Genomic DNA, 72,089 nt, shown 5'->3' with positions numbered 1-72,089 from the left:
GTAAATCCTCTAGACATATTAATTTTATTAAAGAACCCAAGACTTTCTCACATGAAACCGTTATAACCCAATAACCTAAATAAGTTTATTAAAGAACCCAAGCCCGTGAGCATAAGACTTTCCCACAAGTCTACCCATCTGAACTTCATCACAATGTACACCTCTCCATGTAAACAATCATTCCCCTCCCAAGAGTTGAACTTTCCAACTTAGTCATTTAAACTTCCCCTCATACTCAGAAGAGATTTCAATTCACGGAGAGGACAACCATGGAGACAATGTGATAAAAATAGTAAAAAGATAATAGAGTGGAAGAGGAGGATACACATCTCCAACAACATTTGTTGGACTGTAAAGTCCTCCTGGACACGAAATTCTTAGCAAAATGTAGTACTGTGATCCCCTTACAACGAAAAAGTCAATTCTGGCAGTACTGTGATTCCCCCATTTTCTGTTGGAATATAATCCCAACAACTATTTTTTATTATATGCCCAGTTTTATCTGCACTTCCTTAAATTTCAGGATTGACTTTTTCTCCTGGTTCATTCTATTTTCTCTTACTTTGTGCAGGGATCTGTGTCCTTCAGTATGACTGGAGACTAAATTACCAGTCTTTTTAGCGTAGACTTTGAGCCAAAAACCAGAAATAAGAACATGCAACGAATGTCGCACGTCTATCATTCTAAATTGGCAGAGAGGGCCTTCATACTTTGAATGAAATAAGATGTGTATCATATGATTTAAATTTATATTAAATATCTTTAATCTAAGTCCTTCAAATTGTTGGAACAATATGCCATTTTTTCTATTATATTTTGGCTTAGTTTGCTCAATGTTATAATTTATTTATAAATATTATTTTATTTAAATTAAATTTTGTTTAGGATATTATTTGTTATTATCAATTTTCTAAAAATATTTTTTATTCTTATATTTATTAATTATTGTTTGTAGATATAAAATTTTAATGGAAATTATTTAGGCAATCACAAATCTAATGTATAATTTTTCTTGAATTTATAATTCAAATTTTTATACTATCATTCATTTCACTACTAATTATGAGCTGACCTTACATTTGCTTAGTTGATTTGTGGGCTTCCTAGTTGTATTTTAGGACTCTCATTTATTCATTTGAAAGGGATAAAGGATTGCCATTCTTCAAATATGGGTTACTGATTTAAGATTTGTGAGAGCATTTTAATAGCATTATCATATCATGTCATCCTAAGTAACTTGTTGCACGTTTTCTTGCTATCTTCAATCTTTCATTCATAGTTATAATGCTAGTCCCACTCCCTGTCTAAATGAGAACAAAATAGTACCAAGTTTGTGTACATATTCAAACATGTCACAAATTTATTAGAGCATTATTAGATCTCAACATCCTAGGTTTATTGCACATTTTCTTACTATTTCAATCTTTCATACATATTTATAATATTACTCTCATTATCAGCCTAAATGAGAACTTGCCTCTCACAATTTAGTATATTCCATAAAGTTATTCCTAAATTACTACCAAATTTGTTTTCATATTTAGACATGTCAAAAGTCAAGGTGAGCAAATTCTAATCTAACATTGCAAATTTTGCCAAATTGGATTTGCAAGTTTAAGTTTACATCCATGCACAAGTTTATGTCCTTACTCATGAAAATGAGATCCGTATTTATGTAGTTGACCCAAAGTAAAAATTCTCAATATACAAAATCTAAGATCTTTCTCGAGGTCAACCCTAAAATTTTAGAATAATGACCAACACTTTTCCATAATCAATTATGTTAAGTTAAAAAACCCCATTGAATTTATTTGATTTCTAGATTTCGTTTGAATAGATTTCAATAAAACTGGAATCTTGTCTCTTTTATCTAGATTAAATATTTCTAAATTGGACACATTTATTTAATTAACCTAGATCTTTTATGTAAGCATATTTTATTATGTTTTTGGTGAACTTGATTTATCTTATACTCCCTATGGTTTGACCTTAGATTTTGCCCTCTTTTATTAAGATTTTCATATCTAATTTTAGAATAAATTCTTTAGTTTAGATAACATGAGGATTTATATTCCCTTTCTAATAATGAATGGTAGCTATATCTTTCCTTATGGTTTAGTGATTCATTGTTATCTTGTTTTTATGGACTCTAATTACCCTTGTTTCTTAGTCTAGGATTTCATTCATTGATCATTTATAAATATCAATGTATACTCCTTTCTAAATTTTAATATAGACCTTACCTATCATTTCTACATATTGGTTTTTTAAAGTTTTGTGAGTTGTTTGCATGCAACAATCTTGTTGTCATCATCATATCCCCTTAAGAAGAAGTCCTTGTTTGTAGAATTTTAGATTTCAACTTATAAAAATCTACCCAAGGCATTTAGCAATCACATTAATTATACCAACATTGTATATTAAAGTTGAAATGAACAATATGAGAATATAAATAAATATTCTCATTGCCTTCTCATTCTTTTTAATATTTGAAAGAAAAAATATATTTTTTAAGCAAAAGTGGCAAGCCACTGATATATATATTAATAAGATAATTGATTCAAGAGCTCAATAGGGAAAGAATCAGGAAGAAAAGCCTATGTCCTTGCTCAGATACAATGAAAAGAGAAGTCGGGGCTATAAGAAGGAACCCCCCAAAGATCCAAAGGGAAAAAAGGGCCTGCCCATAGTACAAGCCTCATAGAGACCAAAGTTGAGAGTAGAGGGACAAGACAAATCTAGAAGAAACCTTAAAAACTACCCCCACAACCGGATATCATGAAAACTTAGGGAGCAGGATCGGAACACAGTAAAGCTACCACAACCGGTAGTCAGTTGTATTATATCAGAATACCGGTATTCCTTTCGTATTAACCGGTTCAAAGAGCCTCCATTACCGGTACTACCCAGCTGGTTAACAAAATGTCTCTACTACCAGTGGAAATAAAAAAAGAGGCCAAGTAAAGCTGCCACAACCAGTTGCCGGATGTATCATACTAGAACTTTAATACCGTAATGCTTGTCGTATTAACCAGTTCAAAAGGAGCCTCCATTACTGGTTCAACCCAGCTGGTTTTCTTATATATAGTATCTTTGTGGATATGTCATAGTAGCAAGTATCCAAGAATGTTGAACTCCACATAAGATATGAGCTTAATAAATAGAGATAGACGTGGAAGTTTGGACCTAATTATTGTTAGTTGAAGAATACAGAGGCAAATGTGACTCTTGATTACTTTTAATTAAGTATGAAACATGTCATTATCTAGCCAGGAAAGAGACATAATTTTTAAATAAACTTAATAAAATAGGTACAACAAAATATTATACTAATCCAATAAAAAAATAAAATAAAATATAAACATGTTCTAACAAGCATTGTCATGTCAAGTACACATGACAAAAAATGTATCTAAAGAAAGTGATTAGGAGCTCGTAAGATATAAACCCCCATTTTATAGGAGTTGAAGAATGTCATAGAAAATAGCCTCATAACCAATTTTGAAGTAGGTTCTACTTCAAACAATTTATCTTTGATTCATTTAAAAGGTCCTTGTAACATATATCTATTTTATTCCCACTCCAAAGGTGTGATTATTGATGACAAGATAAATATGTCTAAAAAAATTTCATGCTTCTCTATGCCTATGTTGAAATATAGTTGGATTTGATTAGTATAATTTGGTACACTATAAGACATTTCATTATAGAAGCATGTAGAGGTTAAGGAGAGTAAAAAGGTGTGACATTTCATCATAGAAGCATGTAGAAGTTAAGGAGAGTAAAAATGTGTGATTGCCATTGCACCAAAAGATTGACCTACTAATGCCCGATACAACCATTAGACTTATAGAATCTACAGGAGGCGGTTAAGCCATGCCACAAACCCGAGCGCTGCACTGCACAACACAAGGAGAAGGAGACCAAGGGTGCACACCTTGCAACAATAGAGCTAGTAAAAAGATATTATTTTTTGTATTGAATTAAGATAAAAGAATTACAATAAAATGCAATCGAAAAAAGACTCCACATTAAGAAAACAAAAAGAAAATAACTATCAACTAAAAAAGATACTTAAATCATTAATAATCCTCACAAAATACAAAGCTCATAAATCTTCATATGCTATGTTTAGTTTTCTTTTAGTTTCCCTGTTATTCATTAACAATCCTGTTGCTGCTGGAGTTCAGCTGGTTTTTTTTTTGGAATAAAAGAATACTTACAATCATTCCCGATCCTTACCAAATATAAAGTTCATTACTATGTTTAGTTTTCCTTTAATCCCTCTATAATTCATCAATAAAAATAAAAACAAAAGACTGTAAACTAATAGAGCTGCTAATTTGCTTAGTAAGGCTTGAACATCAAGGCAATCCAATACACAACTAAAACTTTGAACAAAATGTTGAAGGTTTCCTCCACTTATTTACAGACCCTCGGGAGTTTAGCCATCCACAACTGAAATTAACTTCACCAATTGAAAAGCCTGACAAAGAGAAATGCTACAACTCCATCCATCACTTCAAAACATTTAGTCCTCCACGACACTGGCTACGCAGTGAACAAAATGGCCCGCTCCATGCCATGCCTTCTCCATGCCCCCATGCCATGTCTACGGTTTGATTGGACGTGGCGGCTCTCTCTTTCATGCACGTCACATCAGTCTTTCCTTGTAAAACAAATTAAATGCTTTGTTTTTGTTTTTTGGAATGTTTTTTTTTCTAAATCATTTTCATTCTAACTTGTATCTTTACAATAAAATTATAAATAATGTAAGTAATAATATAATACAAATAATTTAAAGATATGTATAATTTTTTTTAATAATATTTTAAAAGATATAAATCATAAAATTATTTAATAAAGAATTTGTTTTTGTTTAAGAGATTTTTTTTAGGGTTGAAATTAAAAAAAATACTTTAATTTGTTTTTAATAAATTAAATATTTTAAAAATTTAAATATAAATTTATTATTTTTTTAAAATAATAAAACTATTTTAACTTGTCGTAACTTATTAACTTAAAATATATTAAATATTAAATTATAACAATGCTATTATTTTTTTTTTGAAATTTAAAAATTATTTTAACTTGTCATAATTTTATTTTAATTTGTGGCAATTTTTTTTTTTTTTTTGATTGGTAATGGGCCGAAGCCAGTAAGGTGTACATACCCTACGCCCTTGTGGGATTTAAACTTGTGACCTTTCTTTTAAGAGCACAAATTCTCCACCACTAGGCCAACTCAAGTTCTACGAATTTGTGGCAACTTATTATCTTGAAATATATAAATATAAAATTATAATACTTAAAATTAAAACAAATGAATGTTATCATTTTTTTTATTATTCTTTATCATTACAATTTTTATTGAAAAGATTATGAATACAATACAAATAAATGATTTTTATCCTTTTTTATATTATTCTTTATTAATTTTTTTAATAAAGATTATATTCTTTATTAATTAATTTTTATTAATGAGGAAGATTCTTTTAGGGTTTGGAATGAATCTTATTAATCTTTGGAGATCCTAAAATAGTAGAAATATAATTCATATCTACATAATTATGTTAGAAAATAAATTATTGAAAAGAAAAATCTATAATGATTAATGCTTCTTCATCTTAATTCCTAACCCTAACCCTAACTAGGACATCGACACTAACCCTAGCCATAATCCTAACCATAACCCTAAATCATAAGCTTAATCATAAAACTAACCCTAACCCTAATCCTCTAAGCCTAACCTCAACCATAATGTAAATCCTAACCCTAACCATAACCATATTCCTTCCTCTAAAGTTTGGAATGAATCTTATTAATCTTTGGAGATCCCTAAAATGGTAGAAATGTAATTGATATCTACATAATTATGTCAAAAAATAAATTATTGAAAAGAAAAATCTATAATGGATTAATACTTCATCTTAATTCCTAACCCTAACCCTAACCATGACATCAACACTAACCCTAGCCATAATCCTAGTCATAACCCTAAATCTTAAGCTTAATCATAAAACTAACCCTAACCCTAATCATCTAAGCCTAACCTCAACCATAATGTAAATCCTAATCCTAACCATAACGATATTCCTAACCATAATCCCAAGTTGCGAGTCTAACAATAATCCTAACCTTAACCCTAACCATGTTGTAAATCCTTACTGTAGCCATGATGTAAATCCTCACCATAACCTCCTAACCCTAACCATAAGACTAACATTAGAATTATACAAATTATTATAATTAAAATGAAAGATTGTTATGGTTTTTTATATTATTCTTTATTAATTATTTTGATTATTATAGTTTTTATTTTTACTACAAAATTATTATATTATATTGATAATATATAGTACTAATCTTGTAAAAACTATAATAATAAAAATAATTAATAAAGATTAATATAAAAAAGATAACAATCATTTATTTTAATTCATAATAATTTGTATAATTTTAATTGTTATAATTTTATATTTAACATATTATAAGATAATAAGTTACACAAGTTAAAATAAATTTATGACAAGTTAAAATAATTTAATTATTTCAAAAAAATAATTAATTTATATTTAAATTTTCTTAACATCTTTAATTTATTAAAAATAAATTAAATTAAATTAATTTTTTTTTAAGTAAATAAATAATTTTATTGTAAAAGATAGAAGTTAAAATGAAAATGATTTGGAAAAAAATAAATTCTAAAAGAACAAAAACAAAGCATTTAATTTGTTTTACGGAGAAAATGTAGAATTTTGAACCTGACCTATCCTCTCTGAACCAACTGATTAGCAAACAATAACAACAAAAAGAAGAAAAACACCAATATCTTTATTGAAGCTTAATTAAAAAATTACATAGAGGCTGTATATATAAAGAATTTGCAGTCTAGAAGAATAAATAATAACTGCAGTTCTAAATATATTCCTAGCTTTGCATGGAAAGCTACTAAGGCTCTCAAACTAAAAAAAGCAAACTACTCCCTAAATTAAGAATACAATAAGTGCATGCACAACATGCTTTATTTACTAAAAACAAACTCATGCAAAAAGCAAAACTAAAAATAGTCCTAAGGATTCATGCATGCTGGAGTACATGTTTTATTTGCATGAATAAACAAAAAAACTATTAACTAAAAAATAGCTTATGCATGGTGATGAATGGATAGCTTCATGTCCAAACTGGAGTTGCATGGAGCTGCATGCTAGAGCAGCATCACTTATCAACATACTCCCCCTTGATGCTGAGAGGGCTGACAATCTTATCTCGTAGTGCTATAAACTGAGCTTTCGCAACCGCTTTGATGAATATATCTACTAGTTGATCCTGGGTGTTGATCTGCTTCAATTCGACATCCTTCTTTTGCACCAAATCTCGTATGAAGTGATATTTCAAATCAAAATTCTTTGTTCTGTTGTGATGAACCGGATTCTTAGCTAACTTGATGGCACTCACATTGTCACAATAAATTACTGTAGGCTGAATTTGTTTTTCTCCAATTTCTTCCAAAACTTTTCTGAGCCAAAGGGCTTGTGTACCTGTTGAGGTAATTGCAACATACTCTGCTTCTGTAGATGAGAGGGCAACAATACTTTGTTTTTTCGAGCTCCAGGTAATCAAACCAGAACCAAAAGAAAAACAATTTTCAGATGTAGATTTACGGTCATCCATACTACCTCCCCAATCTGAATCACTAAAGCCTACAAGATTGAACTTTTCAGAAGAGTAGTAATGAATAACCAAACTTGAATTCCCTTTCACATACCTCAAAATCCTCTTGGTTTCCTTCATATGTATTTTAGATGGATTTGTCATATACCTTGAAACAAGTGAAACTGAATAGGCAATATCAGGCCTCGTGTGGATTAGAAACATCAAGCTCCCCACAATACTTCTGTAAGCTGTCTCATCAACTAAATCAGCACCATCATCTCTACATAACAAATATCCATGAGCACTTGGAGTGGAGGCAGGGTTACAATCAGTCATATTAAATTTCTTCAGCATATCCTGTGCATACTTTGTTTGACAAATTAAAATCTCATCCTTACTTTGATAAACCTCCATTCCTAGAAAATATTTCATTAGACCAAGATCTTTCATCTCAAATTCTTTCATCATAGTAGCTTTGAATTCATCTTTCATCTTAGAACTACTACCCATATACAAAAGATCATCAACATACAAACTTATGATGAGAATATCAGTACCTTCTTGTTTGTAGTATAGGGTAGGATCACTCTTACTTCTCTAGAAGCCATTCTCCTGAAAGTATCCATCAATCCTGGCATACCACGCTCTTGGTGCTTGTTTGAGGCCATACAAAGCCTTCTTCAACTTGTAGACATAATTATCTTTTCCTTCCACTTCAAAACCTTGTGGCTGCTCCACATATACTTCCTCTTCTAAGTACCCATTCAAGAAGGCACTTTTCACGTCCATATGATGTATACTCCACTTCTTCTGAGCTGCTAATGAAATCAGCATTCGTATGGTCTCTTGTCTTTCTATTGGTGCAAATGTCTCTTCATAGTCAATTCCATATTTCTGTGTGAAGCCTTTAGCAACTAATCTTGCCTTGTGTCTTTCAACACTCCCATCACTGTTAAATTTGGTCTTGTAGACCCATTTGGTGCCAATCCTTTTTTTGTCATGTGGAAGTTCTGTTAACTCCCAAGTATCATTCTTGTGAATGGAATCCATCTCTTCTTCCATGGCTTTCACCCAAACTTCATTAGTACATGCATCTTCAAAACATGATGGTTCAAAATCAGCCTTGGCTAATAAAGCAAAATTCACTGTCTCACATATTGGGTTTTCTTCATGTACTTGATTTCCACTCTTTTTGTAGATATCACTCAATCTCCTTACTTTCCTTGTAGAACTTGGAGAAGAAGCTGGACTTGAACTTGGTACTAAAGAACTTGATGAAGGATTGCTTGGTGGAGTTAAACCACTGGATATAGAAACATTAGATGGCTGCTCATGATCAATATCAGCAATTATATCATCATTCAAAATAGATTTTGGCTTCTCAACATGGCCTTTTTTATGACCATAAACTCCCCCTTCATCAAAAATCACATCTCTTGAGACAATGAGCTTGTTAGTGAGGGGATTATACAATCTATAAGCCTTGCTTTTCTCACTATACCCAATAAAAATACATGACTCACTCTTTGCATCTAACTTCTGTCTATTCTGATCCGGTACATGCACATAAGCCAAACAACCAAAAACTTTGAAATGATTAACATTAGGCCTTTTACCATACCAAGCTTCATAAGGAGTCATCTTTTCTAGTGTACTGGTGGGGCTACGGTTGAGGATGTACACCGCTGTAGCAACTCCATCTCCCCAATAAAAATTGCTCAATCCCTTGGTTTGTAACATGCACCTTGCCATTTCAACCATAGTACGATTCTTCCTTTCAGCTACTCCATTTTGTTGAGGTGTGTATGCAGTAGTAAGTTGCCTCTTGATGCCATTAAAATCACAATAACTTTGGAAAGCCTTTGAGCAAAACTCTCCTCCACGATCAGTCCTTAAACATTTGATCTTGCACCCTTTCTCATTTTCCACAAGGGCTTTAAACTTCTTGAATATATCCAAGGCTTCATCTTTGGCCTTCAAAAAATATACCCAACAATTTCGTGAGTAATCATCAATAAAAGTGATGAAATATGATGACTTACCCAAACTCTTAGTCTGCATAGGACCACATATATTTGAATGAACAAGCTGAAGTGGGTGATGAGCCCTCCATGCATTGCCCTTTGGAAACTTTTCTCTTGCATGCTTTCCTTTAGCACAACCTTCACAAACCTCCTTGTGTTCCTCAACCTTGGGCAAACCAGAAACTAATGCATGTGAGGTTAGAAACTTCAAACTATGAAAATTTAAATGCCCATACCTGAGATGCCATAACCAACTTGAATCCTCATAAGCCATATTTGCCAAACTGTTGTTATGTTCACCAAACCTCAAGAGGAACATCCTATTTCTTGTCATAGGAACAACAGTGATCACCCTATTATCCTTATTCTTATCATAGATAGTACAAGTCTTATTCTCAAAGACTACTTTATAATTTTTCTCACATAGCTGCCCAACACTTAATAAATTGTGCTTCAATTGTGGAGTATAATAAATATCATGAATACTCTTTATACCTTCTTTTGTTTGGACCTCCATAGCTCCTTTGGCAGCAACCTCCAATGATTTATCATCACCAAGCTGGATCTTGGATTTGAAACTTCCATCCTTTGTTGAGAACAACTTCTCATTCCCTGTCATATGGTTAGAGCATCTAGAATCTAGGTACCAAACATCTTTACTAGTATTTTCACCCTTGACATAAGATAAGAATAAGTGATCAGGAGGATTGTCACTACTTTCTTTAGCATAGTTAGCACTTTTACCTTCTTTCAATCTGCATTCTCTTTCAAAGTGGCCATACCTATTACAATGGTAACATTGAACATTTCTCTTATCAAATCTGCCTCTACCTCTTCCTCTGAAACCACCACTTCCTCTACCTCTTGAAGAATTTTGGCTTTGCCCTTTACCTTGGCCTTGATTGATTTTGGCACTACTGCTGCTTGCATCTTCATTTTTTGTGATTAGCAATTTAGAGGAAAATGCTTTCTCTACACCTTCAAAAGAATCTTTCAATCTTTCTTCATGAGACATCAGGGATCCAACCAGTTGATCAAACTGTAGTTTTGTCAAATCCTTGCTTTCTTCTATGATTATTGCTACATGATTCCATCTGGGTGTCAAAGATCTCAACACCTTTTTAATCAAAACTTCATTGCTTACAATTTCTCCAAGTGTAGCCATTTTATTGACTACATCTTTGACTCTAACACAATAATCACTTATACTTTCAGCTTCTTGCATCTTCAAATTCTCAAACTCTCGCTTCAATGTCTAAAGCTTGACCACTTTAACTTGATCACTACCCTGGTAAGCTTCTTGTAGAGTCTTCCAGGCATCTTTGGCAGTTGTTGCTCCTGATATTCTTGGAAATAAGCTCTTATCAAGAGCTATCTGAATGTGAAACAAAGCTTGAGCATTCTTTTTCCTTGCTTCCTTTCTTGCTGTTCTTTCATTGGCTGTAAGGGCATTCCAATCAGTTGGCTCTTCATAACCTGATTCAATAATCTCCCACAAATCTTTTCCAATAAAAAAGGTCAGCATCTTAATGCACCAATAATCATAATCATTCCCATCAAATTCTGGAACGGGCATATGGTTAGAATTCGACATGATTAACTTTGGCGAAATTCCAACAATAAAACTTTAACCCAAAACAATTTTACCTGCTCTGATACCACTTGTAGAATTTTGAACCTGACCTATCCTCTCTGAACCAACTAATTAGCAAACAATAACAACAAAAAGAAGAAAAACACCAATATCTTTATTGAAGCTTAATTAAAAAATTACATAGAGGCTGTATATATAAAGAATTTGCAGTCTAGAAGAATAAATAATAACTACACTTCTAAATATATTCCTAGCTTTGCATGGAAAGCTACTAAGGCTCTCAAACTAAAAAAAGCAAACTACTCCCTAAATTAAGAATACAATAAGTGCATGCACAACATGCTTTATTTACTAAAAACAAACTCATGCAAAAAGCAAAACTAAAAATAGTCCTAAGGATTCATGCATGCTGGAGTACATGCTTTATTTGCATGAATAAACAAAAAAACTATTAACTAAAATATAGCTTATGCATGGTGATGAATGGATAGCTTCATGTCCAAACTGGAGTTGCATGGAGCTGCATGCTAGAGCAGCATCACTTATCAACAGAAAAGAGGTTGAACAGACTGCAGGTACTGATGTGATGTGCATGATAGAAAGAGCCACCACGTCCAATCAAACAGTACACATGACATGGGGAGCATGGAGAAGACATGGCATGGGGCGGGCCATTTTGTCCACTGCGTAGCCAGTGCCGTCCTCCACCTATCTTTTAATGCAAGCACCATCACCACTGTAGAAAATCCCATTCCAACTGACAATCCAACACTAATCTCATACCAGGGAAATTCTTCTTCCCCGTCTTCCTTAACATCCATTTTCGAAGGAGGAGAGGGTTTTGGAGGAGGGTGAGAACACTTCATCTCCAGCGGGCATCCCCACAAATTTGGATTTCCTAAGAATGACGAATTGTCAAATGTCATCATATGATCTTTCCATGGTATCCTTCCTGATAGATTGTTGTAAGACAGGTTTAAATATCCCATAAAATCTAAAAGACCAATCTGGAATGGAATTTGTCCTGAAAAAAGTTCAAAGAAAGGTCCAGGGATTCCAACTGCCCTAAATTTCCCAGGGTCTCTGGAGTCGGTCCACTTAGAGTGTTCATGGAGAGATTGAGAAACATCAAGCCTTCAAGATTTCCAATTACAGGTGGAAGATGGCCCCTGAATCTGTTATGTGACAAATCAATGCATGTGAAGCTAGAAAGAATGTATGTAAACTCCCTCTCTTTGCCCTTGATAATCATATTTAAGTTATCTATATAGTAGCTTGAACTGTCTTCCCCCAGAAACTTGAAGTACTTTTGCTGCACACTGTTCATGGCTGAAAAATTGAAGTAGCTTTCCGGGATTTCACCACACAACAGATTTGAAGAAAGGTCTATAATCTGAATCAGAGGCATTTCACCGATCTGCAGAGGAAGTTTGCCCTTGAATTTGTTATATCTCATCACCAGAACTTTCAAACTCGATAAAATAGCAATCCAATCTGGAATAGGCCCTGCCAATTTGTTTTCTCCAACATCAAGCACTTGTAACTGTGTAAGTTTTCTGAAAGAAAGCGGAAGAAGCCCTTGTATGTTATTCTTTTGGATGCGGAAAGACCTAAGTTGTGTCATATTACCCAGCTCATTAGGGATCCTACCATTCAAACGATTATTTGCAATATTGAGTATGGACATCTGTGTTAGGTTGCCAAGGTTGCCAGGAATCATTCCATCCAAACGATTGTTTTCCAAATTCAGCATCCGAAGATTTAGCATACCACCCAAACTAGCAGGGATACTGCTTGTTAAAAAATTTCCTGACAAATCCAGTTAATACAGAGAGCTTATATTCCCTAATGAAGCTGGGATTTTCCCTTCCAATTTGTTGTTTGCAAGGATCAATCTTTCTACAGACAAGACACGCTCACCAATATCAGCCACTAAATGTCCACTCAATTCATTTTTGGAGAGATGCAGAATCTGTAATCTCAACAAGGTGGGAGTGAAAGGACCTTCCAAATAATTATATGACAGGTATAGGCTTGTCAACTGTGATGAAAAACTCCATAGCCAAGGAGGAATATTTTCCCAAATGGAGGCATTTGACAAGTCCAAGGTTTGAAGCCCATATTGCGTTGAGATCCAACTCGGGATCGGGCCTCCAATTTTACATCCTCTCAAAGATAGCTCTGAAAGTTGGAATTGGGGGATCCAAGTCGAGCTAAAATTGATACTCAATCCACTGTCACTCAGAAAAAGCTTTTCTAACTTGAAAGTGTTCTGAAAAAGAACTTCTGAAATTATTCCAACCATGTTGTTGCTTGAGAGGTCTAAAATTTGGAGAGAGGACGGTAGCTGAAGTGAAGGATGAACACTTGCATTCAACACATTGTTGCTCACACTAAGATAAATGAGGGAAGACAATTGACAAAAAGTCAGGGGAAGGGTTCCACTCAGATTATTACCTTGTAATCCTAACCGGACAAGAGTAGAGAGATTTCCAATAGGAGGAGGTATTTGACCACTAAGCTTGTTGTAACTAAGATCTATGTAAGAAAGATTCATATGAAAACCCAAGCTGGGTGGTATTGTGCCTGCTAATTCGTTGTGCCCAAGGTCCAAATAGGAAAGACTTCCAGAATGAGTGTGCGACAGAGAAGGTATATTACCGCTCAATATATTGTGTGAGAGGTCAAGGTATGTGAGGAAATGAAGATCAGCTAAGCCAGGAGGTATAGAACCATTTAGAGCATTGAAACTCAGATCAAGTGAAGTTAGTTTGGTCATATATCCCATCCAACTAGGTATTGATCCCGAAATGCTATTATCACTTAGGTCTAGAAAACTAAGGAAGGAAAGATTGACCAAGGAATTAAGTACGGCGCAACCTTGTAGACCACATTCAAACAACTCCAAATGGTTAAGCTTCGAGAGACTACCGATAACTTGGCTTATTTCAGAGCCCTGCAGATCTAACCCATTCAATGCAAGATATTTTAGTGATGGCAGAGCAGACAACCACTGTATGCTCAAACTCAAATTAATTCTATGAGGAAAGAGTGCCTCATAAGAGATGTACGTTTTACTTCCCAACTTGGTTTTTCTCTTTAAATTCCCTCTAGACATATCTAGATATGTTAAGTTTGTTAAGGAACCCAAGCCTGCAGGCATGAGACTCTCCCAGCTGAAATAATTACCCCCAAAATCCAAATGCCTCAAATGTTTGAATTCAAGCAAGCTTGAACTCATATTGCCTCTAAGTTGAAACCCATGGATATCCAGCTTGTAGACTGGCCTACCCATCTCCACTTCATCACAGTATACACCTCTCCATGTACAACAATTTTCTCCCTCCCAAGAGCTGAGCTCATCGAAGGAGTCGCTTAAATTGTTCCTTATACTCAAAAGAGATTTCAATTCATGAAATGGACATCCATAGAGACAATGAGATAGAAAGCTTAAAAAGAAAATAGAGTAGAGGAGGAGGATACCCAAACCGTTCATGCGAGCCATTATCATCTCACAGCTTTTGTCCCAGTTCAATGTTCTTTTGCAACAGCATGAAAGTAGCCTACTCTCGCTTTTCTTTGTAAAGAGTAAGGAAAATGCCTAGAAATTCTTAGGCTGCCAGAAAAACGGTTCTGGTTGTAATGTGACTTTTTCCAATTTGAACAAGTCACATGTTACTGCAATCATCTTATTTTGTAATATCGTAATAAAAGTATTTTGTTGTTAGGATCTCTGAGTCATGGTAGAATCAGAGCTAGGTTCTATAAAATTTTGAGATCAACAAATTCTTTATTAGGTTGATGAACTTTATTTGGATGTTGAAAGCTGAAATAAAACAGACACCAAGCTGGCTTTAAGTGCCTGCAGATTTCTGACACTAGATAGCTAAAGTGCGTTCATTCGCAAAAGATTTCTTTTAAATGTTGGAGTCAAGGTTATCAGGAGACGGGGTATTTAGAGACTCTAGAGATTGGTATTGGTATTGGTATTGGTACGGTACTGGTACGGTTAATTTTCAAAAATAAGAGAGAGTGGTATTTGAAGACGTCAATTTTTTTTAAGATAATTTAATAATTTTCAGAAAATATTATGACAGAGAACTTTGAAAACAAGAGCATTGGTAAAGTTTAACATTAATTTCAAAATTGATAAAAAATTGGAATTAAAATTGCTTATACTATCAATACCATAGCCAATCTAAATGTTTTAGAGAAAGTAAGGTAATATAGGTGTTGAGCACACTCAATATTGTTGGCTAAAGAGTAAAGGCAATTTCTCTTTAGACCATTGCAATAACAACAAATCAGTCATACAAGTGTTTATGTCTCTCAAAAAGTCTACACTGGCAGTAGATCTGATCACACTATAACTTTGCATGGATTTTCGTCTTCCTGCGACACGGTTTCCTTATTAGTTATTTCCCTACGACTTTGTTTTGCTGCAAGCTTATTTTATTTATTTGCTTTCCTTTTTTTGCCTTTTACTGCATTTTGTCCTAAGTTTTTAAGCAGGAGATGCCAATTTTTGATCAAGAGAATTTGGAGATGACAGCCAAAAGCACCCTATGCATCCAAAAGTTTACAAAAACATCTTTGGTACCGGAGACATGTCTCCGTCTCCAAGATGTGTCTCCAGGAGTAGGAGATGGGTCTCCTAGTAACTGTGTCTGGAGTTGATTTTGACTTCAAGTTTGATTCTATTTTTTAAGTATTTTATTAGTTATTTAAGAATTATTCAAGAGGATTCTTTGGGAAAATACTTGAATTTATTGACTTCTCATCTTGCTGGTTATGTGGGTGAAAAAAACTCAAACTTTTCCTTATGTTTAGTTTCTTTCTCTCTAATGTTCCTAAGATACTAATGTCACAAGGTATAAAAAATCTACTAATTTGGGAGAGTTATTTATAATGCCAACCAAATCCAAGTAGCTTTGGAGGACCAAGATAAAATCACATTTATCCACCAATGTGGAGCCTTTGCCTTTGCTTATAAAATTCTTGTGGGGTCGTGTAACACTCCAACTACATTCCATTGAGTTGTGCTCACTATGTTTGTGGAGTTGGTGAATGATTGTTTGTGGAGCCGGTGAATGATTGCATGTAAATGCATATGGATGACTTTACCATTCATGGTAGTTAAAATGATGCTAAAGCATACCATTTCTAAGGGTTGTCTTAGGAAAACTTGATGGAGTGATGTGGTAGCCTCACAATGATAGTTCTAAATATCACTATTCCTTAACATTTAAGGAGAAACAAACTTCAAGGTGACCTAAACAATGTAAGTGCAGGATTTATCAAATGATATCCATGGCCCTAAGACAAATTCATGCCCATAAAAAATGATAACCTATAGAATGGTCAAAATCTTACATAGAATTCTACATGACACTTAGAGTGGGAGGTCTCTATATCAACTCATAAAATATAAACTGCACCAAAATTATTTATTGACATTATTTTAAAATTTAAATATCAATATTCTACTTCACATTTATTTAACTAGAATCACTCATAACTAAAAATAATTAATTTAAAGTTATTTATTTTAACTTATTAAATTAAATAAATTAAAAACAAATGTTTTATAAAAAACTATTATATCTTAATGAATGATATGAATATTAATCAGTATTATATCCTAATGAACTTGCCAATTCTTACTTGTCCTTAGAAAATAGATTATTTGATTGAACCATTGATTGATTAGAAAAACCTTTGAATGTCAATGAAAGAGATTGCTTAAAGGAACAAGAATAACACTAGATATACGTTCTAAAAAGTCCCTTCAAAATACAAAGTCATAACTCCGTGTTCAGTTTTCCTTTACTCTCTGGATAATTATTAATTCATATAAAAAAACAGAACAGAAGGCTAGATAATGGTCTATCTGCTAATGTGCTTAGTAATGCTTGAAAATCAAGGCAATACAATACACAACTAAAACTTTGAACAAAATGTTTAAGGTTTCCTCCACTTATTTACAGACACCGAGGAGTTCAGCCATCCACAACTGAAATTACCTTCACCAATTGAAAGGCCTGGCAAAGTCCATCACTTCAAAGCATTTATTCCTCCAAATTACTTTTAGTGCAAGCACCATCACCACCATAGAAAATCCAACTGCAATTGACAATCCAACATAGAAATGCTTATTCTTCGTCTTCCTTAACATCCATGATAGGAGGAGAAGACAATTTTCAAAGAGGGTAAGAACAATTCTTTACAAGCGGGCATCCCCACAAATTTGGATTTCCTAAGAATGATGAATTGTCAAATGTCATCGTATGAAATCATGTATCCTTCCTGATAGATTGTTATAAGACAGATTTGGATATCCAAAATAATTTATAGGACCAATCTGGAATGGAATATGTCCTGTAAATTTGTTCAGAGAAAGGTCAAGGGATTCCATCTGCCCAAAATTTTCCAGGGTCTCTGGAATCGGCCAACCGAGAGTGTTCATGGAGAGACTGAGAAACATCAAGCATTTAAAACTTCTAATTCCAGGTGGAAGATGGCCCCTGAATCTGTAATGTGACAAATAATGCATGTGAAGCTAGAAAGAATGTATTCAAAGTGCAACTTTTCGCCCTTGATAAATACATTCAAGTCAGCTTAATAGTAATTTGAACTGTCTCCCCCTAGAAACTGAAAGTACTTCTGCTGTACATTGTTCATGGTTGAAAAATTGTAGTATTTTTCTGGGATTTCACCACACAACAGATTTGAAGAAGGTCTATAATCTGAATCAGAGGCATTTTACCGATCTATGAAGGAACTTTGCCTTCGAACTTGTTATATCTCATCATAAGAACTTGCAGACTTGATAAATTTAGCAATTAGATCTGGGATAGGCCCTGCTAGTTTGTTTTCTCCAACATCAAGCACTTCTAACCCTGAAAATTTTGTAAAAGAAAGCGGAAGAAGGCCTTGTATGTTATTCTTTTGGGCGCAGAAAGAACTAAGTTGTGTCATATTCCCCAGCTCATTGGGGATCCTAACAATCAAATGATTATTTGCAATATTAAGTATGACAATCTGTGATATGTTGCCAAGGTTGCCAGTATTTTTTCCATTCAAACTACTGCTTTCCAAATTCAGCACCAGAAGATTTAGCAAACCACCCAAACTAGCAGGGACATTGCCTGTTCACAAATACCCTGACAAATCCAGGGATACATAGGGCTTATCTTCCCTAATAAAGCTAGGATTTTCCCTTCCAACTTCTTGTCTGAAAGGATCAATCTTTCCACATTCAAGACATGCTCATCAATAACAGCCACTAAATGCCCACTCAATTCATTTTTAGAGTGATCAAGAATCTTTAATTTCACAAAGGTGAGAGAAAAAGGACCTTCCAAATAATTATATGGCAGGTTTAGGCTTGTCAACTCTGATGAACATTGAAAAACCCCCATAGCCAAGGAGGAAGACTTCCCATGATTGAGGTATATGACTTCCCACTATTTTTAAGTACTTGTGGATCATAATTGATTCATTTGTGCATCATTATTGGTATCTTATAGTGCATAAGTAATTGCAATTTTAAGTGCACGGTTATTGGGGCATCTTTAAGCAGGTATTAGGCGACACTTTGAAATGTGTACTTTTTGACTCTTGCACGCATAATGGATTGTGCATTGTTACTACCAAGAAGCCAGAACAATAACTATACGTAGTTAAGTCACATGTGAAGACAACAAAAAAAAATCGTCAAAATCTGATGTACCATTTAGAATCTATGGGTGCACCAAGTCAACTATAATGGCTATTGGTACGCTTCCCCTATCATAGCTTTCACAATGACCAGACAAAAAGGACAATTGTTTCAGATTTTTAACAGATTAGACAAGAAAGTGAGTGCTATGTGTGAGCAATGCGACCTACTGTGGTCTACCCTTAACAATTGATGACACAGTTGTCCTTCATATTTTCATTTGGTTGGGAAATAAAATGACTTTGAAACTTCGAGAAAAGTTGTTTTCGCTTAAGTAAACATGAATTCTATTAGGGGACGAGTACCATTAGTTGTTATAACTTATAGTTAATTTTGTATCTTAAGATTTTAAATTGTACATTGGATTTTGACGATTTTTTTTTGGAAGCCCTTGAAGTGCTTATAACTATTGTTTTGGCTTTTGGCTCGTTACACCAAATTTGACATGATTTGTTGTGCACATAAGAGTCAAAAAGTGGTCATTTTGAGTTGACATCTAATACATATTCTCTATTGCCCCTTTAACCATTTGTTTTGACCACCACAAAATTGCACATTGACCTAATACTTATGCACAAATGCCTCAGTAATCATGTGCTATTGGTACCAATAAAGTTGCATAATTCCTAGATAATTACTAACTTTTTTAGCCTCTCAGTATACTAATGCGTGACTATTGGCCCACTGCTTCTCTAGAGGAGTAAGATGGTGATCATCATGTTAAAGGTGTGACCCTATAGTGCATTATAATAGAACTTTTTTTTGGGAATATATTATGTATATGCTTTTGGAGGGTGGTTTATTCAAAAAAGGATTTTCCCTCATACATCTTGTGTTACCTCTTTGTGTGGATATTTTATTCCTTATATTGTATTCAAGTTTATTTCTAATTTTTATTTTGTGTATCATTATGTTGTTAAAATTATTTTAGATTAGAGTCTTGTATTACTCTTATCAAAGGCTTAATATAAAAAATGTCTTGATTCCACTCGAGGACATAAACTATTTGTAGTTATATTAAGCTTTTATTTATATATTCTTTTAGTATTAGAAATGCTTGCATGGTGTGTTGCCTCATAAAATTTGGATAATTAAATAAATGTCTAATGTGAAACTAGTTGATCACATGCTTGCACGCCAAGTATAAATGAGTATGAAGATGAAATACATAATAGAAAATGAAAGTTAAGAGGAAAAATAACACAAATCAATTAAAAAAAATCAGTTTTTTTTGGAGGATGTGGTTGATTCTCCAAGATATTATTCAATGATACACAAGCACTTCTATCCCATATACACTTGTATACCTTCAGTTTAGATTTCATTTTTTTTTTATTCCTATTTTCTTTTAACCACTTTACACCAGCTTATATTCTCGTTCCATGTTTACCTTTGCCCACTTAGGAGTAATTTGAGTTTATTCTCCTTTTCCTTGCTTGACATGTTTTCTTCTATACTTACTTTTATATTTATTTATATATCCTTGCATGCTTTTCTTTACCCTTTCTTTTGTATAATTTTCCTCCTAGTTGATCATTTACTCGATATTTTCCTAATTTACCTTATGGATCCTTATTATTATTTTCTTTTTAGACCTATTTACTCAAGATTTTATAGTCTACACCTTTAAACTTTGGTTCTTTATGTTTCCTTCCTTTCTTCCTATTTTGTTATGCATCCTCAATTTTTTTTTTAATGATTCCCATGGTTATCCACCTATTTTTGGGGATAAATGCAAAATCCTATAAATCAATATAACTTTATCTCACATTCCTCTATGCTTTTGTTTATTTCTCAAAACACCAATCCTCTTGTTTCCCAACACAATATTAGCCAATTTCCTCCTCCCTTCACTTACCAAAATTCTAATTAGTCTATAGTTAGTTTTAGGCCATCACAATCTACTACCTCACCTATTTATCCCACCATAAACAAGCTCTTGCAAAATGTCACCTCTTTACAATAATAATCAACAAATATGAACCAACATGAGTCTTAACCTAACCTTCCAATATATGGCACTCATAGCCCATTTTCATATACCATCCTAAAAAACTTGGATACTTATAAATTTTGAAACATCCAATTTTTAAAAATAAAATGGGAAAGGAGAACCTAGTAACCTTGTGTCAACATTTACTGCACTATACATTGGTTTTCTATTCAAAGATGCTCTTCTTACAAAACTCTTTCATTGATCATTGAAAGATACATCCTTGGATTAATTTTTCTCATTGCATAATTCAATGCATTCCTTCTCATAACTTGTCAATCAATTTCTCCGGATTTTTTAAGCTAACATTAGACCTCAAGTCTCATTTCAATTGATTTTTTCATTGCAAGCAAGGGTCAAGGAGAAAGTGACTAACTTCATAGGGTGCTACCAATCCTTCTTCTTTAAATCCTATATTCTATACTAAATGTTGATGTGCAATGAGTTTTTATCAAAAACTTGTAGCTACACATTTGTGGTACGATATTATTAATGTAGTATCCTTCATTCACACATCTTTGCATAACTCTTTTTGGTTATCAGCTATTGACCAAATAGTATCAAGGTTCTTCCTCATCGACTTTTGTTGGTCAGCTCATGGATGCTTCTCCAATTACCAATCATTCAATAAAAATATAAGAATTAAATATTAAAATCAATTCTTCTTCTAATAACATTCAAAAGTAGGTTACAATGTAATAACACCTTCTATTATGGCCCCCTCACATTATAGACTAAGGAATCAATAGTTTTCCCATCTTTCTAATCCCCTCCATTCTTTTATCCTACAAAACTTGATCCAACTCCCCCTATTTATCCTATAAATACCTCAAATTTTATGTCTCTTCTTCTAACCCGAAGGCCCATTATTAATATAATTGAGTTATTGGACATGATACTAGGTGATGTATACATCTTAGGAATGAAGTGCAAGGAAACTTAGTGAATAAAAATATAAATATTTAGTGTAAACTAGGAATCAAACACATTTAACACCTCAATGCATTTAGGAGATTGAATAGGCCCTATTGCAAACATATTGAAAATGAGTTAGAAACTATTCAATATCTCCTTTTAGTTGAATTGAATTGATTTGAAAATGATGTGAACTAGGGATAATGATATAAAATTGAATGTAAACATAAATTGAAAGCTACAAATCAAATACATAGACTTTGAATACATATTTAGAAATGGGAATCAAAGAGGAACTTATGCCTGAAATTTGAAGTTAGAAATGTCAGAATATGGGGCTAGGCATGACCTAGTCCGAAAGTTGTTAGATGCAGATAACATAATTTCTTTTGGGATCAAAATATCACTTAGAATATCCTCCTAAAAAAATTCAGAAAAGTGTTGGATACTGTTCAACAATTGCCACTATGCAGGGTTTTCTGGTTCTCCAGAATCTGGTTTTTCTTGTCTTAGTCTACAATTTCTAGATCTGTATTTCTTCTCTTCTAAACTTGTCACCTACACACACAAGAGAGGAATCGTGGTGTTGGATTGATAGGGGTTTTCCTCAGTTAAACCCCAAGTTAGAATGAACCCTTTAATGAAGATAATATAAAGGAAAGCTTTGAAGTAAAGTGTTGGATCCACAATATTACAAGGTCTCAAGCTTGATCTTGTTGTTGATGATGATGCAATGTTAATTGAATAAGATCCACAAATATTGATGCAATAATATGACGTGACAAGGTATAAAAGATTCAATCATAACAACACCTTTTGCATGAAGATTGTTGTAAATTGTTCCATAATGCTTAGATTTGAATGAATTCACTCACAATACTTACTCTTAGGGAGTGCTTGAATAGTGATGGATAATGTAGGATGAAAATGAATTAGGAAATATTCTCTTATGCAGGGTTCCCTAAATTAGGATAACTTCCAATGGTCATATTGAAATATTATGATCAGAGTTAGACAATTGGATGTAAAATTTAAATAAGATATCATCATTATTTGAAAAATATGTAAGAATAGAATTTATAGAAAATTGAATTTAGTTTCTAAGCTACTAAATTTTTTTTTAAAAAAACAAAACCCATTTGATGAAAATTTGAAATTTCAATGTAGTAGTACTAACATTTTAGGAAAAAGATAAGAAGTAGGTGTCTGTTTGACCTCCCTAACCACAATCAAATCATAATATTTTATTATAAGATTTTATATATAAGTAGAAGACTCATGTTTGGATGTGACACATATTTTTTTGTAATTTTTTTTGAAGTAAATAATTAATTATGAATTTTTTACTACAACTTTTTTAAAATATAAAAACTTGTATGTCTGACCACCTTAACTTGGTCAAAACTTTACAATTTTTTTTTTCTATCCTATAGTATGCAAAGCATATAATGTGACACATGTTTCAGATTCAAAAAATGTGATACTATTTGAAAGTTATAGATGTTTTTCAATCAGCCTATCAATCAAGACTTTAGTTGGAATTCATTTAGAAAATGAATACTAATTATCTATTAAAGCAAAAATAAGACAAAACTTATATTGTTGGAAAGTTGAGAATGTCCTAAAAAAACCCTTTTTGTTTCAGCTATAAAAAAGGTTGCCAACTTCTAGGGCAAAGTCTAGAAAAGCAAGGAAGACTCAAAACCACATTTTTTCTATTGGCTTTCCAGGTTTGACATGTCCTAGCCAAATCCCAATGCAAAGCCAAGGCAAATATCAAGGATGTTGATTTTTGTCAAAAATAACGAATATCTGATACAAATCCGATATCTAATACAAATCCAATATTTGATTTTTATTATTTTTTATTATAAATATAATTAATAATATATAATATATTATATATTATATATTATTAATATATTGATATATAATATATAATAATATATATTAAAATATTATAATATTATAATTTATTAATGTTAATGTTGATTAGATTTAGCAGTGTATAGAATGCTTATAAAATTATAATCACTGCTCTCCAAATATATGTAATTTCAAATGATATTATTGAGGTGAGTGCAATATGAACATATATTGATCTACTATTATCTTGTTTTCAATGTCAATTCAATAATGCTTAGAGATGATGCAATTCTAATATTGATTCGAACTGTATATATGTTCGTTGATATTTCTGGAATGATTTCAGGTTATATATATTCTATATATCTTGCTTGGCACTTATGTTTTCTATGTCTCATAAGAATTTGGATTGATCATAATAATAGACGATGCTGAAGGAACATATCTCCCATAGAGGAATGCCTCTACGTGAACATGGTTCGCGTAGAGGCATGTCTCTATGTGAGATATGTTAGTTAGATCGACGCGATACACTAATGTTTTATTAGTCGATATTCACTATCAATTCATAATGTAGGCAAAAACCACAGTTGACATACATAGTCAATTCATATAAATGAATCGATATTAAATATTGATACTTCACAAAATCGATATATGTTATAATGTGGTATCAACATTAATATCAGTGTAAATCAACATCATCAAATATCAACAATAACATGACTAATATCAACAACATGAATGGCATAATTTATGATCATGTATATATATATACATGATTCTGAATTTCAGTCATGCATTGTGATAGTTATAATCATGACAATATACATCGATGAAAATACTCCGACCGAAGCTACAATTCATTAACACTCCCTCTTAGCTAGGGAGGATGATTACTGTCCTGAAATAAACACAATAGATCTATATGTATTATGAGAGAGATATCTCCTCAATGTAATATCAGGAGTAATGGCATGTCCAAGAATATCAAGTCACATGATATTCACCATACTCATGATATCCATTATGATATGTGCATTGACATCAAGTCACATGATGCCTATCATAAGGATATCAACTCATGGCATATCCACAGATATTAAGTCACATAATATCCACCATGAGATATCTCAGTAATATAACTCATTATGATTATCCACATCTTAATATTACTTAAGAGATATCAACTATCATGATATGTCCACAGATATCAAGTCACATTATATCCATCATGATAGGAAGGTTAAGCTGTTATAAAGTCGTCACCTTACAACAGTAACTTGAAGAATAGATGGACATCTTTGAAATATTGTCATCTTTCAAGAAGTTCACAGGAGCCCATGAGGTCACACATGACCAAAAAGAGTTTACGCATTAAACATCTTTAAAATATATTAGTACAATAAATTTATATAGTCGAGACTCAATCTTATATAACATTATATTTCTACCATACCAAGCTAACCTCTAAAGTATTCCACCTTTGTTTTGGAGAGAGGCTTGGTGAGAATGTCTATTGTTTGTTCATCTATACTAATATATCTCAACTAGATAACATTTCTCTCTACCATGTCTCTAACATAATGGTAAGGGATCTCAATGTGCTTTGATCTGCCATGGAATATTGGATTCACTGAAAGCTTTATACAACTCTGGTTATCATAGTGGATGATCGTGGGATCTAGGGATTGTTCAAACAATCCTACAAGAAGTTTTCTTAACCACACAACTTCTAGAGCTCCCATAGATGCAATAATGTACTCTGCTTCGGTGGAACTTTGTGCCACTGAAGATTGCTTCCTGCTAATCTAGGAAATCCTGGTTGATTCGAAGTTGAAACAACACCTCGAAGTACTCTTACGATCAACCACACTTCCAGCCCAATCAGAGTCAGTATATCCATGTAGATTTAGGTCTACATTATTATATCTTAATCCATATCCAATTGTGCCACGTAGGTATCTCAGAATATGTTTCGCTGCAACTAAGTGTAACATTTATTACATAACAAATATATGGTCTAGTGTTGACCAAGTACATTAAGGACCTAATCATCTATTGGTAGAGAGTGGAATCTGCTAATCCAGAGTTTGCTGGTACTTCTTTTAGCTTATGTAGATTTGTCTCCATGGGTGTAGACATTGGTTTACAATCCATCATTTCGAACCTTTTTAGAATATCAATAGTGTACTTTCCTTGATTTAAAGTGTTACCATCAACCTGCTGCCATACTTCTAAACCAAGGAAATAGTGTAGAAGACCTAAGTCCTTCATGTCAAATTCAGATGCTAGATCTTGTTTACATTTGGTAATGAGATGGTCCTCTCCTGTAATCAATAAGTCATCAACATAAAGGATGAGAATCAACATGTCACCATTTATTACCTTGAAGTATAAGTTCGGATCTGCATCATTCTTGGATAAACTTAATCCTAAGAGATAGTTATCTATCCTTTCATACCCAGCTCGAGGAGCCCATTTAAGACCATATAGAGCCTTCTTTAGTTTGCAAACATGAGAACCATCACCATGTACCACAAATCCTTTAGGTTTCTCTAAGTATACTTCCTCTTCTATTATGCCATTAAGAAAAGTGGTCTTCACATCCATTTGGTGAATCTTCCATCCCTTTGATGTGGCAATAGCAATCACAACCCTGACGGAGGTATATCGAGCAACTGGAGAAAATGTTTCTTCATAATCAATTCCCTCCTTTTGAGAGAAACCTCTGGCAACAAACCTTGATTTATATTTTTCATTGCTCCCATCTGCAACATGTTTGATTTTGAAGAGCCATTTAGATGAAACTACTGATTTATCTTTTGGTCTAGGTACAATGTCCCAGACATCATTCTTAAGTATAGACTAATATTCTTCTATCATGGCATCTTTCCAAACTTGATGTTTGAAGGCTTCCTCAACACAAGAAGATTCTGATGTGATGATTTCACTCATAAGTGCAATATAGATGGAATATCTGTTAGGTCTCTTGCTTTCCCTAAAGGTTCCTTTTGGAGCTGCATAATTTTTAGCTTCTTGAATCATTTTCCTTGCCCATAGAGGTCTTTTCCGACTCCTAGTAGGGTCTCTAGGCTCTAGAGAAGAATCCATAGGTTCATCTTGATCATTATCTTCATGAATCTCCCTCTAAATCTCGGAAAGATTATCCTATTCCATATTTAGTGGAGACTCATCATCCATTTCAGTAGTGTCTTTAGATCTTTTAAAAGCAACATCTTCTTCAAATATAGCATCTCTGCTTAGTTCAATTAATATTTTCCCAGGGATATAAATTCTATAAGCTTTAGACAATTCATTGTAGCCAACAAATATTCCCTTTTTACCTCAGGGTTCTAGCTTAGATCTTTTCTCTTTGGGTATGTGGATGTAAATAGGACACCCAAAAATTCTAAAATGACTTATGTCAGGTTTTATCCCTAAAAAATGTTTCTTCAAGGGTTTTATTATCTAGAAGGAAATGAGGATATCTATTTTGAATGTAGACAACAGTGCTAGAGGCTTTAGTCGAGAAGGAGGTATGTAGGTTTTAGTCATGCATCATGGCTTTGGGTGCTTCTACAATAGTTCTATTTTTCCTTTCTGCTACCCCATTTTTTTGAGGGTTGTAAGGAACGATGAACTTCCTCTTAATTCCAACATTTTTACAAAAGTCTTTGAAACTATCAGAGATATATTCCCCCCCATTATCTGATCTTAGAGTTTTGATTCTTTTTCCTGACATATTCTCTACTAGAGCCTTGAATTCCTTAAATCTTGTAAGGACTTCATTAGACTCTTTACATTTTAAAACATATATCCATGATTTCCTAGAGTAGTCATCTACAAAAATAACATAGTACAAAAATCCTCCTAAAGAGGTTACTAACATACGTCCACATAAATCTGTATGAATAAGTTCTAATACATTTTTAGATTTTCTTTTGACACTACTATGAAAGGTGCTTTTTTTCTCCTTCCCTAAGGCACACCCTTTGCAAGTTCCTTCATGATCTTGTTTGAGTTTAGGTAAACCTGTTACAATTTTCTCTATTGAAGGCAATGTCCGAAAGTGAAGATGCCCTAATCTTCTATGCCATATCTCACTTGTAGTAGAAGAATCATGGATTAAGGCTTGAGAAAGAGGAGTGCAAAGTTTGTATAGGAATCCATGTCGAATTCCTATGGTGTGAGCTTTCTTTATATTTGATTTCTTAGGCCATGCTAGAACTTTACCATCCATGAAAGTAATCCGGTATCCTTTGTCTTCAAGAGCTGAAATAGAAACCAAATTTTGCTTGATACCTGGCACAAACAATATGCCTGTTAATTGAAGAGAGATGCTCGATTTTAGTTGAATATTGTAGGTTCCTATTCCTTTGACAGGGTAGTTGGAGTCGTCCCCAATGGTGACTTCTTCATTTGAATTTTCCACTAGGCTCTCAAGGTATTCTCTGAATCCTGTTATATGTCGAGATGCACCACTGTCTATGATCCAAGTATTTAGGCTAGTAGATACTTGGCTTGATAGGGCTGAATAGAATACAAGCCTTTCAGAGTCCTTGTCTGGGCTTTCCTTGCTAGCTTCAGCTAAGGAGAGTTGTGGCTTAGGCCTATCTGGGCACTTCATCGCAAAGTGACCATATTTGTCACACCTATAACATTGTACTTTAGACATGTCCCTCCTTCTCTTGAATGAGTGTTTTCCATGGGAGTCCTTTCCTTTCTTTCATTTGAAGTTACCTTTCTTTCCTTTCTTATGGGAGTTTGAATTTAGAACTTGAATTTCTTCATTAGAGGTGTTTAAGTCCTTCCTCTAGTGATTATACTTGACTCTTCTTGAATGCAGTCGATTTTTAAATGATCAAACTTAGGAGTTTAGATCGAGCACTTATTCCTTGTATGAATGCTTCCCAAGATGTAGGAAGTCCATTGAGAGCCAACATTGTTGATTCCTTGCTATCAATTGTGTTTCCAATGGTGGATAGCTGATCTCTTAACTCTGTTATCCTTAAGGAATAAGATGTGATGGTTTCTCCCTTGCTCATTTTGACATGGTGGAGTTGCTGTTTTAGAGAAAGAGACCTGCTAGTATTATTAATTTCTTACATGTTCTCTAGAGTAGTGAACATTTGATATGATGTGTCTAGTTTGGATATGATTGGAACTATATGATCCTTCACTGCATCTACTAATATCTTCATAGCCTTGTTGTTGTTCTTTGTCCATTGAAGTTTCTCATCATCTTCATCAGGTATAGGTATTGCCTTCTCCACAAATGTGTTCAAATCACGTTCTCTTAGTGCCATCATTATTCTAAACTTCCAAGAAACAAAATTTGCAGCTCCTTCAAGTCTATCCTCAAATCTTACACCATTCACCATTTTTGTAAATTTAGAGAGATTTTAATGGTGGTTAGAATTCCTCTTCTTATTAATCTGATCGGATCTTCCTTATGCTAGCTCTGATACCATGTTAATGTTGATTAGATTTAATAGAATGCTTTTAAAATTATAATCACTGCTCTCCAAATATATGTAATTTCAAATGATATTATTGAGGTGAGTGCAATCTGAACATATATCGATATGCTATTATCTTGTTTTCAATGTCAATTCAATAATGCTTAGAGATGATGCAATTCTAATATTGATTCGAACTGTATATATGTTCGCTGATATTTTCTAGAATGATTTCAGGTTATATGTATTCTATATATCTTGCTTGGCACTTATGTTTTCTGTGTCTCACAGGAATTTGGATCGATCATAATAATATACGATGCTGAAGGAACATATCTCCCATAGAGGCATGCCTCTACGTGAACATGGTTCATGTAGAGACATGTCTCTAAGTGAGATGTGTTAGTTAGACCGACGCGATACACTAATGAATGTTTATTAGTCGATATTCACTATCGATTCATAATGTAGGCAAAAACCATAGTTGACATACATAATCAATTCATATAAATGAATCGATATTAAATATTGATACATCACAAAATCGATATATGTTATAATGTGGTATCAACATTAATATCAGTGTAAATCAGCATCATCAAATATCAACAATAACATGACTAATATCAACAACATGAATGGCATAATTATATATATATATATATATATTTGTGATAGTTATAATCATGACAGTATACATCGATGAGAATACTCCGACCAAAGCTACAATTTATTAGCAATTAATAATATATATTATTAATATATTAATATTTAATATATCAATAATATATTATATATTAATATGTAATTATATAATATAATATTAATATATAATATATATTATATATTGCCCCCAAAGTGTAGACCGGTCGGTCGAGCTAGTGGATAGCCAGGCGACGGACACAGGTTCAAGCCTCGTCCTGTACCCAAGCGGGTTTACCCAGCCGCGCACATGGTGGGGCCCATGTTGGTCATCGTGCGACCCATTAGATTAGTCTTTCCTTTCCTGGGCTGACTCGATAACAGGGTCGTAGGCTAAGTCGCGGGGACACCTCTCAGTTACCAAAAAAAAAAAAGAAATTATATATTAATATTATAATAATATATATATTATATATTAATATTATAATATATATTTATATTAATAATATATTTTATTAATATTTTTATTAATATATTAATAATAAAAGGTAATTGATATCTGATCTATATCTAATATCCGATATTGTCTGACTAATATAAATTTTCATAATTTTGGTTGGCGCCTTTTCTCACAAATATTGGATATCAGATACCTTGTTTAGGATAGGGACAGAGGGATAGTGATAGGGAGAGAAGGGGAAAGGGATATGGAGAGAGAGAGTGAGAGAGAGACAAGGGGTTGGCAAGGTATAAGGGGAAAGTGATCTAGATATGGAGAGAAAGGGAAAGGGAGAGGGGGAGATAGGGAGAGAAGGGTAAAGGAAGAGGAAGAGATAGGGAGAGAAGGGTAAAGGGATCTAGAGAGAGAGAGAGAGAAACATGATCATGTTCTTAAAATAAAAATGCAATCATGTTTTTAAAAAATAAAAACATGATCATGTTATGTTTACCAAGAAAAAAATGATTGCATTTTTCTTACATTATATTTTCTCTTTGTCTTTTATCTTTTTTATAATTTAAGTTATATTTTATGTATATATTGTCAGGATGTTTGGGAGTGATTTTAGATCTTTAGGAGTCATAATGCAGATTCTAGATTTAGGAGATCTTATAATTTTTCAAACTTAGTCAAATTTTAGTAATTAGTAGGCTTCTATCATCATTCTCTTTCTATCTCTCTATCTCACACTCTTTGTCTCCTCTAAGCTCTAGACATATCTATTTTCCTATATCACTCCTTTTCCTCCCTCTCTACCTTTGTCTATCTCACTATCTCTTGTCTCCCCAAGCTCTAGATCTTATAATTTCTTAGACAATCAAATTTCAGTAATCACTAAGCTCCTATTATCATTTTCTCTCTCTATTTCACTCCCTTTATCTCACTCCATTTCTAGATCTATCTCTCTTCCTAACACTCCCCCTCTCCCCTTATCTACCCCATCTCTCTATCTCATTCTCTCCTCTCCTCCAAGATTTAACTCTCTCTCTCTCTCTCTCTCTCTCTCTCTCTCTCTCTCTCTCTCTCTCTCTCTCTCTCTCTCTCTCTCTCTCTCTCTCTCTGTGTGTGTGTGTGTGTGTGTGTCTGTCTTTGTCTCTATCTCTCTTTCTCTCTCTCTCTCTCTCTCTCTCTCTCTCTCTCTCCCTACATTCATCCCCTCTCCCTCTCCCTCTACTTCTCTACATACCTCTCCTTCTCTCTCTCTCTCTCTCTCTCTCTCTCTCTCTCATTTTCTATTTGTCCCACCCTCCCATTCCATGTCTCTACTTCCCTATCTCCCCTCTCTCTCCATATACCTCTACCTCCCTACCTCTATTCATCTACATAAATATTGCTCTCTCTCTCTCTCTCTCTCTCTCTCTCTCTCTCTCTCTCTCTCTCTCTCTCTCTCTCTACCTCTCTTTTCATCCCTCTACTTTTAACTTCCCTAACTCTCTACCTCCTTCCCTTCATACTATTATTTATCTCATCTCTCCCTCTCCCTCTCTCTCCATACCTCTCCATCTCTTTCTCTACCTCCCTCCCTCCTTCCTCTTCATACTCTTTCTCTAACTACTTGTCTCTATCTGCCCTCCCTCTCTTTGAATACCTTTCCTTCCCTCCCTCACTCTCAATATCCCATCCACTTCTGTCTATTTCACCTCTCTATCTCTCTCCTTCCCTATGCACCTCTCTATCTCTCTCTAGGTATTTAGATGAATAGTGTATGGGGGGTGCAAGAGAGGTAGGTGGACATAGATAATTAGAGAGAAATGGAAAGAGACAGAGGTAGAGATATAGGGAGGGAGGGAGAGAGATGTAGGTCAAGAGAAAAAGGTAATTGAGAGAGAGAGTGGGGAGAGAGATGAGATTGATAGAAGTGGAAAGGGATGGTTTGGGAGATAGAAGAAAATATAGAAATAGAGGTCTTGTAGGAGTGAAGATATATATCGAGAAAGAGAGAGATGAGGAGGGGAGATAGTGATAAGTTGAGAGGGAGGAAATAGATAGAGAAAGGTGGAGAGGGAAGGAGAGAGATAGAGACATGTGAGATATACAAAAGTGGAGGGGAGAGTTGGAGTGAGGGAGAGGAGAGATATTCAAATAGAGGGAGGGAAAGAGAGGTATTCAAAGAGAGGTCGAGAAGATAGAGATAAGTAATTAGAGAGAGAGTATGAATATGGAGAGAGAGAGAGAGAGAGAGAGAGAGAGAGAGAGAGAGAGAGAGAGAGAGAGGGGACATAAAGAGAGTAGGAGGGAAGATAGATGGATAGAGAGAGAGGAGATAAATACATAAAGGGAGAGAGGAGATAGATGGGTAAGTAGAGAGGCAGATGGAAGAAGGGTGGATGTATGAATAGAGAGAGAGTGTGAGACGAAGATTTATTTAGAGAAACAAAGGTAGGTAGGAAAGGAGGGAGATGTATGTATAAAGAGAGGGAAAGGGGAGATAGATATAAGTAGAGATAGAAGGGGAGAGAGAGGAGGGAAGAATATCTATGTAGAAAAATAAAAGGGACCAAGAGGGAGGTATGTAGAGAGAGAGAGAGAGAGAGAGAGAGATGTCTAGATCTTGGAGAGAGAGAGAGAGAGATGTCTAGATCTTGGGGTGGAGAGTAGAGGAGATAGAGAGAGGGGAGAGAGAGAGAGTGATAGGGAGAGATATGTATAAATATTGGGAGAGACAAAGAGAGTGAGACAAAGAGAAATGGAGAGGGAAGGAGAGAGGGAGGGAGTGAGAGAGAGGGATATATATGTAGACAAATATAGGTAGGGAGGGAGGGATATATAGGTATGTAGAGAGAGGGAGAGGGGAGATAGAGGTTAGTATAGAGGGAAATGTTGAGAGTGAGATAAGTAGAGAGGACACATGGGAGGGTAGGACAATGAGAGAGAGAGAGAGAGAGGTATGTAGAGAAGTAAATGGAGTGAGGGGATGAATGTAGGAAGAGGGGGAGAGTAGATAGAGATAAATAGAGGGAAAAAGAGAGATATGTGGGGAGGGGGAGAGAGAGGTGAGATAGAGAGGAGAGAATGTGTGCGAGGTAGGTAGAGAAGAGAGAGGAGATCCAAAGTAGAAGGGTGAGAGACATAGGTTTAGAGATTGGGGAGAGAGGAGATAATGATATAGAAAGATGGGGGGGAGAGAGAGTGATAGGAAGAGAGATAGGTCTAGAGATTGAGGGAGACAAAGAGAGTGAAATAGAGATATAGAGAGAATGATAATAGTAGCTTAGTGATTACTAAAATTTGACTAAGTGGTAGAAATTATAAGATCTAGAGCTTGGTGAGAGAGGTGGTAGAAATTATAAGATCTAGAGCTTGGTGAGAGAGGAGAGAGTGAGATAGAGAGAGGCAGAGAGGGAGGATAAGGAGAGATATACGAAAATAGATAGGTTTAGAGATTAGGGGAGACAAAGAGTGTGAGATAGAGAGATAGAAAGAGAATTATGATAGAAGCCTATGATTACTAAAATTTGATTAAGTTATAAAAATTATAAGGTCTCCTAAAATCTAGAACCTGCATTAGGACTCCTAGAGATCTAAAACCACTCTCAAACATCTTGACAATATATACATAAAATATAACTTAAAGTATAAGATAGATAAAAAGATAAAAGACAATATTTTATGTATATATCCTAATGAAAAAAATAAGGGAATTCTAAAGGAATTGCCATCTAAGTCCATATTCCTTATCTAACTTAATGTAAGTAGAACACAGTTGCATTTTGATTACTAAACATAACACGGTCACGTTTTTATTTTTATAAACACGGTCACATTTTTATTTTTTAAAAACAAGATCACATTTTTATTTTAAATAACATGGTCACATTTTTTAATTTAAAGAACCTATATGTGTTTTGTCTAGTACTTAGGTTGGATGACAAGGGTGAGGCTTGGGATCCTTATTTCCTTCCATTTTACATGTTTTCTTCTTCCAATCTAGTTTCTCAACTTTATCATCATTAGATTTACATGTTATCAATTGGGAATTTGTAAAATTGCCACCATAATTTCATCCATCTTATGAGCTTTCTAACCACATATTTTTTTAGACTTGAACAACATTAACATATTAATAATTCTTGATTTCTTTTACCAATGTCTCTAGAGTTCTTAGAGACAAACGTGTACCATTTTTTTAATAAAGTTTAAACTACTTGTCCAAAATTGAAACAAATTATATATTGTTGTTCTACACTTCATTCTTTACACCTAAAAAAATAAATAAATGATTTTTTTAATTATTTTGGTGCAAGTTATGCGACACGCACGAACAAGTACTTGATTTTTAGGATGCATTCACTTTTAAAAATCATAAAAAAGATCAACAACATATTACAAAAAATACTCAACTTCTAGTGCTCACTCTTAACTATGTTTCTACCAGAGGGTTTTTCAAAATACTAAATAAAACTATAACTTTTTTGATGCTCACGTCAGACACTGTTATGTTTTGCTTAAAAAAACATGAACACTTTTGTGTGCATGAAATATTTGACCCCCTTAATCTTATTCAATTTTGAAAAACTGTAGTAGTTTGGAAACTAGATTCAGAGTACTACAATCTTTGTTCTTTGAGTATCTTCAAATTCTAAGTGGATGAGTCTCAAATTGCTCCTCCAAGTTTAGGTTTAGCCGATTTCAGAAAAAAAAAGTGTCCACTTATACCCCCCTTTTTGTTCACCATCTTGGTGCACTTACCCATATACATGCCCCTGATAGTAAAAAAGAGGACATGAAGATAATATAGGAGTATCATTTTTATATGAGTAATGATAGATCTCACTCCTCTGAGATGTGCAACAATGTTTTGAGATTTTTTTTGAGTTCTTGTAGGGGAAAGGTATTTCAATAGATCAACATCTCATTTGGTCAGATAACTACATGGGTCAATTCAAGAATGCTCCTATGTTTTATTGGTTGAGTAGAATATGTGCAGAGAGGGGTGTACCTCAAATTTGGAGATTTTTTGAAGCTAGGAATGGGAATGGGGATCATGATGGAGTGGGTGAATGTTTGAAGAGAGGTCTAGTTAAGGAGCAATTAAGGATTTTAGGTACTAAATTCTATGATGCATGCTCTATTGTTGATTGGTGCAGCTCAACAATGTCACAAGGAGGGACACTTGATTCAACAGTGCACATATTATTTTGGTTGGTTGATCAGGGCACAATGGGAGACATAATGGATTGTTAGATAATCAAAGATTCTTCAAAGATGCATTTATTTTGTAGCTCAGATGCAAGTACATGGACCATTTGGACACAAGAGTTGGCTTGTTTTTGTTAAAGTTGTATTCAGTGTGATTGGGATCAATGTGAGTCAAGTGAATGGGTGGATACATGGGATCCACAATATCTAACTCCTTTATCTCAAGGAATATCCATGTCAAATGATGACATGGAAAGTTTAGTTTAGCATGATCATCTTTTAGACCTTCTACAAATAGGACATGTTTTTGTAATTGTTGCACCATAGGGGAATGAAGAGAGATCAGACTATTGGTTGGCATGATGTGTATAGGGAAAGTTGAAGCTAACACAACCAATGACAGATGATGATGGGTTCATATATTCTATAGGTTTAGTTGTTGTTGCGAGAACTTGGTTGCAAACATGCATGATTAGAAAAATGACATACCTACATTTGAAGACTACAAGAGACACAAAACATTCTCCTATATTCATACCTTGTTATAGCTACAAATGTTAAGTTGTTGAAGTATCATGCAAGACCAAAGACAAAAGAACTATGGGCAATTACTAGTTTTGATCATGAAACAATATTGGATACTGTTAAGCAAAGAGATGACCCTTTAGGAACACTTGAGTAGCATATCTATCTCATATTCATTGATTGTAAGGAATGGAAGGTACAATGTATTGCTAATACTAACATCCCTATGTTTCGGTAGGTTTATTACTTGTTTAGGCTAATTAATTTTTTTGGTTGATAAACTTATTCTTCTCATGGCTTGCAAATGTAGGCATTATGAAAATCATGGACACTCGGTTCAATAGTATGCAAATTCATAATGCCGATCATGAAGCATATCTAGCTCATACCAATTGACTATTAGGAATGGAAGGTACAATACATTTTTAATACAAACATACCTATGGTTCATTAAGTTCATTATGATTAGGCTCATTAATTTATTTGGTTAATAAACTAATTTATTATGCTTTAGAATGCAGGGATTACATATGAAAATCATGGGCATGTATGACTCAACTACTTTAAAATGAAAATAAGGGATTATGGAAATCATGGACATATTGGAGCTTATGTTACTTTCATTGTTAAATTAATTTTACTCAACATTCTTTCTTTAATACTGATATTTTGTATAATATTGCAATGTAGGTGTATTTGAGAGTACCAATGGTTGTCCAATTATGTGTTAGGGAGCACAGATATTAGAATCAAATGTTTTAGTTCTATACCTAGGATTGCTTGATAGCATTGATGCATTTGTACATGATGACATTGATGTGGTTGTATTGATGATATACGATGTATTTGTGCATGATGACATTGATGTGTTTGTATTGATGATATATGATGTATTTGTACATGATGACATTGATGTGTTTGTATTGATGATATACGACGTATTTGTACATGAGGATATTGATGTAGTTGTATTGATGATATATGATGTATTTGTATGTGATGAAATTGATGTGTTTGTATTGATGATACATAATGTATTTGTACATGATGACATTGATGTAGTTGTATTGATGATATATGATGTATTTGTACATGATGACATTGATGTGTTTGTATTAATGATATACGATGTATTTGTACATGATGAAATTGATGTAGTTGTCTTGAAATGATATATAATGTATCTATACATGATGAAATTGATGTAGTTGTATTGACATGATATACGGTGTATTTGTACATGATGATTGATGCAGAGCCTTGGTATAGGTATAGAGTAGGTTCCTTTAGTCCAAGAACAAACCAAGGACTCTAGAAATCAAAAATGACTTTAAGGGGTTAAGAAAGATCAATTTGACAAGTCCCACATCATTTCCTTCCTAAATTATTCCTCACAAGGTCACTTTCCTTGAAGGCTTCACAAGGACTTCTAGTGATTCTTAAGGACCCTATAGCCCAACAAGGTTTGGTCCTTTCTCCAATTCATCAGTGTCTATATAGGATTTGGTTTGAAGTCCCCTAGGTCAGGAAGACTCATTTCAATCACCAATTTAGGTTCCCTTTTAATGGTTTGAGACAGTTGTTGCAAGAAGGCCTACTATTCCTAGTAGCCCTGCCAGGCCGGTTTTCCTCAGTTAACTCCTTATTTCTCCAAAGGAATTAAAAAAATAATTCCAGATTTGGATACCCTTTAATGAGTTACAAAACATATCCAAAGGGTTCCAACAATTTTTTAATCTAAGGGTCTAAACCCTATCTTGGTTAGGACACCTAATAGCCCCAATCAGGCTTATTTTACAAAGGAAATGGTAGGCACAAGCCCTATCTTGTCAAAAAAACACAAGGAAAACTCTTAGGACATGGTAAAACCATCAATTCCTAAGTTTTAGACTGTGATAAAACCCCTAACACCTGATGTGGAACCTATTTGCTTAAATATGCACAGTGGCCACATGGAGTTGCCCACCTTAATGCATTAAACCCTTGCCTCCAACCGGTCATAAACTGAAAAAGGATACCAAAATATTAAAATTAATTGGCCATACTTGCATCTCCTCCAGAGCCATGGACCACCAGTGAAGGATCAACAAAGATTAGGCCATTTCTTTGTGAAACCCTAGGTAAAACTGTCAAATCTAGACCACTTCCAGAAAATTGCCAGTTTCTCCCTTGTCCTGGTGAATTAAGACCCCAGACTTGATGAATATGAAATTTTATTGGCCACTCTACCAAATCCCACTAGTTTTATAATTCCAAAATATTCGTATAGTACGATACACCGATCAGAACAACAAAATTGCAGGAAATTCTCAGTATTTTATTGCTTCAATGATGCCAAATATTTACAAAAATATTTAATCCCCTCAATGATGATTGGGATTGACACTTTATGCATTACTTAATGATTATCAACCACTTTCTGAATTGAAGTGACTGTTGGGAAGAAGTTGCTCTTTGTAACCAAAAGTTATCATGAAAAGTTGTCATGGTTTAGCAACTTAGACACATGTTAAGTCAGTAGACTTTAGAGTTGTTCAAACATGTCTTAAAACTTCATATGACATCTACAACACATAAAAACCTAGAAAATACTCAACTAAATACCCCTAGACCCATATGCCCATGGTGGCTTATCAACTTGCCAAATCCATGTCATTAGGTAACAGAGTGGGGTTTATTACAAAGATCAAACAAACTAAAATATCCTATTACATAGATTGAGAGATCATATTATTATGCATGTGTGGTCTTTAGGCCTTCATTGTCTTGGCCCTATTTATCTTAGTCATGAGCTGCCCTTGCACCAATGACATTGAATGCCTTTGACGATTTTTTGCGTCAACTAAAAAATCGCTTCCCTAGGAAAACTGCTCTGAATATTGAAAATTTAAAACAAGCTATTGTAGAGGGCCCTCACATGACCTTGTAGGTTCAGACAGATCATTCACAAGTGCAATGGATTTCAAGAAATAACCTATCAAATTTTGATAATTTTTTGCAATAGGGGCGCTCAAGGGTCGACACCGCTACGGTATGGCACTAAGTGTTCGACCAACTTGGGAGGCAAAATGTAGGAGCATGGCTAGGGTAAATGTACCTAACCAAATGTGTTGGAAATGACAGTTCATGCACATGACAAACAAAACAAGAATTAGGATCTGTTGTAACTTTTCATTGAATGCCTTTGATGATTTTTTCGTCAACTGAAAAATGCTACCCTACGAAAACCTCTCCAAATCTTGAAAATCTAAGATAGGCTATTGTGTAGGTTCAAATGGATCATTTACAACTACCATGAATTCTAAGAAAGACCATATCAAAGTTTGATAATTTCTCACACTTAGGGCACTCAAAGGCCGGTGCCACTATGGTATGGCACTGAGCGTTCGACCGACTTAGGGGGCATAACAAGAGCATGCCTAGGGTAAAATTGCCTAACCAAACATGTTGAAACTGATGGTTTGTGACCACAATGAATAGAACAAGAATTAGGTTCCACTGCAACTTTTCATAATTAAATGCCTTTGATGATTTTTGCATCAATTGAAAAAATTGATACCCTATGAAAACTGCTCCAAATCTTGAAAATATGAGATAGGATTTTGTAAAGGGCCCTCACATGACATTGTAGGTTCAAATGGATCATTTTTCAAGTGCCGCAGATTCTGAGAAATAACCTGTCAAAGTTTGACAATTTTTCACACTTAGGGTGCCCAAGGGTCGGCACTGCTGTTGTATGGCATTGAGCATTCAACCAACTTGGAAGGTAAAAAAGGAGTATTCTAGGTTAAAAAAACCTAAACAAATATATTGGAATCAACAGTTCATGCCCACGATGAAAAAAATGAGAATTAGGCTCTATTGCAACTTTTCATTGAATGCCTCTGATGATTTTTGTGTCAACTAAAAAATCGTTGTCCTACAAAAACCACTCTCAATCTTGAAAATATGAGATAGGATATTATAGAGGGTCGTCACGTGACCTTGTAATTTTAGATGGATCATTCATAAGTGCCACAAATTTCAAGAAATATCTTGTCAAAGTTTGCCAATTTTTCACACTTAGGACGCTCAAGGAACGACACCACTATAGTATGGCACTGAGTGTTCGACCAAATTAGGAGGAAAAACAAGAGCATGCCTAGGGTAAAAACACCTAACCAGATGTGTTGAAAATGATGGTTCGTGCCCATGTGATGAATTTTGAAATTTTATAATTGCTTCTCTTGCGTCATTACTAAGTGTAATTAACCATACTTATTATGTGAAAATACATCATTGTTGATTGCAATCTATTTTCTTCATGCAAGTGTAGGTATTAGTCACATTAAACATTAATGAATATTAATTTAATTCACCTCTACCTAGTTCAAGTTCACATGCACCATAGAAGTTTGATTATATGGTCTATTCCCAGTCGATATATAATGCTCAGATCTCTTTCCAACACATTCCTCTTACATTTGTTTCACAGTTCATAGATGAGAAAGACAATCATATGCTTTCCCATATGGTGTTGCAAAGCCCAAATGGATAAGAGTGGGAGTTGGAGTTAAAGAATGCAAATCATAAACTGGAATTTGGACATGGTTGGAAAGAATTTGCCAATTATCATAGTTTGAAAATGGGAGATTTTGTTGTGTTCAAGTACATAGCAAAGTCGTACATGGAGGTTGATATGTTTGGAAGATCTGGGTGTATGAAAAACATTAGTTCTTGTCATTTTGAGGAAACAAATATTATTTCAACTAAGAGATGCCCTTCTAACAAAATATACAATTTAGATCAATTTGTTTACTTGTCATTTGTCATTACCAAGCATCTATGTTATGATTAATAACAATAGCAATATGGTCTTTAAATTTGGTGAAGTTTCCCAAGACAACCAAATTTAATATTTGAGATTTAGATGGAACAAATTATATCGAATCTCAAGATTATACAAATAACATATTATTGTTAATTATTTAACCATTGTTCATTATTACAGTCAAAATTAAAGTTTCAAAGAATGAAACCATGAGCATGAGGAAAAAATTATATCAAATCTCAACTTTAATATATCAAATTGTCAAATAATTACAACTGTATTCCTATATACAAAAGTGGTATAAATGTCAACTCAAACAAATTGTATGTCCATATACAACATATTAATTCCAATTAGGGATTTACATGTATCCCAAAATGTCTCTATCACATCCTAAACTATTGATGGGTTATCAAAATCGATCCTCTTCGAAGCACTCCTTGGCTTTGAAGGATCTTGCACAAGAAAAAATTTAACCACAATTGAGATTAGTTATATTATATAATTTACATTCAAAAAGTTAACACCAAAATCAATATACATTGAACTATAATTGAACTCTAAAATTGAATTATTGATTACCTCAAATCTACATGTCTTCTCTTAGGACGATCGAGAGTCCTAGAATATGCTTGTGGTAGAGAAGGGATGCCATCAAATTTTTGTATACAACCTACATATGTTCACAAACATAACATTGATAAAAGTTAGCATATAATTGTTGGTGATAGGAACATATCTACTAAACACAAAATAAAATAAACACATGTACCCGAGACATAGATATTCTTCTTCTTTAGGTATTGTGGAAAGTTGTAGTCAACAAGGATGTGAAGCCAACAATTCCTTGTACATAAAAATGACAAATATATGAAACTATCAATCTATGTAGACATGTATAATTATTATAAGTTATTTAAACTCTCAATTCAATAATATTTGCATTCAATTACCTTTCGTTTGTCTCTGATTGTGCATCCAAAGTTTGGGTTGTACAACACCGCACTCACACTAGGTGTGTCCTACAAGAGTAAAATAAGATAAACATGTAAGTTAATATATAATTTAATTTAATGTCACGCATGTATACAATAAAAATTGTAAACAAGTAGGTGTAATAATATATACTATATAGCTCTCAAGGCCAAATGAAATGGCTATGAGGGTGGTATCACAGACCTGTGATAACTTTTCCTCAGACATCAAATATTAAATAGACCATGTATATAAACATTTGAACTTAATACTATCTCTTATAAATATTCATTTAAATAAAATGCACTAGGAAATTACAAGTTAAGTCAAGACTATTATATTGTTAGTGTACGATGAAGGAACCTCCTCGTCTCTAGCATGCAAGGACTCTCCAGGGTGTGCTCTAGTCCCTATCATCTTATCTAGTGCTTCGGCCATATAATGCACCTTGTAATTAGATGTGTCCATGGGATGATCAATGAGCTTTCCAAGAGGACCTAAGAATACATGATGGCACATAGTGAAAGTATGTGACTTACAAATATGTGGAGGCACAAAGGATGTGTCAGTGCCACTTGATCCACTACTAGCATCACCCTCATGTGGCTTAGCTAGTGTCACAACCTAAGAAACCAGAAGGCTACTCAAAGAGTGAATAGCTGACATAGTCCATGACACTAACTCAAAAATAATATCTAGAGGCTATACTGGAGGTGGCCAATCAATGAGAGGAGGGGGAACATAGGGGCCCTATACTACTCAAACTTCCCCAAGTATATCCTGGGGCATACCTCCCCCCACACCTTGGAAATGCCTGATGTCAAAGTAGATGATACGATGGCCCAAAACAAAATCAATGTATAATTTATTGATGAAGTAGAATGGTACATTGAGATTGTTTTTGGGTGGTCTATCAAAAACCGTCCACTAATGATCCCAAAAGTTATTTCAAATATCATCAATTTGACACCATTTGATGGAAAAAAAAATTTCACATCTATGGGTTATTTGGTGTGGGGATTAATAAAGAGGTTGACAATATTGGTTTTAGATATCTCAAGATTCTTCACCTCATCATAGGACAAGCCATTCGCATTATCCATCATGGCCTCTCACCACAAGAGAACAACATTATGCTCAGTGGTGATGATTTGTACATTGGAGATTATTGAAATTAGTGTAGTTAATATGGGGGATAGACAAGGGAATCTAATATAGACATCAACAATAACCCTCAAATTGGTCCAAATTTTGACCAATTAACTCTTGAATTGAGGGAGGGTTTGGTAACATAGGTTTTGGTGGTTGTTGCAATTGTGGTGGTTGTGGATTCTCATTGTTATCAACCATTTTACCTAATTGAAGTTGAAAATTTTGATTTAATTAAAAAAATTCAAACAACATAGTGTATTTGAAATAAAAAAACCTAATTTACATCAAAAATCAAAAAATAATTTTAAAAATGCGAATAAGTGATAAAACTTGACAAGGAAATCATAAAAAAATTCATACTTGATGTCTAGATTTGATGAAAAATTGCTTGAGGAACTAGATATTTGACAAATATTGAATCGCTAAAATCGCCAAACCCATGGGTTAAAATGACCCACAAGCGGCCATAGTCGGGTATATAAAATACCCACACATATCAGATATCTGATACGTATCGGATTATCGGATATCCAATAACTTTTTCTTTTAATATTTTTGAATATACAATATATAATAATTGATATATAAGCATATATATTATATATGAATAATATAATATATAATATATAATATATAATATATAATATAATATATAATATAAGATATGATATTATATAAAATATTATAATATATTATATATATTATATATTTTATAATATATAATATATATGTTATTAGATATGAATAATATATTATATATTATAAATTATATAATATATGATATATGATCTATATTATATAATATCTAATTTTAATAATATCATATATCTGATAGATATTGGATATCTGTTACGCTTTGGCTTTTGCCATGGTTGCATGTATTGACATCCAAGCCAAGCTAAAAGTCAACATGGATTTCTTGCATTTTTTGGCGAGTGGAAAATACAATTTTTTTCATATTGCCACTTTTTAGCCCCTCATGATCTTGTACATACCCACCAATACATTGACATAGTTAAAATGGGCCCAAACTAGGTAGACTATGGCACCTAGCACCCTAGTACACCTAGAAAGGGGTGAAACTAAGGTTGTGTTAGTTTGCATAGATTAAGGATAGGGATTTAGATCACCATGTCATCATATGACATCAATTTTGTGGTGCAAAGCCAAAAATATGCTTGGAAAAGAGCTAGAAGGAGACACACTAAGGCAAGGGAACAAAAAGGAGTGTGAAATTATAAGGGGTTACAATTTATGACACTACACTAACACAATTAAGGTGGCTAGTATGAATGATAATTGAAATAAATCTATAATACCTCTAGAACAAATTTTTCAAATCTTTACCAACCCATTACCTTCCTACTCAGCTAACCTTGTAGATTCATTCATTGAGATGATGTCTAATTAGGTATAGATCTTGATTACAAGACAACCAATTTCAGAACTTAGTTAATGTGATAGATGTTTTCCCTCACCAAATAAAAAACCTAATCATGGCATTAACTTTTTTTACATTGATGCCTCTATTTAAGTACCTAGATGGACCTATGTACATTACCACTAGAATTAATGATTAACCTAGTTGTGGAGTACTCATTGATCCTCTATATATGTTGAATGTTATTATAAAAGAGGTCCTCTGTGTGTATGAATTGCATCCAGACAAGTATGAGAAATCAAAAGTCTTGGTTAAAGTTCTTGATGGTTCAACCTATCCAACCCTTTGTGCCTTGATCAAGCTTCACATCCAAATCAAACCCAAAAGCTTGGATGTACCCTTTGCCGTAATTCCAACTTTGAAAAAATAATTAATGAAGTTGGGTCACCCTTGGCTCACTTCAATTAAGGGTTATCCTATTTGTAATCCATAAGAGTAAAGTTTTTGATTGAAAAAAAGTGCATACTATTCAATATAGTGGATTTTGATCCTTGTCTCATTGTGGAAAATTTTCACTCGATTACTTTCAGCTTCGAGTAGCTGAACTTGTTAAACCTCATGAGGTATTTTCATTTAGCTCTTATCAAAAATCCAAAGCTAGTTAAGTTATCCAATTGTTTGTCAATAGTTCCCTAGGTTCCACTTTGATGGTAACCTTTAGGATCCTCCATCTTTTGTGGCTATGTCAAAAGTACTTCATAGTCCACATGGAGTAAATGAATCATGACTTGAAGTAGGTATCCTTCCCTATTCCCAAACATTTGGTGTCTATGTTATCATTCCACCTCTTCCATCCTATTCAAGACCAAGAGGAAAATGATTATCATACCATAGACTTTCTCTCCACACTTCAAAGATTACTTTTCTTCCTTTTGCTTCTTTAGAACCTAGAGGATAGTAGGTTGTTTTAAGAGAACCTTCCCCTCTTAAAAGAAGAAAAGGAATCAATATAGGGTGACATCTAAATTTGACAAGCTCCCAACTATATTAGATGGAATCGTAATGTGAAAGAATGTAGAAGACAACATCATGTTGTAGCTCATTAGCTTGCTAAAGTGAGTAAATTTCCCAATAAATCCTGTCCAATAAAATTGTATCTTGGATTGAATCCACTTCCTTAGCTATCTTTTCCTTCACATTCCATTGACCCTAAGTTTTGCCTTTGTCGCCTAAACATAAGCCTTATCTTTCTTAGCCAAGCCAAAATGTTAAGTTCTTAATTCCTTCCCCATTATTGATTCCATACCATTCTTCATTGAAAGGTTCTAATTTTATAATTTGATGTAGGGCATCCATGTATTATTGGGGACCCAAATTAAATTTTTTTTTTCTTTCCTTCAATTGGCATCATATACTTTGACCAACCCTTCCATTTGTAAGTAGTGGGGAGTTTTAAAAATAGTCTCATATATTGGGAGTAGGGGAGATTGGTTTTGTTTTTAAGTTTTTGTTTTGGCTGCTTCTTTACATAGAAGTTGGTTGTAGATTTTCAAAAAGGGTAGTAGTTTGGGGAGTTTTTTTGGTGGGTTATTTTTTGTGCATGGTTTATAAAAAGGAAAAAAAGTGACCTCATATTTTGGGAGAAAGGACAAAGCTATCTAATAAACTTTGTTTTGAGGACCGGAATAATCCATAGTGTGGAAAGTACAGATTTGAGAAGAGCTTGAAGGGAAATTTTAGAAGCCATTGTTGTTCAAGATAATACTTTTTTTGTAGTTCTGTAATCAACCCCAAATTAGATTGGGATTTTAGAATTTAAAGCCAACAGGCTTGGATGGGATGCAGACCCCTTCCTTCCCAGGGATTATGTTTTCTTTTGGGGATCATGATAGTCATTTCCCTATTATGTGGGGCCCTATTTCTACATTGGCTCCCTTAATGGTTTGATGGATACCTAGGGCTTGGTACATGTTCTTGGCTGCTACCCTGGATGTTGATCTAGGTGTTTTTCTCTTCTCCAAGTTATATCTATGAGGATTGGTAAGGAATACACTATCATTATTACTTCTTTTGTACCCCTTGACTTTGTCTTTATGAGTTTTAACCCATCTTTTTATTTTTATCTATTGGTTTCATTGACCTTATTGGGTCGTTTATTAGTAATAAGGTCCCTTTCTTTGTTTATTAGGTGTTAAGATTAAGACATTTATGGATTGTGGGCTTTGGCTCTATATCTATTTCTGCTATGGAAGCTTTTGACAGTGCTACTGTATGTGAGTGGATCCATTCTGTAGGGTTCTTGTCTCTCTTTATGCCTTCTAAGTTGGAAGTTTTTGGATGGGGGTTGTGAGTCCTTGGGTGCCACATTTTATGCAAGCCTTTGAGGTGTGTGTCCCTCTCCTTATTTTGAGGGATATAGATTGGGTTTTCAGCTTGTGGCACCCTCTACGCCTTTGATGGGGTCCCTTGTGCTTTTAATAGCCCACCATTCAGAGGTTCCTTTTGAGGTGCAGTTTGCTTTTGTGAGGGTTGGAGGAGGTCTTTTTGGTGTTGGGGACGAAGCATTTCTCTATGGAAAATGGATTTCCTATAAGAGTTGGTTCTTTACTGTTAGTTGTGTGTTGGAAGTGGTTGTGTACTGAGGGAGTTGGTTACCTTATGAGTGATTAACTAGAGAGGGCTCTAGCCCCTTCTTACTTGTGCATGTGGTGGGTTTTGATTTGATTTGGGGGATGTCATTTTCTTCTTTGGACTATGTTTTTTCCTCTACTATCCTTTGACCTCTTGTGTTTCCTCTTGAGGGACAATGTAGTAGTTCTTTGAAACAAAGGGTGGTCCTTCAGGTGATTCTACTATCACAAGTTTTTTGGGTGCACCAGATCTTTGTGGTCTTTGTTGGAGAAAGTCTTTCAAGGTGTTTTTTCAGGAAAAAGGTTGCGGGAAGTCTTTCAAAATTTATTATGTTTTTATCTTTGTTGAGTGCTTTGGTCACAGTGCAATGAGTTATTTAGGAAGATGGTTGGGGGTTCTTTCCTAAACTCCTTTGTTCTAATTATGTGATTTTGTGGGGTCGAGAACCTTGTTCCCACAAGTTTGATGCTCTGGTCAAAAGTCTCTGTTCAAAAAAGGGTTTTTCCTTTATTGGTTTTTGTAGTCTTGGTTGTCTCACTTCTTGTGAGTTCCTCCCTTTCATGTTCCTACATGGAGGTAATGTAATGGTTCAGGCATCTCTCAATCTTATCTAATCAGAACATATTATTTCTTATATTTATTTGTATTTAAATATTAATCTTTTAAATTCCTTATATCTCCTTAATACATTACATTTCCTTGTTCTATCTTTCTTCAAAATATTCTCATTTATATCTCTTGTCTTCTAGTGAATATATCTTATTAACTACTTATAGCTACAACAAGGGACTTGGCCCGTACAAGATATCCATAAAGTAAACTCCATCTTCCAGATCTCATATTCTAGACCTTTCTTTTAGGTTAGATATTATATATTTCTAAATCTTTGTCTGTATTTTGTTTTCCAGTCAACACCTCTTACAAAATTACCTGAATTAAGTTCCAAATGGTGTTGGTCCTATAAAAATACATTGATTCAATCTCCAATAAACACAATGAAACAACCTTAGGTATCACCTTAGCTAGTGGAAAACCCCCAAAATAATATTGTAAGTGCTCTTGTCTAATTTATACAAATAGATAATACAAAAACAATAGAACTATACATTTTGGGAATATTCAACTCACATGAAGAAAAATGCTTAACCTAAAACCTAACAACCCACTATAGTGGAGCTAACAAAGGGCGAAATCATATTTAAAAAAAAAAGAAAATAAAATTCACCAATGTATGAGACTTTAATAATTATTTGAAATTCTCTAAATATACCTTCTAGATTTACATCATAGTACTCCTCAAAAGGATTTCCAAAACCAATCTCTAACTATTTTCTACGAAGAAATTCTAGGGATGTCTTTGATGGTCTTGAAAAGCACTGAGAGGGGGGGTGAATCAGTGACACCAAAACATGCACAACTTTAAACACTAACCGATAGATGAACTTAACTAAGAATTTGAACAAAATACATGCTATCCAAAATGAAATAACAACGTCTACATAAAGTAGAACATCCACCATAACATAAGTGTTTATATGTGGAAAACCCAAATAGGTAAAAACCACGGTGAGATGGAACTCACAAGTTAACTATCTATAGTAATAGAAAACTGACCGGTTAAGGTCTTACAAAGTGCTCTCCTAGGAGCGAATCCTGTTAGAGATCCCAAGCTTGATTAGAAGCTTATACCTTATTAAGAGTACTACCCTGTTAAGAGTAACCTTGCTGGAAGATTTTAGAATCCAAAATAATGGATCACCTTGTTAGAGGATTTGTACAATGAATCTTGTTAGAGCTTACTTGGTTAGGGGATTTGATTCTGTTGTAATGATTAGAAAACAACAAGAAAGATTTGATCTGTTCTGAGTAGCACAAGACTTGCTTGATCAGATAATTCTAAGTACATTCAAAACTGCTCTTCATCTTAACACTTATTGCTCTTCAACAAAAGATTTCACTCTAGATGCGTATCAGTATTCACATACCATCATTCTCTATATATTCTAAAATGATTCACTAAGATATCTTTAAATAGACATTCAAATCTTATGTCGGCCATAGGAAATCATAACACACTTTCCTAGGTGCAGTGTATCTAGACAAGTAAACATAACTCATCACAAAAATGACCACCAAGAAAATGGTGCTGGTAACTCATCACAAAATCAGATACCGGTTAGAGAAGTCAAAACCGGTTGGAACACAATATGTGAACCATTGTCCTGGAATCTTCCGCTTGATCTTCATCTTCAACTTTATCTTCATTTTGATGCCGACTTAATGTAACCATAGGTTATCTCTTAGGCACATACCGGTTGACACAGAGTACCGATTAGAGATAGACCTTAAACATACCGGTTAAAAATGTAAATCAATGAAGTTACACCGGTAGTCAATGTAATCATATGTGTGTGTGAGAGTGTTTCATCAATGACAAGAAGTGATGAATACATAATAATCATCATCAAGCCAACAATCTCCCCCTTTGGCATTGATGGAAACACTTAGAAAAAAAATGAATAATACAGTACCGCTAAGTGTGCATACACAACGCATTTACATATGTACTCATATTCCCCTTTAATGCAATACTCCCCCTTAATGCATGCATAAATACAAAATTTTCAAAAACACACATACATATTATTACCCCCCCTTTGACAGCAATGCCAAAATGATAAAGTAAAATATATACATATATATAGAAAATTTGTATCAAAGTGTTCATCATATATTACAATTTTAAACAAGATCATGCATTGTCTATTCTCATGAAAATATTATTGAAATTCTGCTTCATCTGGGATAGAGCATTCTCCCATGATTCTAGTATGTTATCTGTATACTCAGAGGTAGACGACAACTAGGAATAGAATTCTTCCATTGAGTGAAGCGTGTAGGTTTCAGGAGTAGCAAGAATAGCTTCTGCACTGGAGTAGGCTTTCTGAAGAATGTCAACCTGTAAGTTGAGATGACTCTTGAGCTCTATTAGAGATAGGAATCTCTTAGCTCTCTCATTATCATTTCTGTTCAGTCTGTCATATAAATCATCTATAGACCGGTTAAAGGCATGAATGGAGTCCTAGAGTGGGACATATGCCTTGCATAACCTTTCTATTTCCTGCTTAGTTTCAACTTGATTCTTAGAAATATCAGATTAAAAGAAAGTAACATTGGAGGTAGAGGCAAGATACTTTCCTCCAGATTCAATAGATTTCTTTAACAGACTTCCATTATGAGATAAAGCCATTTTTCTATTTTCAATGTACTTAGCCAGTTTATCTCCATATGCCTTCTTGTGGCTCTTCTCAGCAGATATTTGAGTAGCATCTTCAAGCGATTTGATTTGATCAAATGCATTTGCAACTAACTGACCAAGTTTTCTGATAGGAGTGGGAAGATGTGGACAAATGTTTCCGGTAGTAAACCAGACAAAATTTCTACTACATTTTGGATTGTCTTTGCTTCAATCCTTTGCTCTTTGAGTTGCTTCTTGTGTGCTTGAGATTGCATAACATTAGCAATCTTCATCATTTCTGATGCACTCAAGGTGTTCATGTCAATAGGTCTTGAGATACTTAAGGAATCTTCATCATCATCATCAAGTAGTTCTTGCTTTGCCGGTTCAGGGGGTATACTCTTAATGATGGCTCTTTCTGTGTTTTTCTCTGTTGTATCTTCAGTATGCTGAGTAATAACTTCCTTAGTAGACTCCTTTTGAGTAGTTTCAATGACTGGTGGAGATTGGGGTTTCTCCAGTTGTTCTTTTGCCAGTTCATTGCCCACTATCAGTTGAATGCCTGGTTGATCAATCGATGTAACATATACTTTTGTGATTGTAGGAGGATCCATATCTAGTGCAGTGATGTCTCCAGATAGGTCTACTGTGTCCTAAATATCTTCATCAAAAAGAATAGTGGAATCATCCTTCTTCTTGGTTGGATAGACTACGTCAGCTTGAACAATTTCCTCTTCATCCATTTCCGATCGAGGAGCATCATCTGTAGTTTCATCCTTATTGGCAGAGTGGATGTTATCTTCCCTTTGTTTGATTACACAGGCTAGTTGGTGAGTCTCCGACTCAATAACTGCCCTTTTTCCATTAAGGAGCTTCAATCTCCTCATTTTAAAATCAAAATATGCTTTGTATTTCTCAATTAAATCACTCACTCCATCAGATGATAGATTGGGAAAATATTGTACAAATATTTCAACAAAAATCTTATTTTCCAATTGAATTGCTTCCTCCCATTTCTCTAACAGAATATTATAAAGAGAGATTGAAATATCTTTCTCCAAATCATGCGGAAATCTATTATAATGACCCAAATAATTAATTACCTATTGGATTACTTGCTTCTCCTCATCTTCAGTAAAAGAATCAAAATATTCTTTGACATTATCAAACCTGTTTCTACCTAATGTCTTCATTGTCCTCTCAAAGACTGTGTCAGGTTTGTAGGTAGCAACATCTATAGGTGTAGTTGTCTTTGGCACTACCTTTACCTTCTCTGCTAGTTGCTTTTTCCTTCTTTGGTTCTTCTTCAAAATTTGTACCCTCAGACTCTGGTTGCAAAATCAGTTTTTTATTTCTCTTCTTTGGTGCGCTCACCTTCTTTTCATATACTTTAGGTGTTGGTTCCTTCTTGGTTAGGACACTCTAAGCCACCCTTGTGGTCTTTTTCACAGGATATTTTTCATCACATTTCTTTTGTTTTCCTTTCACTTTAGCTATAGGTGCAATACCGGTTTCAATTGGTGCAACTTGGACTACCAAGATGTCCAATTTTGCCTTCTTTTTATCTTTGGGTGATGCTAACTGGGTATTAGCATAGCCGACCAGTAAATCATGATTGACCTAGTAGCTCATATATTCCATTTCTTCTTCTCTAGGTTCAATTGCTTGCATCAAGCAGAAGTCAGTGGTAACCATGAAGATTATGTCTTTTGCAAAGTGTTTAACCACATCTTCAGGTAACCGCACTCTCATGTTGATCTTTTTCTGGAATTCATTAAAATACTTATTTGTGGTAGCTGAAAAAGTATTCTTCACATCCTTAATGTTGTTCTTGATCTGTGCATTGACCGGTTGTTCCTTGGACCATTCAATATCACCAATACCTGGTAGGAAGTTCTCAAAGTAGAAAAATAACCTGGCTAATAGATGACCATATTTAAACTTCTGTGTGTTGTCCTTCTTAATAGATTTCAAGTTTTAAAATAATTGGTCTCTGATAGCTTCACAAACATCATAATTTGCATTATCAACAATCATTCTATGTGCTGTATGAATTGCTGCAGATGGAACACTGTTAAGTCTACTAGAGTAGAAGACCCAATAGCCTATCACCATTGCTACAAGTTTAACTGTGGGGTCTCTAATAGTGTTGATAGAGAAAGCACGCTTATCAGACGTAGAATCGGTTAGCTTGAAAACAGTGTCCTTCGAAATTCTTCTTAGCACAGGAATTTCACCGGTTGAGCAATAACCTGTTACAACCCTAATAGCCTCCTTAGTTATCGTATGGGTTCTTTCCAAATACATATTCTCTCCGTGGACTTGACTCAGGATGATTCTTATGTGTTCATCCTCAAAGTCTTCAAGAAAATATGTGGCATTATGAAATCCTTTTTCAAAAACCCTAGCATATTTTGCTTCAATTTTTCCATTCTTATCACAAAGTGATTTCAGCTGATAATAGATGTGTAGAGTTCCTAAATCTTCTATTTTGCAATCTATATAGCTGGACAAGTAACCTTTGACCACAACACCACTTGGGACTTGCGATAATGCATTATAAGACATAATTTTATCTGACTTTAGAGCTTCCTTAGGCTCAGTAGTGACCATCAACCTCTCTACAGATTTAGAAGTAGATGCTATTCTAGATTAACAGATTTCAAAACAGTATATAAAGAAATACCTTGTATCTTGCACGTCGCTCCATTTTTCGGTTGAAATGTTCAAATGCACACCTGTTCGCCTCTCTGCAACTTTTGATTCAGCTTGATTTCTCTAATTACAAAGCAATTTGCCAATTTACACCAAGACAATCTTGTTCTTCTCTGCAATCGCTTCAAATTTCTTTTTCGAAAGAGTTAGGGTAAAAATGATAGAGTAAAACTTGTTTTTATTCACTTTACCGATCGCAATAAATGCTCACACTTTTTAGGTTACCAAACCTAATTTTTATTTACCGCTTAATTGAAATACCGGTTGATAACATGTCAACAAAAAGTCATCAAAATTCAAAATTCAAAAATTCTTTCCCGCTCGTTTTACAAGGGGTCTAGAGCTGTTTTACCGTTACGCTCCCCTTAGCCATGTTAGACAGGCTTAAGTCACCTGTGCTAGATTCTCTTCACTTGGTGAAGGAGCAGTTTCCTCTACAGGAAAATCTTCACTTTTCTTTTTCCATGTCCGGTTCATATCCTCTCTGGTTTCCTCGATATCAACTTTCTGCTTGCCTTTCTGATCCTTGAAAGAGTTGACCGATTTACTATTCCTTGATCTACAAAAATTTGCCAAGTGCCCTAGTTTGTTGTAGTGGTAACAGACCATACCAGATGATCTCCAGGGTCTTGCATTTCCTATTCCTGTTCTTTTTCTTCAGTTCATAGCCATATGACCAAAGTTATTACAAAAGATGCAAACAACATTTGTTTCCTTTTCCATTTCGAATAGACTAAACTGGTTGCCATAGGAGCTTTTCCAGTTCCAGTTTACCCAGTTATCAAAATTCCTTATCCAGTCACCATTTGGTCTAGGTTGCATGTGTGGTACAGGATTTTTTAATCCATATCTGCACTCAATATGTTTATGCCCATACATCCCACATGTGTAGCAATGACCTTCAATCTTTCTAGACACATACCTAGCATTAGTATTGTAACTTGCATTTCTGTTAGGTTTGTTCCTACAAACATTTATAGTATGACCAGGCTTGTGATAAACAAAGCAGACAAGTTTAAAAACCTTCTTATTGGTAGTCTTGTTGACTTTAGGAGTAGTTTTTCTCTTTGTATCAGAGGATTCTCCTTTTTCAGTTGTATGAAAACCAAGTCCAAAGATATCACCCTTCAAACTTTGTGATTGAATCTGTTCCTCCAGCATGGTAGAACTTTTGACGAACTTCTCCAATTTCTCATTGGCTTCAGTAAGCTTTTTGACAAGATCTTCATTATGCTTAGACAGGTTCTCTTGCAGAGACAATGCTAACTCAAGATCTAGCTTTAGGTTTTCCTTTTCTTTGGTTTCTATTGGTGTAAATAATTATTCATCTTGGATATTATTACACATACTTAAGTTTACTTAGGAAATGCATTTCATAGTAGTTTGGGTATGAGACACTTGGGTGTTTGTGCCACATTGGGATAGTGTGTGTAGGAGAATTTCCATCTTTTATGGTGTTGATCTTGTTGTTACACTCCACATTCAGTGGGTGATCCACCTCATGTGGACTATTATATTATTTCTCCTACCTACCCACACCTATTTCCTACCTACCCTTGTTTCTTATTGAGCCACATGTTATGTTTGTGTGCTCACATATCCCTAGCCTTGCCTATATAAGCAAGTTCATCTACACTGTATGTAATTGGAACTATTGATCATTTTCTATTGATGAGAATACAGTTTATTCTTGTCCTATATTGTGTCTCTATTTTGTACATTTCATTGAGCTCTTGATCTTGGCAAAATCTAACATGGTATCAGAGCCATTAGAGCATCATTGATTCGTCTTGAAGAGGCATTATTGCGACGTCAAGAGGCAGATCTGAGGAGCAACATCTTTTGGAGGCGTCCTAGACTCGATCCGACCCTACCATTGTGTCCAGATGGCCGTTTCCATGAATTTTGGTTATAAAGTCGGCCTATTTTGGTGAGAAATTTTTTTTCGCCAATTTTGCTATTATTGTACGAATTTCGAAATTTTTTTTTCAGTTTTTTCTGAAAAAATTGAAAAAAAAAAATTTCGGAAAAAAAAAATTGAAATTTTTTCTCGGAAAAATTAAATTTCAAAAAAAAAATTCAAAAAAAAAATCCAAAAAATTTTGGTTTTTGGGGGGTCCATAGACCCCCCCCGTGACCCGTAGGGTTTGCAGATCCTGGCGCCAAAGCTGCCTCCCACCAGGCGCCGCTACCGTGCAGCTCCCGACAGCTCCACCCTCGCAAAGCTCCTCCGCAGCTCCCTCGCGCAGCTCCCCCGCCGCAGTCTGCAGCTCCCTGCACAACGGCTCGGTCGGGCTTCTCATCGCCGCCCCGCGCAGGCTACCTGCCCTATCGCCCGCGCAACCCTCCCTGCCACTGGCCCTGTCGGCCCCGTCGCCTCCGACGCCGCCACCGACAAAACCTCCCTCCGGCGCCTCCCGCTGGTAAACACACGCCTACCCTTTGGCAGGCCCTCCTCCCATCGGCATCTGCCACCTCCTCCGCCATGCGAACAACCGGCCCCGTCAGTAGGACCTCAGGGAATCCGCGCCCACCACATGGCAGGAGGCCACTGGCCTGTGGCCACATCATTCTGACTCGTCATCAGCCTAGTCATCTCTTTTTGGCCAATCAGAACACGCCACGTCAGTGCCCAGTCAGCTATGAAGTTTTTACGAAGGTCATACGGCCGTCAAATTTAATCCCTCAATTTGCTGACATCATCATTTTTTCAAAAATTTTGCAGACCCCTCTCATTAAGCTTTTTGATTTTGTAGTTCAACTTCAAATGGCCATATCTTGCTCATTTTTGCTCCTTTTTGGGTGCAAATTTTTTTGAAATGGGCTAGAATTTTGTGTACTTTCACATGGTGGAATTATTTTCTGATTTTGATGGACAGATTTTTCAGAATTGTCAGGTTTTGGTGACTGTATCTGTCCAATCCTCATTTCTGCAACTTCCAGGTCTTCGTTCGAGCTCATACGAACTCCTTTTCAAGTGCCATTTTTTTTTGAAAGTGCATTATTTTTTGTCTACTCTCAGAATATGCTATCAGTTTGCAGCAATTGTGAGTAGAAATTATACTTTCATCATATGGTCTTATTTGGCCAATTTGGCATTTGTATTGCATAGATCTATCTTGCTAGTCTTTTGCATTGTAGTTCTCAGCCTATTGGAGCAGTTGTAAAACAAAATTAGAAGTCCACCTTGCCATTGTTTGCAAGTGGCCTTTGTACACGCACTACATATAAAGTGCCAAAATCATCATTTTTGGGGGGGTACTTTGATTGAGTGAATTTGGGGGGGTGTCTCTTGCGCTTTTGTGCTCTTGTTTTCCTTCCTTTTTGCTGCTATGGGTTCTTCTAAGTTTCCTCTCTTAACTCCTCATAATTATGCTACTTGGAAAATTGATGCATGGAGTAAACTTATGGAAAAAGGACTCACTCAATACATTGATGGAACTATAGTTGCTCCCGCTGATCCTAAGGTTGATCTCGTTGGTCACTTGGATTGCCTCACTAAAAATATCATTGCAATTGGTACCTTAAGAAAGTATGTATCAAAGGATCTCATTTTTCATATTGAGAAGTGTACTCTAATCAAGGATGCTTGGCAAAAGTTTCAAGACTTATATGGTCAAGTTGATGAGATTAGGGGATATCAAATTGATAGTGATCTCACCATGTTGGATCCCAAGAACTTTGATACTATACAAGATTATGTCACTAAAGCAAATGAGCTGAGAGCACAACTCAAAGATTGTGGCATTGATAAGAAGGATACTCAATTGATATTCAACTTGATAGGCAAGCTTCCACAAGAATATGCAGCATTTGTTTGTAGTTTCCAAACCCATAGGATGACAATGGGTTCAAGCTACACAATGCCTACATTTGATGCTTTCAATGAAATGTTGATGATGGAACAAACTAAGTTGATAAGCATGGGCATTCTTAAGGCTTCTAAGTCTCAAGCATTAGTGGCAAATCAAGGGAACAAAGGAAATCAAGGAAAGGACAACTCAAACAAGAAGAAATGGCAATCAAAGCCTAAGGACAAAGCACCACCTTCTCCACAACAAGGAGATTCATCCTCTTCCAAGAGGGATATTTCACCAAAGAGGGAGAGACCTACTTGTGCCTATTGTAAAAAGTTTGGTCATGAGGAGCATCGTTGCCATTCTAAGAAGATTGATGAGCTCACACATATCATCAAAAAGCATAACATTGATTTGCCTAATGTCTACAAGAAGGATGATTCATCAACTTCCACTTCCTCACATTCAAAAGGAAAAGGGCAAGCATTCATGGCTTCTACAGGTGGGAAGATTCACTCTTTTGGGACAAGAAAAGGAAAAGCTCTATGTGCTACTATCAGTCATGATTCAGAGAGATGGCTTCTAGATTCAGGGGCTTCTCATCATATGGCATCTTCGCAGTCTATGTTCTCTACATTTGAGCCTTGCACCATGCCGCAGATTTTGATGGGCAATCATACATACATGGATGTGATTGGGAAAGGATCTATTGACATTGGGGATAACTCCTTCAATGATGTGTTGTGTGTACCCCACTTGACAAACAATCTCCTTTCCATCTATCAAATCACACATGGCGCAACTAAGAGAGTTGTGGAGTTCACACGTGAGTCAGTTTTCATTAGAGACTTGGAGACTAGAGCTATCATTGTGATTGGGGTGGTTGATCATGCATCTTGGTTATACTCCTTTTCAGATTTTGTTGATGATGATGATTTCACATTTGATGATTCTACACATGTTGATCACACTTCTTGTGATGGTTCAGATTTTGAGGAGAACTTTGGGCACTTGAACATGGGGATTCTCACATGTGACCCCGTTCTTGAGCCTTGTATTTCATCCCCTCATATTGATATCACATGACCTATTGCACCTGATGATGCAGATAGTGCGACAGTTTTGCCTTCATGTGATTCAGTGCAGCAGGATATTCATTGTCTTCCAGCTTCAGATTCATGGGATGATTACTTGATAGACATTGCAGGTTTGTTTGTGGAATCCTATATTGCAGATTTGGGAGACATCATTGATGACATTCATCTTCTCTTTGATGAAGATGATCCTTCTTCAATTGTTGCGAGGGAACACTCTGACCGTCTTGTTCATTCTCTACATGATCATTCTTTCAAGGTTGACATGATTGTGGATACTTATGTACAATAGTTGGAGGAGGTCTCTTTATTTTTTGAGGAGATATGTGAGTATTTGGGACATGTTCTACATCCATCTCCACTAGATCTTGGAGTGCCTTTTTCACCAGTGTGGTACAGTTTACCACCTTTGGAGGGGGTATCTTTCAGCATCGACATGGGGACACTTGAGCAGTTTTTCAGAGATTCCTTTCATCATGAGTTTTCTTCATACATCTTCCATTCATGATTGGGGAGACTTCATGGATACACCTTTGGTTTTGTTTCTTCCTAAGGGGAGGAATGTTGTTCGACATTCGTGGAGCATTTTCTTCATACATCAAGCTTCTATCATTGGTGCAAATTCCACATTGAGGGGGGGCTTACTAGCTTCTCTTCTTCTCTCATATGGGGGGGACTTTTTCCTCACATGGGGTTTTGTCCTTCACATACTTCTATGAGAGTTCTTTGTATCTAGTTTTCATCTCTCTTTTGGGGGAGGGTTTTTTCCCATTGGGTTTTTCTCTCTTTCTCCACTTTGTGAGAGATTTCATTGCATTGGTTTTCATGCATTTGCATTTGTACATGGGTACCTAACATGGCCTAGTAGCCGGGACCCATCTTGCATTGCTTAGTTGCATTGTAGACTTAAGTGCATTCCCCTAAGTTGCACTTAAGGGGGGGTGTTGGTGTAAATAATTATTCATCTTGGATATTATTACACTTACTTAAGCTTACTTAGGAAATGCATTTCATAGTAGTTTGGGTATGAGACACTTGGGTGTTTGTGCCACATTGGGATAGTGTGTGTAGGAGAATTTTGGTGCAGGGCACTTTGACTTGTCTTTGTGGCATTGTGTTTTTCTTTTTCATGTTTTTCTTGTAATAAGGATGTGTGATGACCATCCATGTCTTGGTGATCCTTTTTTGTGTGGTCAAGGGACTCTTAGGTCATTCTATAAACCTAGAGTTGCCTTAGTCCACTTGGATCCTATTAGGTCTAGTAGTCATTTTTTCTTGTAGCGATTAGTTTTGGCATTAGGAGGTTGATTTTGATGTGTTGTAGTCCATATGGTCATGTTAGAACCATTTTGGAATGGTTAGGGGTCATAAATGTTGAAATTGCAAAAAATGCAAAAACTGTCAAAAATGGAGTTGACAACTTTTGACAGTTTTGTGCAACTTTTGAAATTTAGTTAAACAAAGGCTCCAATGGTTCCCAACCACCTTGGTTCGGTTGAGCCTATTAGGGAAAGCCTATTTAGGCTTTGAATTCGACTTCCAAAGGGTTGGAAGTGATTGAGATGTAAAAATTGCACAAAATTTTGATTAAAAAACCAGTTTTCTGAGCAAACTCGTGACTGTACGATTCTGTATGGATTTGAAAAGCCTGAAATAGGCCCATGGTTGTATGAACATGTGAAAGACCTTTCATTTGGTTCTATTTTGATAGATTTTGGTGTTGAATTGAGGAAGTTATCGAATTTTTCCTCTAAACTGCTACAAACCCTAGGGCTTTGGGGTTTTACTGCTAAATGGCACATATCTTGCAATTCTAGGGGTGTCAATTCAAGTCCCTTTGGAATTTGCAAGGTATGATGGTGTACTATGACATCCTAAACACTCAGGACCTGGTGAAGAAGATTTCTTGGTGTTTGTGCAAGCCATAGGCTAAATATTCTTATGTATTTAGCCTGCACTTTGATGTTTGAAGTGTGCTGATCAGTAGAAGGACCAAGGAACTAGTGAAAGCTGTTGAAAGGCAAGAAAACAAGTTGAAAAAACTTCCCAAGACTCTGTCCAAGCCTTATGAACCCATCATCAAGTGCTTGCTGGTGTTCCAAGCCTGAATTGGCCAATTAGGCCTGTGAACCAAGTGAGAGTTTGATAGTGCAGGAGTAAGGTGAGGCTCTATCCTCTTGGGGAATGTTTAACCATATGTTGGAGGTTCCAAATCAAAAAAAATAGTACCATGTCCTTTGTAAAGTTTGTCTTGTATTGATCGGTTCCTTACTGATAGACCTAGTAGCCGAGTAAGCCCAAAAGGTAAAGTTGGCATAGTAAGGTTTGGGGCAGCCACTTAGTGGTTGGATTTTGGGTTAGTTAGGGTCATAGAAGGTGTCCCTACTACTGTTTAGCATCAGACAATAGATTTGAGGCATTTTCCTTGTTTGAGCTTCATTAAGGGATTGAGTCCTTGAAGCTACTTTTGTGTCTAAGTTGAGTAACCCATATGGGATTGGGTTTGGCCTTGGATAGGTCTTAAGGTTGTGTGAGGGTGGTCTTACACTTCCTTACCAAGTGTGGGTAAGGTAGACTAGGTTGGAATAGTCACCTTTTGAGTCTGAAAGACTGTGAGCCTATTTGACACTTCCTGTTGTGTGCACTTTGCATCAAATTTCCACCTTTTATGGTGTTGATCTTATTGTTACACTCCACATTCAGTGGGTGATCCACCTCATGTGGACTATTATATTGTTTTTCCTACCTACCCACACCTATTTCCTACCTACCCTTGTTTCTTATTGAGCCACATGTCATGTTTGTGTGCTCACATATCCCTAGCCTTGCCTATATAAGCAGGCTCATCTACATTGTATGTAATTGGAACTATTGATCATTTTCTATTGATGAGAGTACAGTTTATTCTTGTCCTATATTGTGTCTCTATTTTGTACATTTCATTGAGCTCTTGATCTTGGCAAAATCTAACAGTTTCAACAATAAAGTCCTCATGTATAGTATCTTTTTCCCGTTTGATCTTTATGATCTCTTGATGTCTTACCTTGATAAGATCTTTAGCAACTCATCTGGCTTCTAGTTCTTGACTCATGCAAATAGTGAGACCTTCTAGTTCTCTTCTTAGATTCAGTTTTTCACCGTTCACCTTTTCAACTTCATCATCTAAAGCTTCAATATTGACTTCATCTGAAGAACTGTTATTAGATATTTCTAGTAGCTTTTCAGATAAATCTCTCCTTTTGGCTCGAGAGACTTTTAGTTTTCCCCTAAGGGATTCAATCTCACTTCTACTAGCTTCTAGCTCTCTAACCATCTCAAAGTAGCTTCTGTCCCCCATGTTAGTTTCAAGATTTCCTTCTAAGCGGTTAGGATTCAAAGAAGTTTTTCTCTGATACCAATTGATGGTCTTGAAAAACACTGAGAGGGAGGGGGGTGAATCAGTGACACCAAAACATGCACAACTTTAAACACTAACCGATAGATGAACTTAACTAAGAATTTGAACAAAATACATGCTATCTAAAATGAAATAACAACATCCACATAAAGTAGAACATCCACCATAACATAAGTGTTTATACGTGGAAAACCTAAAGAGGTAAAAACCACGGTGAGATGGAACTCACAAGTTAACTATCTGCAGTAATAGAAAACTGACCGGTTAAGGTCTTACAAAGTTCCCTGCTAGGAGTGAATCTTGTTAGAGATCCCAAGCTTGATTAGAAGCTTATACCTTGTTAAGAGTACTACCCTGTTAAGAGTAACCTTGTTGGAGGATTTTAGAATCCAAACTAATGGATCACCTTGTTAGAGGATTTGTAGAATGAAGCTTGTTAGAGCTTACCTGGTTAGGGGATTTGATTCTGTTATAATGATTAGAAAACAACAAGAAAGATTTGATCTGTTCTGAGTAGCACATGACTTGCTTGATCAGATCATTCTAAGTACATTCAACATTGCTCTTCATCTTAACAATTATCGCTCTTCAACAAAAGATTTCACTCTAGATGCATATCAGTATTCACATACCATCATTCTCTATATATTCTGAAATGATTCACTAAGATGTCTTTAAATAGACATTCAAATCTTATGTTGGCCATAGAAAATCATAACACACTTTCCTAGGTGCAGTGTATCTAGACAAGTAAACATAACTCATCACAAAAATGACCGCCAAGAAAACGGTGCTGGTAACTCATCACAAAATCAGGTACCGGTTAGAGCAGTCAAAACCAGTTGGAACACAATATGTGAACCATTGTCCTAGAATCTTCCACTTGATCTTCATCTTCAACTTTATCTTCATTTTGATGCCGATTTAATGTAACCACAGGTTATCTCTTAGGCACATATTGGTTGACACAGAGTACCGGTTAGAGATAGACCTTAAACATACTGGTTAATAGTGTAAATCAATGAAGTTACAGCGGTAGTCAATGTAATCATATGTGTGTGTGAGAGTGTTTCATAAATGACAAAAAGTGATGAATACATGATAATCATCATCAAGCCAACAGTCTTGAAGCCATCCTCTAGTGTTTCTTTGAAGTGTTACTTTTGAAACTCATTAAAAATAGCTCTAGAAGTCCTCGCACATTATCATTCTAAAGAAGTTCTAAAATTTCCTTCCACTAGTCATTGAGTGAACCACTTTTGAGTCATTGTGAGAAATTTCTCTTGAGATACCTTAAGACTACTCACCTAATTTATTCGAGAACTAGACTCCAAAATAACTAAAAAATGCAAGATCTTTAGCCATTTTGGAGTCAATATCTAGACCTATTTTATTATGAGGTTAAAATAATAGCACCAAAATAATCTTTTGAGTAGACACTTTAGATAGAAACAAGGCTTATTTAAGAGCTAAAGTGCTAAAAATTGAGGATCCAGATCACTATAAGCGACAAAAGAAAATTTGGAGCTAGATTACCTTGTTAAGGAGTTACTCTATTACATTACCCTTAGAAAGAAGAAAAAAAAGGCCAATGACATTCAAGTGGATGACCACCTGTTAGAACTTCTCTTGGGAAAGCTTCTTATAAAATATGGTGATCTAATAAGCCCTATGATTATAGTTTTACTTAGGGTTGTAGAGATCTCCAATGCATTAGTGTGTCTTGAAAATTCTTTTAATGTTGTGAGTATTGAATTTATGAAAACCTTATCTCTTATTGGATTGTATCCCATCAACACCATTGTATAGATTGTAGATTAATTTGTTGTCATTGTTAAGGGAGTCATGAATAAAATTTTTTTAATTATAGAAGACTCATGGGAGTATACTATTGATTTATTGATACTCAAGTTATAAACCCAAAAGAAAGTTATCCATGATATTGGAAGGGCCATGGTTGGCCACCATCTCTACTCTCACAAACTACAAATTTGAAGAAAAAACATTTTTTAATGGAATTAATATTAAACATGTATCTTTTTAATCCACCCACTAGACCATCCCTAATGATGAAAAAATATGTCTCAATAGATAAATCAAATCAAATAAATAGTTTAGAAATTTAACTCTCTCTAGCCATTATAATCATTAAGAAACAAATAACATATATTGAATATAATTTAGATAAATATGATAACAAAAATAATTAAAGATCCATAATTTTAGAAAACAGGGTATCTTAATTCTCTTCCACAATAAATTATAGCTAGTTTTTCCTAAAGCAATAAGAGGAACTTTCTCAAAATGTTCCATTTCTCTTGGAAAATGTTATCCCAAATCGAGGAAACTTATGAGCGGATAGGATATATAATGTGGGGAACTCCTCACCGGATTCGATATTTCTGATGCCATTGTTCAAACATAATTTTTTCACTGTTGCTGGGAAAGGTGGGCGGTAAAAATATTTTTGAGTTTGATGAACAAGTATGCATCATATCATTAGCATCGATGACAGTGTCTTATCAGTTGTACACCCAACCTTTCATATTTAACTACTTGCCATAGGTAATTAGGTGGCATAAAGAATATTATATTGTGACATAAATAATTATTCAAAGAAAAATTAGACCTTGTTGATATCAATCTTTCGTTCTTCTTCCACTGGATTAATCTTCTTTCATAACTTAGTTTTTATTAATAAAAGCGGGATAGGTCCATACCATTACATATCTGCAAAGCGACACCAAGAGTGCATGCGGGGTGCACAACCACCAAAAATACGCCCCACCAAAGCACAACAAAAATCCAGTGCAGGACAAACAGAGAGTCAACAACTAAACTAAAAGACCGACAAACTGAGAAAAACCAAGAACTCTAAAACACTAAACAACCACCCAACACAGACATAGAGTGATGGTCTACTACATGGGGGTACCCTTTTCTTGCCAATCTTGACAAAAACTAAGAAATTTATCAAAACATGTTTTTATTTATTTTGTTTTTCAATTACTTTATCTTCCTAGAGGAATAAGATATTTAAATCCATCTTATTTCTTTTGGTTTTGTAATTTTGTAATTATTTTAGATAGAATAGTTGACAAATAAATTTGTTGATATCTTTGTATTATATGTTAGATTATCTTTCATTTTAAATTCTGCTTTCAAATTAATTAATTTGAGGTGAGTATTTCCTTTCTAAATAATGTTCATTTTTATTCAATAAATAATAAAAATATGAAATGAAAATGATTATATAAGAAGGTTGTGGGAATTTTATTTATGTGGATGTATTTTTAGTCTGATTCATTTTTTTAATTGTGAATGGGTATAATATTTATTTTTAAATTAACTATTGTAGACACCTAAAATTGTCCTGTCTAATTAAATAAATATTTTTATTTATTTAATTATTTAAGCTTGATTCTTCTATTAATTAATTAAATTTATATTTATTTAAATTATCCTTTTCTAAATTAAATAAATATCTTATTTATTTAATTGATCTCACTTCCTCTATTAATTAAATAAATCTTTATTTATTTAATTAATTCATTAGCCTTTTCTACCCATGACACATGTCATTCATCTCTCAATTCCTACATTACTTACCCTCATTATTTTCTTATTTCCTCTACCTACCCTCTAATCCTAGCCGACCATTTATCTTTTACACCTTTCAATCTTATCCCTTCATTTCTTAAAGTGTCTTCTATATAAGAGGATACTCTCTTTCATTATCAACCCTAATCATTCTATTCGACTCCCTGACTATGCTTTCGAACTTTCATATGCGATCAAGCCTACTTGCAACCACATTTCCGTTCTTTGTTGAGCTCTTGTGCACATATAAAATCTGAGAGAAAATATATCAAGAAAGATCAATGGAGATAGGAAAATGGAGATTCAAACCCTATTGGACATGTGATGGTATAATCTTTGTAATTTCATTTGATTTGCATTATCTTAGGTAATCTTCATATGTTATGGTGGATCTTTGTTGTTGTTAGGCTAGGATTTTGTGGTTGAATCCATTTAGTCTTTCAATATTGTTGTTTCCATTTTTACAATAAACATTTTGGCATGCCCGGTGGGACTCTTGTCCCTTTTGCATTAAACATCTTTTGTTGCGGATTTTATGTTTTTGAAGTTGCAGATCTGACATTTTCGACAAAATTTCAACATTTTTGCATCTGCGCATCCTGGAACCACATTTTTGCTTTTCTACCACATATGTGACCTTTGTAATCGCGTTTGTGTTTGGCATTATTTTATCTTATTTTGCAGATTGCAGGGTTACGTCTTTGTTTTAAAACCATGTTTGTGAACCTTTCAGTCGTGTTTGTGTTCGGGAGTCGCGTCTGTGTAATCTAGGCGCATCTGCGATGGATTTAGACGCATTTGTGATTTATGGTTTTAGTCAATGGAGTAATTCCAATGAAATATTTAAGGTATAAGATGTAAAGTTTAAGATGAGCCTTAAATATTCCTTAGTACCTCTGAAACCATACACTCTAAAAATACTGATTACCATATGAGTGGTTGTCTATGTCTTCTAGATTATACCTCTTGAATGTTTTCTTATATCACAGGTCTGCTATTGAATGTTTTCTTATATCACAGGTCTTACTTGTAGGTAAATATTTTTACTTGTAGGTAATCACAGTGCATAATATTTTGAGTGTTGGTCAATTAGTTGAGAAAGGATTTCAGTTACAATTCAAGAATGGTAAATGCAAAATCTTAAACAAAACTTGTTTGGAAATGATTATGAATATTTACCAATGATCATTTTGACTTAACATATTACATTTTATTTAGTTATAATTGGATATATCTGGACAATTTAACATATTTTTACAATTAATTAATAAAAAACTACTTGGGACTCCTAAGTTAGAGGCACCTTAATCCACCTTTAAACTAATCACGCTAATAAAAGTGATATACTAATCTCAAATATTTATGAAAATATTCAGATAGCATTTAGGGTATTAATGTTGTAAAATCATAAATTGAGTGATTTTTTGAATAGACTACAAAGTGCTATCTGAATATTTTTCTCAATCATCTAGCTTGGAATATCTTCTTCATGCATGGTATTTCATTATTGTATCAAGAATGAGACATATGGTAATTGAATAAGACCATATGTCTCATGCATGGTATTGTTAATATTGAATAAGAAGTGGAAGGGTCAAATATACTGCATCTCAATTAACCTACCATAACAAATATGAGACCCTGCAATGATCAATTACCATAACACTACAGTATCAGGTCACTAGCTCATATTCTTAGTTTGTTGGTTTATGTGAAAGAGGATGAGAAGAAGAGAAAGGAAGAGGAGAAGCGAAAGGAAGTAGAAAAGAAGAAGGAAGAGGAAGATAAGGCAGAGGAGAATGATCTTATAAAGGCACATGAAGTGAGAGTAAACTGGTATTTTATAAAAGTCTAGAATATGAAAATCCTTTTTACTAACATTGTAATAGTTAGCACATTTTATCATTGGTGAACAATGTGGCTTAAATAATCATAAAAAATACCATAACACCTTGGAATATCTTCAAAAATTGAAAATATGTCCTTAAAATTAGACTAAGTATAAAAAGAGGATGAGAAGAAGAGAAAGGAAGAGGAGAAGCGAAAGGAAGTCACTCAAATTAACACTATATATGCACAATTTGCATATGATATTTTGAAATTATTCAGATTGCGATTACAAATGAGAAGAAGAATGAAGAAGACCTGACTAAAGTTGTAAAAAATATGTCTCATTCTTGATTGATAAAATTATATTCTTATGTCTATTAACCTTGTATGCATCAGGGTCAAATATACTGCATCTCAATTAACCTACCATGTACATTTTAAACTTGCTAAACTTGATAATTCATAAGCTACAAGATTGCTCAACAAACTAGGGCACTAATCCTTCTTGTGTAGTCTATTCTAGTGGTTGAGATTAGGATCTACAAATTATAGGATGTTGAGGACCATACTGCCTAATATCTATTATTGCATTAAGGTTATGTCCTCAACAAGTTAACCCGAAAAATATCATAAATCCATAATTAAGGCTTAAGTTAGGTTAGTTGAAATTAGTTTAGCAAGTTTATAATAGTTTAATATTATAAATTTAAATGTCTTAATCATATTGCATGGTCTTGTTAATTATCATGCATCCTTTAAACTTGCTAAACTTGATAATTCATAAGATACTTGGTAAAATTAAATAGACCAGTGTACATTTTAAACTTGCTAAACTTGATAATTCATAAGCTACAAGATTGCTCAACAAACTAGGGCACTAATCCTTCTTGTGTAGTCTATTCTTGCTAAAGTTTGACCTACATATCTTACTAATTTTAAAATATGTAGGTCAAACTTGATATACAGTACCCCATTTGTGCCAGTAAGACCTGTGATATAAGAAAACATTCAATAGCAGACCTGTGATATAAGAAAACATTCAAGAGGTATAATCTAGAAGACATAGACAACCACTCATATGGTAATCAGTATTTTTAGAGTGTATGGTTTCAGAGGTACTAAGGAATATTTAAGGCTCATCTTAAATACTGACGCTCGCAATGGTCAAATATAAATTAGCACTTATACCAAACAGATTAACCTATTTAATCTGATACTCGGAAGGTTATCAGATTTGTTGCTAGAACTCTTCAAGCTTATGATTAAATAGGTTAATACAATAGTTAAACTGGTACCTCTGAAACCATAAGATTTGACTCAATTTAAATTTCCAAAATGAAATTTTCAATTTAAAATGTAGTTTATAATAGTTTAATACAATAGTCGTATATTATTGAATCTTATACCTAAATTCAATAACCACTATCTTTGAAATTATTGTGTCAATCATACGCAAGAATCCTGATGCAACACTGAGAGACACAACATTGTACTTTAGATAATTTCATCATTGTAATTATTTACCTTTTTTAATGTGACTAATAAATGTGTACAAATGAGTGGTCATGAAATATGGATGGAATGCTTGCGTAGTGATTCATTATAGATGAGAATCGATAATAAATTACCTATTGTAATCATAAGCTACAAGATTGCTCAACAAACTAGGGCACTAATCCTTCTTGTGTAGTCTATTCTTGCTAAAGTTTGACCTACATATCTTACTAATTTTAAAATATGTAGGTCAAACTTGATATACAGTAAGACCACTCATTAAATAGTAAGATATGTAGGTCAAAATTTACACTCATAAGCTAAACTTGATAATTCATAAGCTACAAGATTGCTTTCCAAAATGAAATTCTCAATTTAAAATGTAGTAAGTTGAATATTCATAAGCCACTAACCTAACCTAAATACTTGGTAAAATTAAATAGACCAGTGTACATTTTAAACTTGCTAAACTTGATAATTCATAAGCTACAAGATTGCTCAACAAACTAGGGCATTAATCATAAGCTTGAAGAGTTCTAGCAACAAATCTGATAACCTTCCGAGTATCAGATTAAATAGGTTAATCTGTTTGGTATAAGTGCTAATTTATATTTGACCATTGCGAGCGTCAGTATTTAAGATGAGCCTTAAATATTCCTTAGTACCTCTGAAACCATACACTCTAAAAATACTGATTACCATATGAGTGGTTGTCTATGTCTTCTAGATTATACCTCTTGAATGTTTTCTTATATCACAGGTCTGCTATTGAATGTTTTCTTATATCACAGGTCTTACTAGCACAAATGGGGTACTGTATATCAAGTTTGACCTACATATTTTAAAATTAGTAAGATATGTAGGTCAAACTTTAGCAAGAATAGATGATCTAGGTTAATTGTAATTTCGACTAACCTAACTTAAGCGACTAAGATATAAAATGCCTAACTTATACTCTTACAATAATTACAAAAAGCTAAAAGATCCTTACATAAAATGCAAATGTAATCAGTATTTTTAGAGTGTATGGTTTCAGAGGTACTAAGGAATATTTAAATAATATTGTACTATATTTTAGATTGTATTAACCTATTTAATCTGATAATTTAGGCTTAAGCGACTATTGTATTAAACTATTATAAACTTGCTAAACTAATTTTGACTAACCTAAATTAATCATAAGAGGGTACTGTATATCAAGTTTGACCTACATATTTTAAAATTAGTAAGATATGTAGGTCAAACTTTAGCAAGAATAGACTACACAAGAAGGATTAGTGCCCTAGTTTGTTGAGCAATCTTGTAGCTTATGAATTATCAAGTTTAGCAAGTTTAAAATGTACACTGGTCTATTTAATTTTACCAAGTATCTTATGAATTATCAAGTTTAGCAAGTTTAAAGGATGCATGATAATTAACAAGACCATGCAATATGATTAAGACATTTAAATTTATAATATTAAACTATTATAAACTTGCTAAACTAATTTCGACTAACCTAACTTAAGCGACTATTCATTTTAAACTTTCTAAACTTGATAATTCATAAGCTACAAGAATTATCAGAAAATATGTTAGATTGTATGGTTCACTAATTTCGAGTATGCAAGTGGAGGGAAAAAGATTTTTGTAATTTTTTATCAGATAAGATAAGTTAGATTTTTAGAGTATATGCTCTAGGGAAATTACAAAAAGAGTATAAGATATACAAGAATCCTGATGCAACACTGAGAGACACAACATTGTACTTTAGATAATTTCATCATTGTAATTATTTACCTTTTTTAATGTGACTAATAAATGTGTACAAATGAGTGGTCATGAAATATGGATGGAATGCTTGCGTAGTGATTCATTATAGATGAGAATCGATAATAAATTACCTATTGTAATCATAAGCTACAATATTGCTCAACAAACTAGGGCACTAATCCTTCTTGTGTAGTCTATTCTTGCTAAAGTTTGACCTACATATCTTACTAATTTTAAAATATGTAGGTCAAACTTGATATACAGTAAGGCCACTCATTAAATAGTAAGATATGTAGGTCAAACTTTACACTCATAAGCTAAACTTGATAATTCATAAGCTACAAGATTGCTTTCCAAAATGGAATTCTCAATTTAAAATGTAGTAAGTTGAATATTCATAAGCCACTAACCTAACCTAAATACTTGGTAAAATTAAATAGACCAGTGTACATTTTAAACTTGCTAAACTTGATAATTCATAAGCTACAAGATTGCTCAACAAACTAGGGCACTAATCCTTTAAACTATCTTATAATTCATTAATCTATTTACAAGGTTATTGATAATCCTGTTAGAATATAATGTACACTGGTCTATTTAATTTTAGCAAGTTAGCTTATGAATTATCAAGTTTAGCAAGTTTAAAATGTACACTGGTCTATTTAATTTTCTCAATTTAAATTTCCAAAATGAAATTCTCAATTTAAAATGTAGTAATTTTACCAAATTCAATAACCACTATCTTTGAAATTATTGTGTCAATCATACGCAAGAATCCTGATGCAACACTGAGAGACACAACATTGTACTTTAGATAATTTCATCATTGTAATTATTTACCTTTTTTAATGTGACTAATAAATGTGTACAAATGAGTGGTCATGAAATATGGATGGAATGCTTGCGTAGTGATTCATTATAGATGAGAATCGATAATAAATTACCTATTGTAATCATAAGCTACAAGATTGCTCAACAAACTAGGGCACTAATCCTTCTTGTGTAGTCTATTCTTGCTAAAGTTTGACCTACATATCTTACTAATTTAAAATATGTAGGTCAAACTTGATATACAGTAAGACCACTCATTAAATAGTAAGATATGTAGGTCAAACTTTACACTCATAAGCTAAACTTGATAATTCATAAGCTACAAGATTGCTTTCCAAAATCTTCCTTTCCAAAATGAAATTCTCAATTTAAAATGTAGCTTATGAATATATTTTAAAATTAGTAAGATATGTAGGTCAAACTTTAGCAAGAAATTGAGAAGGCAGTTGGGGATAGTTTGTACTATATACCTTTCTTGATGGGTACTAATCTTTTTCCCTCCACTTGCATTTTCAAGGAGAGTTTCCATCAATGACAACCCTAAACCAATATCCATGCACTAGAATCCACTAGATGAGTGTCAATTTCCAACAATCTCCCCCTTTAGCATTGATGGCAACACTCGGGAAAAATGACTAATTGTCAACCTGTATGCCAAATAAAAAATTCTAAGGCTTCTCATCATGAAGGTGGGGAGTCACTAGGGTTCAATTTTCCACTTTTCATAATTATTGTATCAAGAATGAGACATATTGCAATTACCATATGGTGTATCAAGAATGAGACATATTGCAATTACCATATGTTAATGATTATAGGCCTTGTATCAATTTTCTAGACATCGTGAATATATGAAATATTAATTATAGGCCTTGTATCAATTTTCTAGACATCGTGAATGATCAATTACCATATGTCTCATTCTTGATACAATAATTACAAGGATGATTATATTTTCTAGTCACCTTTATGTCCTTGTATTTAGTTCTAGTAATTATTGTTTGTACCAGCATCAATTTTCCATATAGAAAACTATATATGAAGCTGAAACCTTCATATATACCTAAATAATATACGTGCCTCAAATCTTATATTCAATAATGAAATTAATTCTCGCTTTATAATGTAGTAAGTTGAATATTCATAAGCGACTAACCTAACCTAAATACTTGGTAAAATTAAATAGACCAGTGTACATTTTAAACTTGCTAAACTTGATAATTCATAAGCTACAAGATTGCTCAACAAACTAGGGCACTAATCCTTTAAACTATCTTATAATTCTCATCTATTTACAAGGTTATTGATAATCCTGTTAGAATATAATGTACACTGGTCTATTTAATTTTAGCAAGTT

At 34.2% G+C, this 72,089-nt stretch overlaps 1 protein-coding gene across 1 annotated transcript; it reads right to left on the bottom strand.

Moving 5' to 3' along the window:
* Positions 1 to 12,268: 12,268 nt before the first annotated feature.
* On the bottom strand, positions 12,269 to 55,240 carry LOC131028485 (receptor-like protein 32). Its single transcript, XM_059220421.1, has 2 exons — positions 55,117 to 55,240; positions 12,269 to 13,083 (listed from the first exon to the last, which is right to left on the bottom strand). Exons 1-2 carry the CDS (start codon positions 55,238 to 55,240, stop codon positions 12,269 to 12,271), a joined length of 939 nt encoding a protein of 312 aa, XP_059076404.1.
* Positions 55,241 to 72,089: the final 16,849 nt, after the last annotated feature.

Source organism: Cryptomeria japonica, chromosome 5, assembly GCF_030272615.1.
Source record: "Cryptomeria japonica chromosome 5, Sugi_1.0, whole genome shotgun sequence".
Classification (NCBI taxonomy): Eukaryota; Viridiplantae; Streptophyta; class Pinopsida; order Cupressales; family Cupressaceae; genus Cryptomeria; species Cryptomeria japonica.
This window is presented reverse-complemented; position numbering and strand designations above follow the sequence as displayed.

Coding starts and splice junctions, on each gene's coding strand:
- LOC131028485 (XM_059220421.1), bottom strand. CDS start 55,240: ATGAGAAGCCCGACCGAGCCGTTGTGCAGGGAGCTGCAGACTGCGGCG. Junction 13,084..55,116: donor CTGCACGGTAGCGGCGCCTG/GTGGGAGGCAGC, acceptor TGGATTTGTCAG/GAAATTTTTTAACAAGCAGT.